Source organism: Hipposideros armiger, unplaced genomic scaffold, assembly GCF_001890085.2.
Source record: "Hipposideros armiger isolate ML-2016 unplaced genomic scaffold, ASM189008v1 scaffold_1509, whole genome shotgun sequence".
Taxonomy (NCBI): Eukaryota; Metazoa; Chordata; class Mammalia; order Chiroptera; family Hipposideridae; genus Hipposideros; species Hipposideros armiger.
The window spans coordinates 18,509-89,066 of record NW_017732859.1 but is presented as its reverse complement, the minus strand read 5'-3'; the positions used below and the strand labels follow the sequence as shown (position 1 = coordinate 89,066).

At 37.2% G+C, this 70,558-nt stretch overlaps 2 protein-coding genes and 2 pseudogenes across 2 annotated transcripts in view; 1 reads left to right on the top strand and 3 right to left on the bottom strand.

Annotated features, from left to right (window-relative positions):
* CASP1 (caspase 1) overlaps positions 1-5,997 on the bottom strand; it is a 14,052-nt gene extending 8,055 nt beyond the window's left edge. Inside the window, exons 1-3 of the mRNA XM_019634136.1 lie at positions 5,933-5,997; positions 5,030-5,296; positions 2,564-2,623 (exon numbers count right to left, since the gene is read on the bottom strand). Coding sequence (XP_019489681.1) covers positions 2,564-2,623; positions 5,030-5,296; positions 5,933-5,939 — 334 coding nt within the window. The 5' untranslated portion in view covers positions 5,940-5,997. The remainder of the gene's footprint in view (positions 1-2,563; positions 2,624-5,029; positions 5,297-5,932) is intronic.
* A 14,452-nt stretch (positions 5,998-20,449) lies between these two features.
* On the bottom strand, positions 20,450-23,734 carry LOC109377694 (caspase recruitment domain-containing protein 18-like; annotated as a pseudogene).
* Positions 23,735-39,432: 15,698 nt separating this feature from the next.
* On the bottom strand, positions 39,433-66,752 carry LOC109377696 (caspase-1-like). The gene is made up of 8 exons (XM_019634130.1): positions 66,730-66,752; positions 65,782-66,048; positions 63,662-63,768; positions 55,344-55,517; positions 48,224-48,458; positions 46,973-47,116; positions 45,427-45,533; positions 39,433-39,531 (listed from the first exon to the last, which is right to left on the bottom strand). The coding sequence occupies exons 1-8, from the start codon at positions 66,734-66,736 to the stop codon at positions 39,433-39,435; spliced, it is 1,140 nt and encodes a 379-aa protein (XP_019489675.1). The 5' UTR covers positions 66,737-66,752.
* On the top strand, positions 59,090-59,948 carry LOC109377697 (cyclin-C pseudogene; annotated as a pseudogene).
* Positions 66,753-70,558: the final 3,806 nt, after the last annotated feature.

Below are 70,558 nucleotides of genomic sequence, written 5' to 3'. Positions count from 1 at the left end.
AAGGAAGGAAGGAAGGAAGGAAGGAAGGAAGGAAGGAAGGAAGGAAGGAAGGAAGGAAGAGCTTTTGTCCTGTCCCTCAGGAACTCTCTACTGTGTGTATGGATGGGGAAAAGGATGAGGAATATTGAATATATTAACTAGAATGAAAATGAAATAGAATGATAAATGCTAAAATCAAGATGCACACTAGATGAGTTCATAACACTAAACATTGATTGCAAAAATATATGGAGAACAATTTTCACAGTAGTGTCTGTGAGTAAAACTTTAGAGTTTATTTGATTACAAGCTAGACACCATCAAATAGTGTGGTTTACCTGCTAGAGAAATAACAATCTATGTTTCAAAATAGAAATGTTTTCTCAATATTTGGAAAATCTTTCAGAAACTAAACTTTTTAAACAACAAAGTTATATTTAATTCTGAAGGGGAATTTGAAGAAATTATAGTATTAATATATACAGTTAATTAAACCAAGGCAGTATGTTTAGCATGGGTAAAGTAAGCAATAGAATGAATATGTTGGAGAAAACTATAGAAATCACTGGGTAGAAGAAATGTTTTATTTCTTCATACAGAAGCCTGGAGAAAAATAGAAAAAGTTAAAGAGAAATAGTTGGACTATATTAGAGTTAATTTTTCTTAGAAAAGGAGTAGGGCATTTGGTTATATATTGAGTACCCTATCCCATGAAATATCTAAAAAAACATGAATGGGATAACCACCCTTAATAGATTCACTACAGTAATTTCTGAACGTGGTAAAATATTTGCTTCCATGGCTTCTAAATTCCTTTCAAATGTAAAGTCTTTTTATTTTCAGAGAAAAAGGTCACTTTGGGATGAAATCATCCCAGAATTCTGGGTGAAATACTGTTCCTAGACAAATAAAATACTGGTTATGTAGTGAGCAAGAGGCTAGATGCATACAAAAATAAGATTTGCTATAAAGGAACCTAGTACAAGTTGACTTTGTCAAATCTCATTAAAGCTGAGACCGTTTTTTTCAGAGTAGAGGACTATTTCTAAAATCTTCTTTCTCATCTGAGACCTAGAAGTTTCCATGCTACCTCCAATACTGTATGGAATAAAACGTTTTGCATTAAAATGTATGTGGCAGAGATGGGTTAGCTATTCAAAAGACACTGTCTTCTTTCTGGGCACATAGTTAGACTGTGTTGCCCACCAGACTAGCAGTTAGGTGGGGGGATGTATTTGAGTTTTAGATGATTTAATGCAAGCTGGAGTACAGTATTACACTTCCAGGCCAAGCCTAGCAAAATTTCTCACAAAGAAAGAAATATTTCTTCCAATGTTATTAACCGGATGGTTATCACCACAGTTGTTTTGGCATTGTATATTGCAGATATCAGAGCCATAGAATGGAAGAGGCCTAGGTATCTGAGCTAGTACTTGAAGGAGAGCTGTCTGCTGATGAAGAATGGCCACTTATGAATGAAACATAAGTTTCTATCATATCAGATCCATTAAAAAATTTTGATTTTGTTGCTGCATTCCATATCGTCTCAACTGATATGGGTGTGTATAGTATCATCTCCAGCCCTACATTTTGGGCTAGCTTCAATTTGATGCTGGAGATTCTTAAATACCTACTCATTCATAATTTGTGTATTCATATAATCAATGAAAGCTGGAACCTTGTTTGTTTTGCTTACTACTCTCTAAATAATCCATGGAAGAAGGTTTGTAACACAGTTGGAATGTGCTAAATATTTTTCTAGTGGCCTAGTAAATAATAGAAACTTTGATGAGATTATTTAGTAAAGTAGTATTTTAACAAATATTTATTGCATGCACACTATGAGTCAACTGCAGTTAGATAGGTTCATGCCTATGAGTAAGTCAGACATGTCCCGTTTTCTCATAAAGCCTAAATCCAGTGGCAGAAAATGATAAATTTATTTTGAAAAATACAAGAAAAATATAGTGAGAGTTAGGGCTGGGGCATCATGCAGCACTGTAGGAATAAGGGCTCTGAAATATAGTAATGAAAAAAAGGAGTGCCACTCTAATAATCTGTAATTAAAAAAAATAAAAGTGGAGAGAAAGATCTGAATTAAAGAGAGAAATCAATAAAACTTGGCCATTGCTTGGATGTTGGGAGTGAGGGAGAAGGTAGAGCTAAAGATAATTTCAGGTTTCTGGTTTGAATGACTGGGTGATGGTGGTACCGTTAACCAAGATAGACAGAACCAGAGGAGAAGCAAGGAGGGGAGAAGAATGGATGACAAAGTCAGCTCTGGATGCATATAAATGTATCTGTGGGAATTGTGAGTGCATATGTTCAGTAGGCGCTAGAATAGTCAAGTGTAGCATGCAAGTTGGTAGTCAGGATTAGAGACACAGCTTAGAATTTGTTAGTATAAATATGGTATTGCAGCTACAAGAATGGCTCCTCCTAAAACAGAATAGATTAAAAAAGAAAAAGGCACAGAATCAATCCATGAGAATTACCCATTGTTTCCTAATGTCAGGTTTATCCCAAAATCTGTAGTTAATATCAAGGAAGATGGGGTTCAAAAGCGTTCTTGCTTTGAACATACCATTACCCAGGATGGGAAGAATCACTGCTTCGGGTTCTGGAATATTTTCAGACTGTAGACCTGCGGAAAGATAAAGGACATTAAATAGTCACTTATCATCTCTGAAGACTCTTGTCCCAATGTGTCAGACACCCCCTATTGAAAATAACTTACACAGACATTGATCCTGTTCAAAATGTGATTTATGTGGAACCACACTCATCACTGGGAAACAAAAGCCACTACACATAAATTACTGCTAGACTTTAACATTTGATGCACAACAAAAGAATGTGTGACTGCCTTGGTTTCTGTTACCCATGATGAAAGTGGAATTGAGACACCATCAGCTATAGAATCAAGAATTGTCTTAATATTTATGTTTTGATGTGGTTCCTGAGGTTGCCACGACTGCATAACAGGTGTGTGCAAAGTGAGGTTGTCTAACTCAGAGCTGACCTGGACTTTGGAGGAAACCAAGAAGGAGAGGCCTTCTAAGCTTGGGCACTTAGCCTTGCCAAGATTTATCACAGCAGAAAATGATGATGGGTGACCCTCTGGTCTCCCTCAATCAGTTTGTTAAGTAAATCTCCTCAGTGCCATAGGAAAAGAAAAGTGGTCATCTAGGTATGAACACAAATCTATGTTGACTATTAATTCTGGGCTCTTTGTAATCACTAAGCTATTCTGCCAGCCCACGAAGTGTCCTCTACAATTATGAATGTGAAAGAAGCCAGGCCACAATCTCTGTAATCTTCACTGGCCCTACTCATTGGCACACTCTGAGGGAAAATAAAAACAAACAAAAGCACAATGGAAAGTCTCATTTACACTGTTAGCTTGAATGAAACCACTCAAACTTATTTATATATACTCTGAGGTGACTATTCATATGATTATCAATTTCAAGGACAAAAATTGAATTGAAATCTGTTTAAGTTTTTGTAAAAATCTCAAATAACAATAACCACCTGAGAGGCTTATTCCAGAGACTTTAAGAATAGACGTGAGCTAACAAATGTGAACTACTCTGAATCTTCATACCTTTGTACCTACTAAAGGCAAGACTTACGTAGACAAAATATGGTCCGTTCCCTGCTCTGCATGAAGGAGAGCCAGAGGCTGCCCCACCAAATTTCAAGCCCAGGACTACATGCTGCCTCTTGTCCCATTCTTCCCACCTGAACTGCTGGACTAACTTGACCATCAGTAAATTCAAGAACATTTTCTGGAGGAGGCCTTATTATGGCAGTCGCGTACATGCCAAGACCTTTCTTTTAGAAAGATCTCTCCCATGAGAGTCATACAAATATTACATCTAATTACCATATTCTGTGGCCCTGATAAGAAACTGTCAAGTAGATGAGGAAGACACAAAGCCATGACAACACTGATTGAGGAGGCATCACCTGCCACGTAGAGAGGCAGGCTCCAGGTGCTAGAGTTATCATAGTAGGTTGTACCAGTACCTCTAGGATTCAAGAACTATGCGTTGAAAGGAATGGAGCAATAAGAAGAAACTCTGGCTATTTCACAATGATTCTGGACCCTTATCATTATTTATTGATTGTCTTTAAATTTTTTTGGTGGGAGGAGGTGTTAAATGAAAAACATGCATTGAAAGAAAAACAAGAAATTCATTACCCATAGGTGAGCATTTACTGTGTCACTTCCCTCAACCACTAGGAAAAAGGCTTCTTGCATTCAAAGAACAATTTCTCCTTCTTAATGGCTTCAATTAGCATAAAAGATACCAGTGGCTGGGAGTCCACCAGAGCTACCATCTTTGCTGTGTGAAGGGACTAAGGGACCATAGAAAGCACAAGTCAGATGTCAGGCCCTCAGGAGGACAGAGGGTGGGGGCAGGGAGCTTACAGAATGGCCCACAGCACAGTTCCAGGCTAGTGGACAATGTTTCTCAAAAGAAAATGCAAGGGGACAACTAGAAGAGTCCACTTTTAAAATCCTTGCTTTTCTGTAAACATTGAATTTATTCTCTGAATGCTTCACCACCACTGAAATATATAATATTCCTTCTGGACAGCAAAATTTTGGAGAGAAGTTTTAAAAAGTATTTGATTACAGACCTTAACTCTTTATGTCAGATAACTACATAAGTTCCTAGGGAGCACTAGATTTAACTAACTAAGTAAATCAATCAATCAATCAATCAATCATGTGCCTTGCCAGGAGGACTACAGAATATAGTATGAAGCTTTTCAGACTGTTCTCATGAACTTCAACAAATGAGCTACCACATACTCAGGATAGGAAATGATTTTTAATCCAAAGAAGGCGACTGAGGCCAACTGAATAACAAGAAAAGGAAAAGAGACGGGACATGCAATGGAGCCACTGATACAGAAGAGGGGTCCTGGAGCCAGAGACAAGGAAGTTGCCTGCAAACTAATATAACTAATGAAGCAGTAAGATATGGTCACAAAGATACAGGGCCTCGTGAACTTTAGTCTGAGTTGTTGACCTTACCTGAGGAGAACCCCAGCATCTTTGCAAGGTAGGTGTCCTCTTCACAAATCTGATTGATAAATATTTGGCTTGCCTCGTGCCCTTTCAGAATGACAAGGTCAGTCAAAACTCGGGCCTTATCCATAACTGTAGCATTTTCATATCTTACTTTGTCCATCTCCTCCTGGTTCAGCACTCTCTGGTCTAATAGTTCATCCAACAGGCCATTTATTGTGCCCGCACCCACTGAACGGACAAACAGCTTCCTCTTCTCTTTCAGGACCTTGTCTGTTTGAAGCACAAGGATTCAAGTCATGAAAACAGCCTCATTTCCCTCTCAGCAACATGAGAGGAAATAACCTCCTTTAGATTTCATCCATAAAATGTCCGTCTCCCCACTGTTCAGTCATTCTGAGAAAACCTACATTCCTTATCTTCCCTCAGTATTACCCGTGTCTGCTCACCACCTGGTCTGAATCCTGAGATTTAATATATGTAAGTGTCTGAAAAGCAGGGTTCATTCTGCCAGTGACCCATGTTTATTCAACTCTGCATAATAAAATAAAACAGATAACCCATTTCCTCTGAGAAAAACAGTTGCTGGTATCCATCTTGTGCCAATTCTGTACCTCTGTCACACAGTGACATTTAAGAAGTCAGTGAAGATTGCAAAACGACAGGAGAATACCAGTAAAACCCCAGTTCCTTTCCGGCCCTTTCCTTCCTGTCTAAAAGCAGCGAATGTCTTCTGAGCCCCTTCTCTCCCATTTGCCCTCCCTCCCTCCTTCTCTTCCACTCCCTCAGTTCTGCTCACCCAAACATTCACAGAACCTAATTTTGGCTTCTGAAAAAGCCAGACCCAAAATTTCTTCACCAAAAGATGCCCTTTTACAATAAAGGAAAAAGAAAAAAAAAAAAGCTTACCAGCCATGGCTTTTCACCCTTAGTCTTAATGTGTGATATGAAACTGAAAGCATGTGTCACCTTCCTTTTCAGGAGGACCTGACTATTGAGAAATACCCACTGCTCATGCATATGCATATGCATTCGTGTATGGTTTTTTTCAAAGAAATAATCAGATTGTTTAACCTTGCACCAGGGAGAATATTCTTGGGAAATTTTCTTCACCAGCACTTGAATCAAGTCAGACTAGGAAGGGAGTGGGGCCTAGAGAAAAAGAAAGGAATTAGAAAACATGTATACTATTAAATTCACACAATAATGAATCTTCCATCCTTTAGGAAGTGTGATCTAGAAAAGTAATTCATCCTTTGGTATCTTACACAATTCAGGGCGATATAACAAACTACCACAGTCTGGGCGGCTTATAAACAAGGGACATTTATTTCTAACAGTTCTGCAAGCAGGAAGTCCAAGATCAGGGTTGCGTTGTAGTGAAGGCCCTTTTCTAGGTCGCAGACTGCCAACTTCTCACCATGTCCTCTCATGGTGGAAAGGGTGTAGCACCTCTCTGGGGTCTCTGTTATAAGGGCACCAATTTTATTCATGAGGGCCTTATCCTCATGATCAATTCAGCTCCCAAAGGCTCCACATCCTAATACTGTCACCTCGGCCATTAGGTTTTCAACACATGAATTTTGGAGGGACACAGGCTTTCAATCTATAGCATTTGGATAGCTGAACAACTGTGAGCCATGCCCCCATCACACAGCTCTGGGCTGTGTCTCAGAAGTATGTGTCCCTGAGAAGCAGTTCTGCTATTAGGAATGGAAACGTTTTTTCACCAAAATCAAATATTTTCTTATTTAACACTTTTTCCTTTTAGATTGCTCTGTTTTGAGGGACACTGTAGAGTGTAACAGATCAGGCTCTGGATTCAGAATGTCTGACTTAGCATTTTAACTTTCTATTCTTAGGCAGGTTAACTTTCCCATGCTTTGGTTCCTCTATTTGTAAAATAATCTCATCAATAGCCTATACACACCTTTGAGCATTAAATTAGTGAGAATTTGGAAAATTTATAAAACATTGCCTGGCATGTCATAAGCACACAATATTATAATTGGTTATTATTGCTATTATTATTAATATAAATATTTCACACTAGAAAAATAGCCAAGGTTAATTATTTGCAGGTTTTCTAGTTAAATTTCTTTTTTGTGAGAATCCATCTGCATCTCATTCATTCACTTAGCAAATATATATGGATGACCTACTCCATGTCAGAGACAGTTCTGGGTGCCCGGGTTCAGTTGAATCAGACAGTGGTCCCTTGCCCTCATGCCTTCGTATTCAAAAGAGGAGATAAACATGAAACCCAATGTGTAACTGGGATATTAGAATGTTAGAGCATGGTAAGTGCTAAGGAGAAGAAATCAATTAGATAGTGGGTTATGAAATATTGGAGGACATTAAAACTGAAGACAGAGGAGACCAAGAAGGCTTAAAGAGTTCATTGCTTTTTGTAAGCACATGTTCAGTTGCTTGTCTCAGAAAAAACTCAACATAGCCAATTATTTCATAGATATGGCTATTTGAAGATAGAGTAATAACAAAATGCCTATTAATCCTTCAAAGATATCAGTGTGTTTACTAAAAATGCCCTTAGGGTTATTACCTTAGTTCCTTAAGAGAATAAGTACCCAGAGTTACTAAAGTATTCAGTGAGAGCCTGTGTGTGTGTGTGTGTGTGTGTGTGTGTGTGTGTGTGCGCGCGCGCATAGGAGTACATGCGTGAAATATCTCAATTACATATTAGTAGATTTATTACTATTGTTTTGAAACTCTATACAATTAAAAACAAACTTGTATTTGACATGTTGGATACCAGTTTGCTGCTTATGCTCTAGGCTAAATGTTAAATTCACGGTTTACATTTTAATCTAAAGTTTTCCTCAGGGTGCTTCTTTCTTTCCTTGGCTACCTACCTAATCCAGTTTGCAGCACAATCTTGTGCTGCATGCCTCAGGGAGCCTTGTTGCAGGAGAGAAAGCAGATATTGCATGTGCCTTCTCCTACATATTTAAATTTATTCATTTATTTCTGAATGCCTTAAGGATTTCCCGTGAGGGTTTCTCCTCCAGGAAGGGCCACACACTACTGAGATGAAGCATGTGAGCTGGCATTTAAACTGCAGAAAGGATGGCCAGGCAACATGTCTGGAGATGTAGAACCATAAGCATTGACACTGGGAAGCTAAGTAGAGAGCCACTACATAGCAAGGGCCCACTGTGTCCTCAAAAATGAAGATGCAAAAAACTGGAAACATTCCAAATGTCCAATGAGATGCATGCGTGAGTAAACAAATTGTGCTACATGCATACACTTAAGTACTACTCAACAATAAAAAAGGAGCAAATTATTGATGTAAGTAATAACCTTGATGAAACATTACACTTACATGAGTGAAAGAAACCATATAAAATAGAATACATACCCTATGATTCCAGTTATGTGAAGCTCTAGAATAGGAAAAAGTAATGTATTCTGATAGAAATCAGATCACTAATTGCCTAAGGAGGAGGTGCAGAGAAATTGAGTGCAAAGAGCATGAGGGGACTTTCTGGGGTGATGAAAATATTCTGCATCGTGATAGTGTTAATTCTACATAATAAATTTGTCAGAAATAATCCGATCATGTTTTTTAAAGAGTTACACTTTATGTTATGTAAATTTTACCTCAATAAGATTGAATTTTGAAAACTAAAATCAATGGTTGTAATAATAGACTGAATTGGGAAGTATTTTCTTTCCTTGTTTTTCTGGATGTACTCAGCAAATCAATTGAAACTGTGGTAAGAGAATGAGCTTCCTGTAGTGACTGAATGGAATTACCTACAGTTGGATGGAGATTTGTAAACAAAATGGAAATAAATTATAAAAATGATCAGTTTATCAACTAACATATGTACCTAGAAAATAGTATTACAAAGGTAGACTATTATATACATAAAATCATCATAAAATAAATTAATGGACCTCTCCAAAGTAGTGTTTTAAGGAAGCATACTGATTTAAAAATTCTTATGTCACAAGTACCTGTGATAGCCTGTCTGCACAACAAAACCATTTTTATTAACAGTAGATAGTGTGAAAAGCTCTTACATAGAAGGCAGATCTTGTGCTTGTGTTCTAGTGTGCCATTTTCAACCGTTAGAGAAAGTCACTTATTCTCTCAGTTCATTTTTCTCTTATTTTTCTTTTTTTATATATAATTTTAGGGCTCTTAGAACATCGTGATAATACATCTTAGTGAGAGCATTTACCAAATATAGCATGGTATTTTATTTTTCCTTCATCTAAAACCTTCTCTTCCATACAGCTTATCGACATGGACTTTGAGCTCCAATAGCCTTGGGATAAGATTGTGTTCGTTATCTGTAGGTCTTAGACAGTGTATTTAACATCTCAAAGCTTTTGTTTCCTCAATCAGAGTGTGTGTGTGTGAGGGTCAGGTGAAAGGTCATAATTGGTCTTACTTTCTAAGATGAAATGGTACGGGTAAAGACTATGCCAAAGTGCTTTCCATCATGAGTACCAGAGGCAAGGAACTGTCAAAATATTTTTCTTTGTAAAGTGCTCCTGAAATATTCTTATGCTTTATTTCATGGCCTGTCATGACAAGTGTGTGAGTTAAACAGGTTAAATAAACAATGATTCCATTGTATGAGTAAGAATACCAGGTAAATAGTTGATTCAGAGACTTGGCAAACACACAGTGCAGAACTTGCATGTGAAGACATCTCTCCTTCACATAATGATATTTAGGTCAATGATAGGTCACATATATGACGGTGGTCCCATAAGATTATAATGGAGCTGAATTTCCTATAGAAAATGGAAGTCTTTGTGGTTCAGGAGAAACCTTGTTTTCTCTGACAGAAGCTATATTCATGGAGCATGGCAATGGAACCCTCACTCACAGCACCTGGATTTTGGGTGCACAGATCACATCCTAGTCAGTCAGTCACTGACCTGTTTCCGCATAGACAAGCCCATTCCCCAGGACCACATATCCAGGTCCTCAAGGTACATTGCTATAAATTCTTTGTAAAGGACCTGAGATCCTCTACAAGGACACAGGTCCACAGGAGCTACGATACCAAATATTGAATGCCACTGCCACTTCAGTGAAAGCTTTCTGTGGCTGTGTGGGGCCAGCCTGTCCCTGAACTTTGGAAGTATTTTCAGGTTGTAATGATGTGAAGCATAGATAAGTTTTATTTCTTCCATCACTACAATGCCAGAGGGAGCCCTTTGTGCCTAATAGCATTAATGGAACCAAAAACAAATTTCCAAAGTCAAAATACTGATTCCTCAGTTCTATACCCTCTTCATGTTAAGCATCCTTTTTTTTTTTTTTAAATTCATACCACAGATTTCCTTAATCTAACCACTGCTGCAACATGCAGGAGCCAAAACCACATCACAATGACCATCCCCTATGCTTTTTTTTTCTCTTCATCTCGATTTCTTATTCCTACTGAGTCTCAGATCACCTTTCACTCCCTCCTGACAGTCACTGTTATGGTGATCAGTGCCTTACTCAGCCAGTATCTCCTCCATATTTCCAATCAATCCAGCCCATATTTCTATGCATAGAGCAGCACTGCCAGCTTCAGTGTTCTATTTCTGACCCTGGTGAAAGAACGCAGGGGGAGGGCTTGAGAGACAGTGCTTATAAAGCCTAGAGTAGTGTACAATAAAGTCCTCGGCATTCACATTCACTCACCACTCACTCACTGACTCACCCAGAGCAAATTCTAGTCCAATAAATTTCATTCACGGTAAGTGCCTACACAGGTGTACCGTTTCTTAAATCTTTTATACCACTACTGTACCTTTTCTATGTGTGGATAGTTTAGATATTCAGATACTCACCACTGTGTTACAATTGCCTACTGCATTCAGGGCAGTGACGTGCTGTACAGGATGTAGCCTAGGAGCAATAGGCTGCACCATGCAGCCTAGGGGTGTAGCGGGCTGTACCATCCAGGTGTGTGTAAGTCCATTCTGGGATGTTCACACAATGGCACAATCACCTAATGATGCATTTCTCAGAACATATCCTGTCTTTAAGCGAAGCATGACTGTATCTGCTCCACATGAAGTGCTGCTCCCCAGGCTGGCACTGCTCTGGAACTATGTAGTATAAAAGCAGAGAATAGGTTTCTTGTTTCTAGGGAACTCAAGATAATATAAACAGTGATAAGAATTATAGTGAGACTAAATGAGGGCCTAGATAAAAGTGCTGAGAGATATCAGAAGACATTAAATATGATTTGTCACAATCAGGGAAGGCTGTGTAGGCTGGCAAGACAAACCTGCAGCTGCAGGAGTGATGGTTTATTGATTAATAATGAGGAGAGAGACAGTAGCTAAGTTGTTGAGATGTTTCCGTGTCCTAAGTACTAAGATAGGTCCTTTCACATTCTCACCAACACTGGAAAATTATTACTAGGAGCCCAATTTGAAAGATCAGAAATCAAGCCTCAGTAGAACACTACCACAGATGAAGTTCATAAACACACTAAAAAGCAAGTCTCTTTCTCAATTGCAGAGTCCAGGAATACAAAGTGTATTGGATTGCTTCACTCTAAAGTCCATGTTTTTTATTAGTTTTTGAGATGATAGCAATCCAATGAGGAGAATGATAGAAATAAAACATTGAGGCCAGAGTCATAGGAAGGAAAGAAAAAAATAAATTTTAACTAAAATTAATTAATTAATCAATCAATCAATTTATTTATTTATTTATTTATTTATTTATTTATTTTGCTTATAGCAAAGGGTGTATTTTGGGGGTCAGTGGAAAGTGCATTTTGAGAGTAAGATTGTATTGAGTGTATGATGATTTGCAACAGTCAGTCTCAGGGAGGAATTTAACCTGATGAGACAGGTTTAGGGAGCTTCTTGAGTAGGAGGGTCATCTGAATCTATCTCTAAAGTAGCTGTTTTGTATTGAAGGCTTAAGAGAACTAGACCCTGGAATAAGTACTTCATCTACATTGGTTCTGCAAGTGAAAACTTTTGAAAATGCTAGTATTCAGGCTTATTCCAAGTCGTTGAATCGGGGTATCCAAGGGTGAGGCTCAGGGGTATGAATACATAAAAGTATTCTTTGGGGATTTGATGTATGGCCTCTATTGAATATCACTTGCTGAATGTCTCAATCTATTATCAGGGATAATTGGGAGTTCTCTGAGACCCCCATGCACCATCACATTGTCACTGTATTAGAACATTCTCTTTGAGGCACTGCTGGTCCCATATGAACCAGGACTTGGGCCCTGAGTGGCCAGGTATTGAGAACAGAAGATGGGATAGGAGCATCTGAGAGTTAGGGTTGGCTGGGAAAGAATCTGCAGAGGTTGTGAGCTGGGGTGAGAAAGCAAAGAGCTTGTCTGGACTAGCAGGCAGCAAGGAGGGTCATAGTCTCCATGCATCACGTTTCTACACCAATCGTATTATGAAAATACTAACCTATGAAACCTCTGCATGGTGGAAAAGCTGATCACACTGGGGCCAAATCCTGGAAGAAGGATGCAAGAGGTTTTGAATCTGTTGTGTTACCTGCCAGCAGAAGCAGAAGAAAGTCTTTTTCAAATTCAGCCCTGAGGTCTTCCACTCAAAATAAGAACTCTACCACAGATGAAGTCCATAAACACTAAAAATCAAGCCACTATGAGAATATATCAGCAGAAACAAGAAATACAAATTGATGTGCCCATGGATAAGCAACTATTGGACTAATCAAATATAGAGCATAGATGGCAGTTTGTGTGTGGTTCAAATAAAAGAAGCAAAAAGCAATTATTATTTATTTTTTTTAAAGATTTTTATTGGGGAATTGGGGGGATGGGAACAGTGCTGGGGAATTGGGAGGAGGGGAACAGACAAGTTGCTGTCATTTTGTCCTTCAGTCTAGTTGTGGAGGACGTTGCTTCACTGGCCCCAAGTTGGCACCATCATTGCACTCTTCCTGGGAGAGGCAGATCAGTCGCTGCTCACTGCAGCTGCTGGCTACATACGGTAGCCCATGGCAACCCACTGCCACAGGGGTGCAGCCTAGCCATCCCCGGCGACTCACAGCAGCCCAGCTCCAGGTTGAGCTGTTGTTCAGCATCTTAGCTGTAGAGGGCAGTGTCACTGGCCCTCATATGTGGGATCCGAACCGGGGCCCTCTGGCATCCCAAGCCAGTTCTTAACCATCGCGCCAGTCGGCCGGCCCAGCAATTATTTTATAATAAGGAATAATCAGGTCAATTTAATGAAGGAAGTATATCAGTTGCAATTAATAGTGGCTACGTTAAAAGGAAGACACATAAAGTTTGTGATAGCATAAGTGATTTGGAAGATATTTTCAAATAATTTATTTAGAATGCAATAAACAGAGATGAGTAGCTGGGAAATTTGAAACAAAGAATAAAATGAGAAGTTCTAAAACATATCTGACTAAAATTCCAAAAAGATATAATTGAGAAAAAGGAAGAGAGAACAATATTAAAAGAAAATTTTCCAAAAATGAGAAAAGTATGAATCCACTGAATTAAGAAACGCAATGTACCTCAAACAAAATAAATCCCAAAAACAACTGCTTTAGAACAGCCCTGTGAGTGCGGTATTGTTATGAGTTGAATTGTGTTACACAAAATATACATGCTGAAGTCTTAACACAGGGTAACTCAGAATGTGCCCTTATTAGGTAAGAGAGAGAAAGAGCTTCCTGTAGTGAGTGAAACAGAACTACCTACAGTTGGATGGAGATTTGTAAACAAAATGGAAATAAATCATAGAAATGATCAGTTTATCAACTAACATATGTACCTAGAAAATAGTATTACAAAGGTAGACTATTACATACATAAAATCATCATAAAATAAATTAACGGACCATTCCAAAGTAGTGTTTTAAAGGAAGCATGCCTATTTAAGAATCTTCATGTCACAATTACATGTGATAGCCTGTCTGTGCAACATACCAGTTTTAATAACAGTAGGTAGTATGAAAAGCTCTTACATAGAAGGCAGAAGATCCTGTGCTTGTGTTCTGGTTGTGCCATTTTCAACCATTAGAAAGCCACTTATCCTCTCAGTTTTTTTTTTCTTATTCTTTTTTATAATTTTAGGGCTGTTAGAACATGGTGATAACACATCTTAGTGACAGCATTAACCAAATATAGCATGATTTTTAATTTTTCCTTTGTCTAAACCTTCTCTGCTGTACAGTTTATCAAGATGGACTTTGAGCTCCAATAGCCCTGGGATAAGATTGTGTTCATTATCTGTAGCTTTTAGACAGTGTATTTAACGTCTCAAAGCTTTTGTTTCCTCAATCAGTGTGTGTGTGGGGGGGTTGGGTGAGGGGTCATTATTGGTCTTACTTTCTAAGATGAAATGGTATGGGTAAAGACTATGCCACAGTGCTTTCCATCTTGAGCTGTATTCCAGAAGCAAGTTACTGTACAAATATTCTTCTTTGTAATATTTTTCTGAAATTTTCTCATGCTTTATTTCATGGCCTGTCATGACAAGTATGCAAGTTAGATAGGTTAAATAAACACTGATCCCATTTTATGATTAAGAATACCATGTAAACAGTTTGTTCAGAGACTTGGCAAACACACATGGACAACATGCGTGAGAAGCCAGCTCTCCTCCACATTCATGTGACAGATAATGATACTTAGGTCAATGATAGGTCACATATATTATGGTGGTCCCATAAGATTATAATGGAGCTGAATTTCCTATAAAAAATGGAAGTCTTTGTGGTTCAGGAGGAATTTCAGAAGCCATATCCATGGAGCATGGCAATGGAACCCTCACTCACAGCACCTGGATTTTGGGTGCACAGATCACATCCTAGTCAGTCAGTCACTGACCTGTTTCCGCATAGACAAGCCCATTCCCCAGGACCACATATTCAGGTCCTCAAGGTACATTGCTATAAATTCTTTGTAAAGGACCTAAGATCCTCTACAAGGACACAGGTCCACAGGAGCTACGATACCAAATATTGAGTGCCACTGCCACTTCAGTGAAAGCTTTCTGTGGCTGTGTGGGGCCAGCCTGTCCCTGAACTTTAGAAGTATTTTCAGGTTGTAATGATGTGAAGCATAGATAAGTTTTATTTCTTCCATCAGTTCAATGCCAGAGAGAGCTCTTTGTGCCTGATAGCATTAATGGAACCAAAAACAAATTTTAAAGTCAGAATACTGAGTCTTCAGTTTTATACCCTCTCTATGTTAAACATCATCTTTTTCCTGTTTTTTGAATACCACAGATTTCTCCAATCTGACCACTGCTCTAACATGTACAGCCAAAACCCATCGCCATGACCATCCCCTATGCTTTTTTTTCTCTCCATCTCAATTTCTTATTCCTACTGAGCCTCAGGCCACCTTTCACTCCCTCCTGACAGTCACTGTTATGGTGATCAGTGCTTTACTCAGCCAGTTTCTCCTCCATATTTCCAATCAATCCAGCACACATTTCTATGCATAGAGCAGCACTGCCAGCTTCAATGTTCTAGTTCTGACACTGGTGAAAGAAAGCAGGGGGAGGGCTTGAGAGACAGTGCTTATAAAGCCTAGAGTAGTGTACAGTCAAGTCCTCGGCATTCACATTCACTCACCACTCACCCACTGACTCACCCAGAGCAAATTCTAGTCCAATAAATTTCATTCACGGTAAGTGCCTATACAGGAGTACCGTTTCTTAAATCTTTTATACCACTACTGTACCTTTTCTATGTGTAGATAGTTTAGATATACTCACCACTGTGTTACAATTGCCTACTGCATTCAGGGCAGTAACGTGCTGTGCAGGATGTAGCCTAGGAGCAATAGGCTGCACCATGCAGCCTAGGGGTGTAGCGGGCTGTACCATCCAGGTGTGTGTAAGTACATTCTGGGATGTTCACACAATGGCACAATCACCTAACGATGCATTTCTCAGAACGTATCCCGTCTTTAAGCGAAGCCTGACTGTATCTGCTCCACATGAAGTGCTGCTCCCCAGCCTGGCACTGCTCCGGAACTATTTAGTGTAAAGGAGAAATTACGACTATGCATTGTTATGAGTTGAATTATGAGGCATTGTTATGAGTTGAATTGTGTTACCCAAAATATACATGTTGCTTCACCCTTGTAACCCAGAATGTGTCCTCTTTTGGAAAAGAGGTCCTTGCAAATGTAATTAGTTAAGATGATGTTATATGGGAGTAGAGTGGACCCTTTTCCCATTATGACTGATGTCCTTAAAAAAGAAAAGAGACTCTTGAACAGAGACAGACAGAGAATAACATAGAAAGCATAGACACACAGAAAGAAGCCAGTAATACGATGATGAAGCAGAGATTGGAATGATGCAACTGTGAACCAAGGAATGTCATGGACTGCCAAGAGCAACGAGAAGCTGGCGGAGGGAGGATGGTCCTGCTGACACTTTGATTTAAAGCTCATAAACTACAGAACTGCAAGAGAATACATTTTTATTTTAAGTCCCCCACTTTGTGATTCTTTATTTACAGCAGCCCTAGAAAAGGAATGTCAGTATTGTTGGCTTCATTTTGCAGATTAGAAAACAGTCTCAGAGAGATGAACTATATGGTCAACTGAGTGAGGAACAATCTCAGTCTCCTGGATTTATAATCTAATAATAGGACAGAACCCAGATGGGTTAGAAGTAAAAAACTGGTGACATGCAGCCTTCATCATGTATTTCCTTTGATCCTCACAGTTATAATTTCTTTTGGCATTGATTGTTTTTCAGAAGTTAAAAATTGTAAGATTTCAAATGAAATTTTAGCTCACAGTCCTCTCTTGCCTCAATTTCCATAAGACAATAATTACCTGAGTCCATAATTCTACATTCATGCATTCATATGCTCTCTTATTTTCCCTGTCCCCACATAACCTGATTAACTTAATTTATGTTCCTTATCAAGCCAATATGGCATTTACATTTGTGGCCTCTTCTGGGGAGAGTAAAGTCCAGACTTTGGATTCAGCCATTGTTAATCATATAAACACTTTACACTGGTGTAATATTGACTGACATGATAGATATCCAACTCAACTGTCAATTTCCTTACCTGTAAACTACCTGCCTTGGAGAAGTGTTGGATTAAATTTAATGCTTGAAAACCAGTATCATCTGTTGAACATTCGATAATCAGTAATGTTAATAATTACCTTCACATAATTCTTCAAGTAAACATAATACTAGGAGAATATGACATGTCATAAGAGAAAGATTTCATAGGAGAAAAACAGCATATTTCCTCAAGGACTTTAAAAGTGTGAAAAATTACATTCATTTCAAGGGTGAAGGGAGAGTGGAGTGACATGCCGATTATATTGATTTAAAAAGAAAAGTAATTTAAGGCATAAATGAGTTTAATAAGCAATGCAATGTGTGATGTTAATTTGCACTATGAATCTGAGAAATCATTATTACCTCAACCACAGCCCTTTAGCCCACCTGATTTAAATGCTGCTATGGTGGAGAGTTCCTTGCCTGTGGCCAGTGTCCCACATCAAGCCATTGTATCTCAGGTTCTTTCTGCTTTGCTGCCTGGAGATGTTCACCAAGGCACTGAGGGATGCTCAGCTGTGAGCATGGGCGCAGGTAAGGGCCTCCCCCTGAGGGCAAGATTTAGCCAATGAAGGGCAGAAGTCAGTTGATACATGCTCCTCAATTTCCCATCTCCCAATAAGGTAGATTCTATGTGATTCAGAGGGTCCCCCGGGATGATTGAAATCTGGTTGCTAAGAACAGGAATGAATTCATTAATGCAATTTGGGGAGTGATTTCATCCCTTTCAGTTCCCTTTCCCATTCCCTTACTACTGCTTTCTGGGAACCCCTTCCAAATAAGCTACTTGCATGCAAGTCCCAGACTCTGTCTCTGCTTTCAGGAGCTTCTAAATTCAGACAACTGAGATTATCATTCTCATCATTGTGGTCATCATTATCACCATCATCATCTTTTTGGAGCACTTTGTTGTTAAAGAACACTATTAATTTCCTCCATTTATCATCTCATATAATGCTTATTGTACTACAAGATTGGTAGTATTGACTCTCCTAATGGATAAAAATCTGTAGCTAAGATTAACTACACATATAATCACACATCTAATAAAAAAGATGAGGCAAAGATAGATCTGAATACATATCTAGGTTAGCTTAATTCCGAAAGTCAAATCTAAACAGAATACTAGGTCCATTTATTTTTAATAGCACATGCTTCTCAGTACAACCTTCTTACCTCAGCTTTTAAAGCTCAAACTGTTAATATGTTCCAAAGATCTCATCAGTTTTATCCCCCCATTGCTCTTTGCAATATTCACTTACTGATTTAGGCTAACCAAACTACTAAATAATTCCTAAATTAATGTTTTCCTTGACTACAAGCTTTATGGTTTTTGAGTTTTGTTTTTGTTTTTGTTTGAGGGATCTCTATATAATTCTCTGTGATTCTTCTACTACTCCTTGAAGATAAGGAGTAGACAGATAAACTGCATGTGGTAGGCTTATTTTTTTGTGGATAAATGGAATCTGATATAGCATAGGGGGGAATACATAAAATAATATGCAAAAATCACTGTAAAAACTAAGACATGCATTTCAGCTATCTAAACTTCTTTACTTAGGTCTGCATGTTGCATGGCCTCTTGTGCCTTCCATTTTGGGATTTATTGAGCTCCGGCTACTGGTGACATAAACTCATAGACTCTGTCTAGAAAACTGCTTTCATGTAATTGAAACAAAGAGAGAAAAAAGAAAGGAAGGAAGAGAGAGAGAGAGAGAGAGAGAGAGAGAGAGAGAGAGAGAGAGAGAGAGAGAGAGAGAGAGANAAAGAAAGAAAGAAAGAAAGAAAGAAAGAAAGAAAGAAAGAAAGAAAGAAAGAAAGAAAGAAAGAAAGAAAGAAAGAAAGAAAGAAAGAAAGAAAGGGAGGAAGGAACTCCCCACCCGTGGGCTTTGTTAATGAAGTCATCTGAACCTCATGAAGAAGAAAGCTTAGGTTTTCTAGTGACTTCTTCATCCACACATTTTTTTCACAGAGCAGATTATTTTTATTGCTTACTAGCCACTGGAAAGTATCGAGAAAATGATGATATAATCACCCTCCTATTTTCTTTATGTCTCATAGCCTCCTTTCTTCTTCATTATTATCCCCCTACTGTCTCTCTGTCTCTCTCTCTCTCAGGGAATGATCAGGGTCTGATAATTCTCATTGATAACAGTATTGTGTGATTTTGTCACATGGGTATGTAAGATTAAATAACTATTTGCAAATATTGCCCTTTTCATTACAGAAAATATCCTTGCTTTACTTTTTAACTGATATCGGGAGAACACAAGAAAAACCCCCCAGCATTTAAATGCATCTTCACCATATTATTAGAAAATATCTTGAGACAAAGGGAAGTGAAAGTACAATGTGCTAAAACTTATCGGATACAGCAAAAGTGGAACTAAGAGGGAAGTGCATTACAGTAAATACCTAGAAGGGGCTATAGATGCAAATAAGGCAGACATGTTTATTGTCCTCAAAAAGAATGTAAGAGTCTAGTGAAGAAGAACAATAGGTTTAAAAATAAAGCTGAATGAGTGTTATGGCAGAAGAAATGCATGATACTATAGGAACATGGGCTCTAAAATAGGGTGATGATGGGGAGGATGGAAAAAATGGGATACCTTTGATTAAAGAATCAAAAAATTGCCACTGCTTGAGTGCTACAAATGCAGGAGAAAGAAAAGTCCAGGGTGAATCTAAAGCTTCTATTTGAAAGGCTGGTGCATTTGTAGATAGGGTAAATTGCAAAAGGAACAGCTTTGAGGCAAGATAATGAGTTTAGCTTTGGGCATGTTTAGTTCAAGGTAATTAAAGGTGTCTAGTAAGCTAAAGAGAGATGTTGGGAAATCTGAAATGTGGTCTGGATTTGAAATTTTGTTGTAAGAAATAGTTTAAGAGGGAAAAATACAAATAACCATATTAAATTTTTTAAAGCTTTATCTAACCAAACTAAGAGTTATGATCATGAAGTAAATGGTACAATTTAGGCTGTATACAAAGATAAGACAATGAAGTTCGCGAACTTTCCACTGTTTGCTTACACAGTGGAAAGTTTGCAAACTTTATTGTCTGACCTTTCATATTGCTGGCTTTGAGAACAAAGGCATTAGAGTCTTCACTTTCTCACTTATTAACCTTGTAGTACTGGGCAAGTTTCTTCTCAAAAGAGGGATAATAATTGTAGTAACTTCATAAGGTTTATGTGGAGATTAAATGAGATGATATTTAATTCTGGGACATCTTAATGGTCATCTTACGGTTCTGAAGCCTGCCAGTTCATGCTGTGCCATCATGCTATGGTGGCTCCACAAATCCTCACTCCTCAGGCAGCAAGCCATGTCTTGTTCTCCCCATCCATTTGGACTTGAAAGGCTATATTTACTATCAGTACTTTCATGAACATCTTTTGAGGAAGCCTGGTTTCTGGCAATGGACTTTCGGTGCATGGGCTTTCTCTAGTGTTCTCCCAGTGAGGAAGGTTTGTTCATATGTGTACATTGGGTAACTGTCATAGATCTGGCTCTGGAAAACTAGCAGAAACACAAGTGCATTACAAAGAGGCAATGCTACTAAAGACGCTGAGGGTGTCAATTCTTTCCCAGCACAGCAGAATCCAGGTGGTAAAAGCACCAAAGTGGGCTGGCTGTATGTGTGTCTCCGCAAGGATTGCAAGGAACTGAGAAAAGTAAAGGAAGGTGGAGAACATTCCCGATTAGATTACAATCATCCCTGGCCTTCATTGTTATTGGTGGATTATCATTAGTTGAGATGGAGAGGGGGAGAATAAGAAACAAGCATTGGAACAGAGTGAGAGATTTATTAAAAATGGATGACCACTGGAGACACTCATCAGCTTCGACAGCAACCGACTCTTTTTGTCCCACAATGACTCACATCTTGTCCCTCTGAAGTGGTTTTGGGAAGTGCAGGTATTTTAGCACTGGTAGTCCTCCAGAGATCCCATTTTCACTCTGTAGAGGGAGCAAAGGGTTATAAGAATGGACCGGCTCAGATACTAGAACGTGGTACTGTGTTCTTAGGGGGGACTGGTGGTGGTGATGGTAGCCCTCAGAGAACCGTGAGCAGACTGGCACATACAAGTGAACATTATTACACAAAATAGGAAACAATGGAGTTAACTAGAAAAAGAATCCATGTGAAATTTAATGCAAATGTAATTATTTCACGCACACTTAATTTTATAGTCAGTGAACTCCCTTACAATTCCACCATTGTTATATATTCTGAAAAATACACTCATAGGAAGATAAGGTAACCGCTGGTTTGTAGGTAGAAAAAGAGCTTATGTCTTCTCTTTCAATAAATACATGGGTTCCTAGGGCTCTAGGCGGAGTGACATTGTACACTGCTTCAAAGGATTCAGGGTGAAGATATGTAAACTTTTGAAAACAAAAACAAATGAACTACTACCTACACAGGATTGAGATGAGCTATAATTAGCAGAGGGAACAGAGAAAAGACACAAAGGCATAGAAACAAGGGAACATGCATTCAGGTCACTCATATAGGAATGGGGTCTGAGGCTGAGACGATAGGAAGCTTATTCTAAACTGACAAGACAAATGAAGATAACAGATACTGGGCTGAAGACACGGGGACTGCTTGAAATTTGTGTTGAATTATTGATACTTACCTAAGCACAATTTATAAGTAAGTTCAGGGTCTTCTTCACAGAGATACTGAGTAAATTTGTGGCAGGCCCAGCATCCTTTCTCAATAACAAGGTCAATCAAGAGTTCAGCCTGATCCATGGCTGTGTGACTTTCACTCTCATTTTGCTCATCTCCTCCTGGCTAATAACTTTGTCCTCTAATAGGCCATCCAACAAGCCATTTATTGTATCCTTCCTTGCCCACTGAATGGATGAACAGGTTCCTCTTCTGAATCAGGACTTGGTCTATTGGAAGCACATAGATTTCTTACGTAGTGAACACAGCCCAATTTTCCTCTCAAATCTCCAACAAGGAAGCAATCACTTTAGTCTTTCTCAACCAAACTTTTCTCTCCATGGGGTTAAGTAGCCTTGAGGAAGGACCTAATGCCTTTGAATCTTGAGGCATCTATTCCATATAATTCTTTCTAATTCTAACATTACCCACGGAGTGACCTGGGAGACTTGATTTTCATGGTTTTTCTGTTAGCATCCTGAAAAGCAGAGGTCATTCTGCTTTGTAGCACTCCAATTTCTTAAACTCTGAAGAGGTTTGACAGGCTATTTCCTTTGAGAACAACAGCTGCCAATACCCTTCCTGTGCCCATTATCATCCTCAGGTGATTCATAGATTCAGATAAGGCTCGCAAAATAATAGCAGGATACCAACAGAGCCCCAGATTGTTCCCAGTCTTCACCTTTTATTCCAGAAAAATGCTGTGAAAGACTGGCTGAGCTCTTTCCTGTCCTCCTCCCATTTCAACTCCACCTCAACATTCTGCACATGAACCTTCACCAAGCTTAATTAGGAAGGCAGCCCTTTCCCAGATGATTTCTTCCCCACGGCCTCGCCTCTTGGACTAGAAAAGGCTCACCAGCCATGGCTCCTCGTACTCGCCTTGGGTGTGCAGGTGAAATGGCAAGTAATGGGACCCTGTCTATTTATTCAGGGCCTGTGCAGAGATTCAGAAATTATTAACCTAGGAGAAGTTAATACACCTACCTATGGGTGTTTATGATTATTATTTCCTGAAAAATTTTTAATTATTGTCATTTCCTAAGATGTGTTCAGGTCGTTGAATCTTACATTGTAACAGAAATTGTGCCCATAAGATATACGCTTCACTATTCTTCTGGAGTGAGACGTGAGAATATAAAACAAGATGAGAAAGCACATACAGAGTTAAATATATGCAATTAAAAATCTTCAATTTATTGAGGTTTAAATAGGCAAACCAGTGTACAGGATATTTTCTCACCTAAATCAAGTACTAACACTTTTTTTTTTAATTGTAGGTGAAATACATATAATGTAAAATTTACCATCTTAACCATTTTTAAGTGTCCAGTTCAGTAGCATTAAGTGTATATCCACACTGTTGTGCAACCATTGCCACTGTACATCTCCAGACTCTTTTCTTCTGAAACAGAAACTATACCCATTAAATGATAACTCCCCATTTCTTCCTTCCACCAGCCCCTGCAATGCCATTTTACATTGTATCTATGAATTTGACTACTTTAGCTAGCTCATATAAGTGGAATCATACAGCATTTGTCTCTTTGTAACTGATTCATTTCACTCAGCATGTCTTCAAGGTTCATCCTTGTAGTAGCATGCGTCACAATTCCATTCCTTTTTAAGGCTGAATAATGTAATGCCATATGTAAACTGCACACACATTTTGCTTATCCATTCATTCATTAATGGGCACTTGGGTTGCTCCTACCTCTTTGCTATTGAGGAAAATGCTGCTGTGAACACGGGTATGCAAATGTCTCTTCAAGACTCTGCTTTAACTTTGTGGTGTGTATATACCCAGAAGTGGAATTGCCAAATCATGGGATAAATTCTATTTTTAATTCCTTGAGAAACAGTTCCACTAGTTTCTATAGCTGTTGCCCCATTTTAGATTCCCACCAACAGTGCAAATTGGTTCCAATTTCTCCACATTCTCACCTATACCTGTTATTTTCCGGATTTTGTTTGTCTCGATAGTACCCATCCTAATGTGTATGAGGTGGACTGAAACTTCTTGACTTCTAACCACTGTGCTTGATCCAAGCTCTGGGCCACCTCCAGGTACAGGAATGGTTTGTGTCCCTGGGAAGCAGTTTTTAGGGATGAAAGTGGTTGTGTGTGTTGTTTTTCATCATCTTGCTTTGCTTTGTTTTATCTAAGGCTCTTTCTCTTTAGATGGCTGTATTTTAAGGGATGTTGTATGGCAGAGACTGAGAATGAAGATTCTGAAGCTAAAATAGTTGACTTAACATTCCAGGTACTGATCTCAGGCAAGGAACTTAACTATGCCTTGGTTTCCCTGACTGCCAAATGGGTTTCAGGATTATCCCTACATTGTAGCATGATTGTATTTAATGAATATTTAACAAGCCATTAAAATAGTACCAGACATAGAGAAGGCAATCAATAAATATCGTGTGTGTCCATGTAACAAACCCTATTCATTCCAACAAGTGATTCAACATAAATATTTAACATTAATATTTACTGAGGACCAATTCTATGTACCAGACCCTGTTACATTAATAGATGCTGGGGATATAGTAATGACCTAAACAGACAATCCCTACCCTCCCCTAATAGAATTAAATTATAATGAGAGACACACAAATACTCATTGAATGCATACAAAATACTTTGTGTTAAGAGTAATACATGCAAGGAGAAGAAAATATAGATGGAGGACATTGGAGGTATTGATTTATAGATTGAGGGTCCAGAGAAGGCTGCAAGGAGAAATTCACTGTTCTTTATAACACATGTTCAATTAAATATCCCAGAAGTAAACTCCATGTGACCACTGGTTTGTCAGCATCTTTGTTGAAAACTGGAGTACAATCTAGACACAAAATACAGATATTAGTTCTTAATACTTAGCAAATGTTTTAGCAATTAAGAAAAATTTGCAGAAGACTTGAGGAAACACATTTTCCACTAATAGTTTACATATTTGACATAATTTGATATATACATAGAACCTGGGCCAGTTGCCACAGTTCAACTATGAGCCTAGAAACGTACCACTTGAGTGAGTCAGCTTGGAGTGGAGGACATGTGTATGCCCATCTAGTGAGGCAAGTCTTCTCTGAAGGGCTCCAGGGCTCATCAGACCCAAATGATTTCGCCCAAGAAAATGAAGACCCAGTTGACTCTGCCTTACATGTGTACATACTATATCTTGTGTATAAAACAATTTTTTTCCTGGTTTACTATTGTTTTAAAAAACTGTACAGAACAAACAAAGCCTGCCTGTTGTTAACTGTGGACCTGAAGGCCACATACTTGTCTTCTGTGCTCTTGGCAAAGCATTGTATTTATTTTCTGGGAATAAGACCCTCTGTCTTTGCAGTGTGTCGTGTAAAATTTTGTACATTTTAATCTATGGTTATTTTAAAGTATTTTCTACTTTCCCTTCCTGTTCTCCACCAAGCTTGTAGCAGGTTGTGTGTCCCGTTGCCATAGGGAATAATTGTGCAAGAGAGAAATTACAAATGTCCAGAAAGATACCGGGATCTGGAGAAAGACAAAGACAAGGCACAAAAAGAATAGAAATGTCACTGTGGAAATGCAGAAAATATTTTTTTCATAATAATAGTTTTGTCTCCTGGACTGGAAAAAGAGGCAGAGGTGTTCGTTTCCCAAAGAGCCAGCCAGAACACACATCACTCTATGGTGCCACCCTGAGGTGGTGTCCTGACCACAATCAATGGCTAAATCATACTTCTAGGAAGCAAAACTGTGGACACCAGGATTCCAAGATCCTCAAACTCAGACTTGATTCTCAGTTTTCTGGAATCCTGGTAGAAAGCTACTCAATATGAGTCCATTTCTGGCTTTAAAAATGAAAGCATCAGTGATTATGCTTGAATGGAAAAGATAGGATATTTTTTCCTCATCTTTCTGGAGACCACTCTAGCACTTGTAAATCTGGTAAGACTCCAAAAAGAGGGTGAAGCTCTTATAATGACTAAAATTGGGTTTATTCACCACTCTGTCTAGATAGAGACTTGGATTCATAATATAATTTGTATTCAGTGAATAATCATAAAATAAGTGAATGATAGACTAAATGATAAGTAGTTTTTAAATGACAAATAATGACTTGAAAATTTAGATCATGCCTGTGTCAGATTTCTGGAATTTGATTTGCTGCTGACAATTCAGATTTATGATGATGGTAATGGGTATAAGATTAGATGTGACATATGAGGCAGAAGGTCCCTAGATGCAAACTCTATCTATGTCATTTATAACTCTCTAAGAACCCCAATTTGTTAGGTATCATTCCTCTCTCTATTCTTAGATAAAGACATTCTAGAATAGATCTAATGAATACATCATAGTGAGAACCATAATCAAGTATAAGATTTTTTCCCTTTTCCAGAAACCTTTTCCTCTTCCCATCTTTGGAGTCAAATAATCCTTGAATCAACTATACTTTTTAGTTGTATAATATGGAATGAGTTAGTTAACATAAGCCTCAGTTGTCTTATCTGTACAATTATCTCAACTTTATTATTTTATTATTTAGATTTGTTTGGGCAATTTAGTATAATATGTATAAAATTATTGCCTGGTCATTAATAAAAGTGATGGATATCATAATAGCAATAATCTTGAAGAAAAGTACTCTCATACCTTACATTTCTTCATAAAGTATTTATCAGTTCTTCATATCCCTAATTTCATTATCTTTTAAAATGCCTCTATGTTAAGTCAAAATGCATATGTTTTATGAAAAAGAATACTGAGCATCAGTGGTTTGGAGACTTGCCCAGCACAAGGGCCCCTCACTCAATGCTGGACTCTGCATGATGTGCTGCTTGGTCCCATCCTAGCATTGTGGCGGAACTATGGAGAACGTGAGTGGGTAAGGCAGGACTCAGACCCACCGTGAAAGAGTTCTCAATAATTTGGGGATGATAAGGTATAAATATAGGAAAAGATTACATGGCAATACAGGAGAACATAGACTAAAAGTGCTAGAAAGCCTCAGAAAGGGGGGACTAAATAGTTCTGAAGCAAACAGGAAAATTTCACATAAGAAGTATGACACTATCCTTGAACCTGAAGGGTGAGTGTTGCCAGATAAGTACTGAGAGAGACAGAAGGCTAATAGTTTGAAAATAGCTCAAATTTTATTTTTTTGTTTTCGCTGAGCCATCCTGCTACCTGCTGGCATCTCAGCGGCAGCTCAGCTCGGGCCCGGCATCAAACCGCTGTTGCTCAGAGCTCACACTCTTGAGCGAGCTCTTAACCAACTGAGCTACTCGGTTGGCCCTTCAATTTTTTTTTTTAAGATTTTTATTGGGGAATTGGGGGGATGGAAACAGTGCTGGGGAATTGGGGGAAGGGGAACAGACAAGTTGCTGTCGTTTTGTTCTTCAGTCTAGTTGTGGAGGACGTTGCTTCACTCGCCCAAGTTGGCACCATCATTGCGCTCTTCCCAGGCGAGGCAGATCAGTTGCCGGCTTCTGGACGGCCGCTCACTGCGGCTGCTGGCCACTCACGCTGGCTGCTGGCCACATACGGTAGCCCATGGAAACCCACTGCCACAGGGGCTGTAGCATACACTGTCGCCGGCGACTCACGGCAGCCCAGCTCCAGGTTGAGCTGTTGTTCAGCATCTTAGCTGTAGAGGGCAGTGTCACTGGCCCTCATATGTGGGATCCGAACCGGGCCCTCTGGCATCCCAAGCCAGCTCTTAACCATCATGCCACTCAGCCAGCCCCCAATTTTTTTTTTAATCTAGGTATTATAACAGGTTGTTTGACCTGCCCAAAAACTCTTGTAAAATAACATTTGTACCCCACTTTTGCCAATGACAAAATTTAGGCTTTTGGAAACAAGCTTCTTGCCCAAGAACATAGTTAGTCAGTGAATGTGACTCTAGGCAAATTTGATATATACTTTCTGTGGAAATCATTGTTTGGGCACCTACTTCTGTAATTGGGAAAGAAAAGATACCCTAGAAATTCTTCATGCTCCACAAAACCTAGGGGGTACTACTTCACAATCTATGAGGAATTCCTGGTAACATAAAGTGTAGAAGCTGGGTCTGACAGGTTGGGGCGCTAGAGCCAGGAGATGGGGAAAGAGTACCTGGGATTTGGGGTTACTGGGAAGGAAGGGGGCAGACTGGGGAGACAGGGAGTTTGCCTCAATTGTTGGTCAGCCAGGAGGCCTTTCAGAGGCCAATTCCTATAGTGCATTGCTGGGGGATGCTAAACATGAAACATCAGCACGTGACTTGCTCTAAGCTAAAGCTCTTAAAAGGTAGTGAATCTGAATGACCATAAATCTGAAGTGTTAGGTGGCTATTGGCAGAAATATAAACAAACACTCTGAAGGAATGATTCCTTAGGCACATCGAAGCATCAAGAAACATAATCACATTAAATAAATATTAAATATATGAACATTAAAAATACACTAGAAAGCCACCCCTATGAGTGGAAGTCAGCAGAAACAAGAAACCAGAAACTTAGACACATAACAATTCATAGATGTTGAACTATTCAGAAAAACAACACAGATGATCTATGTATGAAGTGCTCAAATAGTTCCATAAAGAGAGAGATGAATAAATATTATGAAGCAATCACTTTTCAAAAGACATATTTTTAAAAATAAGTTGATGACAGAATTTGCATGCCTAAAGATAAATATGATAATCTACTCATAATGTTGCAAAGAGAGATGAGGAAATGGAGAATATCAGAGAAAGTTAAGAGATAAGTAGAAAGGTAAGAGATAAGAGATAAGAGAAAGATAAGTAGATAAGAGTAAGAAAGTCTCTAGGACATTAACAGTATTACTTTTCTATTGCTGACATAACAAATTACCACAAATTTAGTGTCTTAATACTACACAAATTTATTATCTCACAGTTGTGGATGTTAGGATTCTGACACAGGTCGTACTGGACTAAGACCAAGATCGTAGCAGGGCTGTGTTCCTTACTGGAGGATATGGAAAAGAATCTACTTCCAAGTTGGTTCAGGTTGTTGGCTGAATCCAATTCCTCGTGGTTGTAGGACTGAGGTTATGGCTCCTTCCTGGCCATTAGTTGAGAGCTGCTCCTAGCTCCTCGTGACCCTCTGCATTTCTTACATGTGGCCCTGTATCTAAAACCAGCAAGAGTATGTGAAAACCTCCTGGAATCTCTACGACTTCTCCCTTCTGCTGCATATCTTCTGCTTCCAACTGGAGAGGGTTCTCTGCTTTTAAGGACTCATGTGATTACATTGAGTCCACTCAGATGATTTCCCTATTTTACAGCCAGCTGAGCAATAACCTTTATTACGTACGCCATCCCTTGTTTTAAGCACGTAACGTTACATATTCACAATTGTGAGACAAAGGGGTACAGGCCATAGGGGCCAAAATTCAGCATTTCTCATCTCACTTGGACATAATAGAAAGAATGAAGAAAAGACAATATTTAAAGAGAAGATTTCAAAATCATGTCAGAATATCAGAGTTCTGAAATATACAGACTCACAGTTAAAGGAAGTGCAATTTATTAAGCATGACAAATTGCAAAAAAGGTCAATGCTTTACAACAGATCTATGAGGTATATATTATCGCTCCTATTTTGAAGATGAGAAAAAAGAGTGCAGAGAGCTATTTGTCAAAGATGACACAAGACAGTCTAATTCAGGTCCTGAATGAGGTGTTGGAAAAGGGATTCCTTTGTGACTCTCTACTCATGAAATTAATTGTGAATGAAGAAAATTATAGGGCTGGCTGAGTGGCTCAGTTGGTTAAGAGCTCGCTTGGAAGCACCAGCTCTAAGCAACAGGGCTGCGGTGTGGATCCCACATTAAGGGCCAGTGACTCTGCGCCCTCCACAGTTAAGATGATGAACAACAGCTTGACCTGGAATGGGGCTGCTGTGAGTCGCTGGCTATAGTGTAAGCTGCAGCAGTGCTGCAGTGGATTGCCATGAGCTACATGAGTGGCTGGCAGCCTGTAAGAGCTGCTGTGAGCCACAGTGAGCGGCCGACCAATGACCAGGTACTGATTGCCTCACCCGGGAAGAGCACAATGATCATACCAACACGGGCCAGTGAAGCGACGTCCTCCACAACTAGACTGAAGAACAAATCAGCAATTTGTCTACCTGTCTGTTCCCCTTCCTCGATTCCCCAACACTGTTCTCCTCTCCCAATTCCCCAATAAAAATCTTAAAAAAAAAAAGAAAATTATAAAATTCCAAGCTGGCTCTTATGGAGTCAGAGATTATGTAGAATATAGCCCCATAATGCATTGTGAGTGCTTTGGTTATGGTTCATTTGTAGACAACAGAAACCACTTTAGCTAACTTAACTAGAAAACAATTTATTACTAAATCATATAGTTGGCAGGTACTAAAATGCCCCATCTCCTGATTTGTAAGCCATGGTATAATACTTTCTCCTTGAATACAGGCTGAACATAGTATTCGATTCTAATAAATAGAATATGGCAAATATGATGCAATTTTTTCCCCCAAAATTACGTAGCAAAAAGACTGTATTCCATCTTGCCCAGTTCTCCTTCTCATTGCTCATGAAATCTAGCTGCCATATTGTGAACAACCCTGTGGAGAAACAGACATTAAGGGACTGAACAAAGCTTCTGACCAACCACCAGTGATGAAATAAATCCTGCTCACAATTAGACTTCAGTTCACCATGTGCATGGGTCTCAAAGCAGATCTGACCCTCTCATTGAACCTTCAGGTGAGACCATAGCCATGGGTGACAGCCCAATTGTCACCTATTGCCTGAATTTCTATTACACATAAATGGTTAGATAATTGCTTGTGGTTTTATACCACTGAATTTTGGGGCAATTTTTACATGGCAATGGAAACTAATACATGATGTAGTGGGTGGCAGACAAAAATCTGATTTTAGAGCTTAACAGCAGGATCTAGACTGATCTCGTAGGTACAGTTCCTACGCTCAGAACCACATAACCTCTGAAGGCTACTGCCAGAGACTGTTGAATCAGGAAACTATTGAATATGTGAGGTTCTTTATCCACACATATTCTTCTTTCACAGAGAAAATTCTATTTATTGCTTACTTCTTACAGGAAATAATCAATCATGAATAAAATCACCCTCATATCCTTTCTTAATAATTTTGTCATTTATTCTTTCTTCACTACCAATGTAACCTCATGTTTGTCTGCTCTGCTATCTCGTTTTGCTCTCTGTCTTACACACACATACACACAAAACTACCATCACAAACACCATTGATTTTTTTGTTTCACAACATTCTAAAATGGTTTCTCCAATTCTAAACAGAATGCTGATTTTGCATAGCAAGTTTTGAAAATAGATAAATAGATGATAGATAGATAGATAGATAGATAGATAGATAGATAGATAGATAGAGAGAGAGAGAGAGAGATATATAGATATATATGATTACATAGAAATACATGGGAGCAAATACTCCACATTAAATATCCACATTAAATTTTCTCCCAAAAGAGGACAGAACTTTTGTTCATCTTCCCCTGCTTTGAAGTATTTCTTTGTTCGTCTTTCTTAACTTCCCCTTGCACCCAATCTGGGCGGTCCGACGAGGCACGCAGGACGTAGCAGGCATGTCCCTAACACTGAACGTGTCTAAACCCCAATTCCAAACCCAACTCCAACCCCAACCCTGTCCCTAACTCAAACCATGATCCTCACACTGTCCTTGTCCCTAAACCTAAATTAACTACCTTTCAATGAACCCTAAACCTGTCCCTAACCTTGCCTCTAAACCTAACCCTAAACCTGTCCCTTACCCTTTTTCGAACCCTAAAAGCCAAACAGTGTCCCTAACGCTAAAAATAAACAAACAAACAAATAAATAAATAAATATTCACAGGAACAAAAGAGACTGCAACACAAAATTAAGGCCCCAGGAGGTATCTCCCCCAAGGCACAGGGACCAGGTCATTACAAAACACTATGCAAAGATAAACTTGCAAATTATTTTATACTCCCTACACTAAGACACACTAAACTTTTATTCCATCATCTGGCTTGGATAATAATCTTGTTTATCCTTAAAAACTCGAGTTGTTCTCAGGGATCAGTGTTGGGACTGTGGTGTGGCTGCCAGGTTGGGAATGCCCAGCAGATGATTCATGTCATGTGATTGCTCTCTAAGATACCATGAGAGTAAAACAATAAGAAAGCAACCAACAGAAGTTTCAAGTTTGGATGCAGAAAGGAATTACCTCTCTGCTAACATGTCTTAATAGAACTCCAGAGTCACTAACTTTGGACCAAAGGAAACAATATAGTGGCTTTGTTTTCAGTTAAATTGAAATGCAGTTTATTCAATTAAATTCATTCAGCAACTCCTCTCCTTTATCTTCCAGATTACTCTAATTCTCTTTCTATGGGAAACTGTTTTTCACAATAAGTAACACAATAGATACCCAGTTATATATATTTTTTTCTTCTATGGAAATACAAAATGATTTTTAAAATCATGTTGAACTGGCAAATTTCCTTGAGGAAGTATATTTACTCGTACAAGGACTGGATTCCTGTGTTTTCCTGTCAAAGCTAGAGAAATGGGGATGAGTCGGTGTGACACTAATTGCTCAGGGATAATTCCTGTAACAATGAGTAGTTCCAACATTAACATGTCTCAACTATGTCTCTTAGTCCCAAATGTGTATCTATTAGTCCAAGAAAATAAAGAATCCAAGGAGATGTTTGTAGTGCTTTCCAACCCCAACCATGGACTTACAGAACTCGGAGCTTGGAAGGCCTACACATCTTGACAGGAAAAGTGAAGTTTGTTATGCTGGATTGATCAAATCTATGTTAAGATAACTGATAGAATAGCTATGAGGATGAACAATTTCTGTGGGTTACTAATGGATGTGATAATTGGAATTTATTTTAGAATAAAAATTAGAAGTGTGTTGTTATTTAAGAAAACTGAAATATTTCCATTTCTCAATATAATAAACTTGGTTATTGATATAAACAATTCAACTTCTTAGCTTATACTTGTGGCATATATTTGGAAGGGTTTTGACCAGAGAAAATTCAGTATGTTAGCTTAAGTACTTTCAAGAATGACTCATCCAAAATTCTATGCATGCAGTTTAATAGCCTGTGAGCTGTAATACGTGATAATGTTTGAATATGGTACAATGAAAGCACTGTAAACACAAGTAAATTCTGTATGCCAGTGTGTCTCATGCTAGTAGCAGATCAATTCTAGTTATTGATATCTGCACACTCTGTCAGCCAAACAGCTGGTTTCACTATGGTTAATCTTATCTTCTGAATTAGGGTCATCCCTAATAATGGATACTCAATGCATGTGTTTTCTTGGGTTAATATGTGTGAATTAATACTTAAAGTTAATATATAATCCATAGTTAAACCTTTGCCTCTTCCATTACAGAAATTATCCTTTTACTTGTTTATTTTAAATTAATTTTATTGTGGTATAATTTGCACACAAGTAAAACTTACTCATTTTAGGTGTAAAGTTCAGTGTGACTTGCTAAATGTACATACTACCAGTCTACTTACAGAAATTTCTATTATCCTAACAAGTCAAATTGCAGTCAATTGCACCAACCCCAAGCTGAAGGAAACCACTGATCTAATTTCTATCACCGTGGATTAGTTTATCAGATTTTTGGGTTTTGTTTTGTTTTTCATATAAATGGAACAATATGGTATGCAGTTTTTATGGAAGTGTTCTTTTGATGGATAAAATGTTTTGAGGAGTTTTCTATTTTAATGTTTGTAGAGGTAGTTCATATCTTTTGATTCCTGAGAAGCATTATGCTGTACGAATATGTAACAATGTGTTGTGCATTCATGCGGTGGCTATTTGGGTAACTTGCAGGTTTTTGCAACCATTGTAATATCTTACTGTGTCCTCAATTTACATATTCCTGATGATTAAAGTTGTTGAGCATCACTTCATGTACCTCTTGGCCATGTGTGCATCTTCTTTTTACAGTGTTCAAATCACTTGCCTGTCTTTTATTGAGGAATCTGTTGTTTTACTGAGCTGAAGGTATTCTTTAAATATTCTTGATACAAGAACTTTGTCAGATATATGTATTGTGAATATTATTTTCAAGCTATTGCTTGCTTGTTAATTTTCTGAATGGTACCTTGAGGAGCAAAACTTTCTAATTTTACAAAGCTCAATTTATCTTTTTTTTATTTTTATGTGGTCTATGATTTTTGAGTTCTGTGCTATGGGTTTGAATTGCCTCACTTTTTCTGTCCTGTGACTTTATCATACCTATATCTTTATCTCTAAATTGTGTTTATTTTAGACAGCATAGAATTGGGTTTTTCTTTTTTTTAATTTGGTTTAACTGGGAAGGTTACAGACAAGTTTGGTAAAGGACTAAACCTTCTACATAAATATGTGAACAGTTCAATAAAGAACTAAATCTTACTACAAGATTTAATCCTTTACCAAACTTGTCTAACTTTCCCGTCACTGTGTCCTTTTTAGGAATGTCAAGAACTGCCACTGTGTGATACTCAACAATCACCACAGTAAAGCCAGTATTGCAGCTAAATTTTAGCCTGAACTGTCATTCTCTAGAACAAGCCCAGGCATCTGGGGAGTGCCCAAGGGCCTGGGGCCACTTCCGGGGAACCCAGTAGCATTTATGGATTTTAAATGTGTAGTGAGCATCTATTTGACTTCTATGCCGAGTCATGTGTCACAGGTCTGTTTGCATGTGTGCTTTAAAGTTTATTTTTTAAGCATTAAAAAGTATGTGATTTGTCATCCTGCAGATTTAAAGATTGTTCTGAAGCCATTTTTTTATACCTGAAAAACTTTCTTTGTTTTCATTTTCTTTTTTTTAAAAGATTTTTATTAAAAATATAGCTAACATACAATATTACATTAGTTTCAGGGGTACACCATAGTTATTCAACATCTATATACTTAAAGAAGTAAGTGGTCACCATACATAATAAATCCAGCAACCATCTCACACTATCACAATATTATTGTCTATATTCCCTATGCTGTACATTATATCCCATGACTTATTTGTTCTATACCTGGACATGTTGACCTCTTATTCCCTTTCTCCTTCCCCCTTTTATAAAATTTTCAGCTACAGTTGACATTCAGGTATTATATTAATTTCAGGTGTACAGCATAGTAGTTAGACATTTATCTATATTTTAAAAAATTATCCCGCTGACCAGTCGAATACCTACTGGGCACTATAAATAGTTATTATCATATCATTGACTATATTCTCTATGCTTTACATTCCCATGATTATTTTATAACTAACTACCAACTTGTACTTCTTAATCCCTTCCCCTTTTCCACCCTGTTCCCCAATCCCCCTCCCATTCATCACCTCGATAAATCTAGTACTCATCTGACACCATACATAGATATTGCAATATTATGGACTACATTCCTTATGCTATACCCTACATCCACATGACTGCTTTGTAACAACCAATTTGGACCTCTTAATCTCTCCCCTTTTTACCCATTCCCCTAAACCCCCTTCCATCTGGCAGCCATCAAAATGTTCTCCATATGCATGAGTTTCTGTTTTTGTTCTTTAGATTTCACATATAAGCAAAACCACATTGCATTTGTTTTTGTCTGTCTGACATACTTCACTCATATAATGTCCTCCAGGTTCATCTATGCTGCAGCAGAGGGCAAGAACTCATTCCCTTCCATGGCTGAGCAATATTCCATTGTGTGTATGTACCACCCCCTCTTTATCCATTCTTCCATCAACAGACACCCAGGCTGCCTCCACATCTTGGCCATTGTAAACAATGCTGCAATAAACATATGGGTCCACATATTCCCTCAAAGTAGTGTTTTGGGTTTCTTCATATAAATACCCAGAAGTGGGATTACTGGGTCCTTCTTTGTCTTTTGTTATAACCTTTGTTTTAAAGTCTGTTTTGTCTGGTATAATTATTGCTTTCCAGCTTTTGTTTCTTTGTTTGTTTCCATTTTCATTAAATATCTTTTTTCCATCCATTTACTTTCTATCTGTGTGTATCTTTCAATCTGAAGTAAGTCTCTTGTAAGCAGCATATGTAAGAGTTCTCTTTTCCTGTCCATTCAGCCCTCCTATGTCTTTTGATTGAAGTGTTTAATCCATTTACATTGAAAGTGATTATTGATAGATATGTAGCTATTGCCATTTTATTATTCATATTTTTTATCTTTTTTTTTCCATCTTAAAGAATTCCCTTTAACATTCCTTGTAATATTGTTTTGGTGGTGATGAACTCCTTTTGCTTTTTCTTGTCTTGGAAGTTCTTTAACTGCCCTTAGATTTTAAATGATAGCCTTGCTAGATAGAATTACCTTGGTTGTAGGCCCTTGCTTTTCATCACATTGAATATTTTGTGCCAATGTCTTCTGGCCTGCAAAGTTTCTGTTGAGAAACCAGCTGACAATCTTATGGGGCTCCCTTATAAGTTACTAGTTGCCCTTTTTTGCTGCTTTTAGAATTCTCTCATTGTGTTTAACCTTTGCCATTTTAATTATAATGTATCTTGGTGTGGGCCAGTTTGAGTTCACCTTGTTATGGACTCTCTACCCTTCTTGGGCTTGTATGTCTATTTCTTTCACCAGGTTAAGAAAGTTTTCAGTCATTTCTTCAGATGCCTTGCTTTCTCTCTTCTCCCCTTGATACCCATATCATGTGTGTGTTGGTACACTTGATGTTGTCCCAGACAACTCTTAAACTATCCTCATTTTTTTAATTCTTTTTTCTTTTTGTTGTTGTGCTTGGGTGTTTTCTGCTACTTTGTCTTCCAAATCGCTGATTCAGTCATATTCCTCACTTTTAACTGGTTGTTTTTATTGTTTCTATTTTTTCCATGGTTTCAATTTTTATGCTTGCTGTCTCTTTGCTGAAGTTCTCATTCAGCTCCTTAAGCATCCTTACAACCATTGTTTTCAACTGTGTACTGGTAGGTTGCCTGCTTTCTGGAATTTTCTCCTGTTCTTTCATTTGGGACGTATTTCTTTGTTTCCTCATTTTGGCTGCCTCTCTGTGCGTATTGCTATGTATTTGGTAGATCTGCTACTCTCCCAGTCTTAGCCTGGTAGTCTTACGTAATAGTTGCCCTCTGGGAGCCAGTGGCACAGTCTCCCTGGTCATGTGTACCAGGTGCTCCAGGAGTGTTCCTTGTGTGGGTTGTGTGTGGCCTCCTGTTATAGTTGAGACTTGATTGCTATTGGCACATCTCTGAGTGGGATTGACCCTCAGGCTGACAGGCAGTGGGGTTTGACCATGTCTATAGCTTATGGGCTGCTGTGGGTGGGGTGGGCGGCTTACCCCACTGAGTGGACTTTGCTCCAGTTGCTCTCGTGCCTATTGAGACTGTCCTTTTTGTGTGCTGCTTGTGGGACTAATTGGGCTGTGCCCTGCTGTGGCCTGAAGCTAGCCTCCAACTATGTGTGTTCCAGGGCCTTTTGGGAGGGGCTCTGGTGCAAGCCCAGGTCAGCTATTGCCTGTGTTTTCATTTTCTTTTAAGTCGCTTGCTGTGGTTTTGGTTTCTTAGCTCTCTTCTTTTTCTTGGCTTTGTAAGTTTATTTCACTTTCATTTTGAAATGTTATTTTAGCTGGGAATACTTGTTTAAGCTCTCATTTGTGATTCTTTAGCATTTTAAAAATTGCCGTTTCATTGTATTCTGTGTTGCAATATTTCTGACATAAGTTTGCAGTCATTGTTTATTTTTGTTCCTATATATGTAATTGGTCCTTTTCTGTGGTTTAAAAAAAAAAATTATATTTGGATTAGGATTAGGATTCCTTGATTTTCTTCGTTCTGTGAGTTCATGATTTTTATCAATTTGAAAATATGCTGTCCACTTTTTTTTCTAGTATTTGTTGTATCCCTCTGCCTATCCTTTCAGGGATCTAATTACACTGATATTTGTTAGGTCACTTGTTATATCCCACAGGTTTCTGAGGCTCTGTATCTGTTTTTTTGTTTGTTTTTTGTTTTTCCCTCTATGCTTTAATTTGCATAGTTTCTATTGCTAAGACTTCAAGTTCAGTTTTTTTTCCTACAGTTTTTAATATGCAGTTAAGTACCTCCAATGAATTTTTCACTTCATATATTGTCTTTTTAAGTTCTTTAAATTCAGTGTGGATTTTTTTAAACATTTCACTCTTTTTCTTTATGGTCATGGTTTTTTTAATTTCACTAAGCCAACTTTTAATATTGTTTTAAAGTCTTTGCCAATTTCATCATTTTGGTCAATTTATAATCAATAACTTTTTCCTAGTATCAAGTAACTCTCATGAGTCTTTAATGTGTAGGAATTTTTGATATGCTGCCAGATGAACATTGAAAATATATGATTTACATGTTTGGACTTAAAGAATTTTATTTACAGACTATTAACACTCATTTTGGCAGGAACTTAAGTTCATTTATGGATCACTTTTATCATTTCCAGACTTGTTTATAACATGTTACTACAGAAGGTCTAGAGCAGGTTTAGTCTGGGATTTTTTAGTTCAACTATAAAGGCATGACCCCTCTGGAATTTCTACTTATTGTTTTGAGTGTTCACTGAGCCCTGTCTATTTGGCATGGTTAGAATTCAAACATCTACCAATGTTGTGTGAACTGTGTGAGGTATTGACATTACTTCCTGAACAGTGTTTTTTTTCCTGGGTTCCCAGTCATCATATAATAGTGGATGTTGATATTCATTAAAATACTTAAGAGGAACACTCTGTAGCTCTTTGGAGGTCTTTTTCTTCATATCTCCTTCAGGTCTGGATTTTTTCACCTTTCAGCTGCTGAAACATACCTGAAATGTAATCTCCATTTTGTCAACTCATTGAGACTATCACATTTCACTTGTTATCCCTTCCTTCACTGTATAACAGAAATTTTGTCCTGACATAAAACTGTGTATGGTGTAGGCATAGTATGGTTTACCTTATTTTTTTTCCTTCTCTTAGTAAAAGCGATTCTGTACTTCCCATTTTCCAATATCTGAAAAAAGCTGTTATAAATTGTTTTGCCTAGTTTTTAAATTATTTATGGCAGAAAGACAATATTAATAGCAGTTACTGGGGGCCAGCCGAGTAGCGTGATGATTAAGAACTGGCTTGGGACGCCAGAGGGCCCCGGTTCGGATCCCACATATAAGGGCCAGTGACACTGCCCTCCACAGCTAAGATGCTGAAAAACAGCTCAACCTGGAGCTGGGCTGCCGTGAGTCGCTGGCGACGGCGTAGGCTGCAGCCCCTGTGGCAGTGGGTTGCCACGGGCTACCGTATGTAGCCAGCAGCCAGCATGAGCGGCCAGCAGCCTCAGTGAGCGGCCGTCCAGAAGCTGGCGACTGATCCGCCTCGCCCGGGAAGAGCGCAATGATGGTGCCAACTTGGGCCAGTGAAGCAACGTCCTCCACAACTAGACTGAAGAACAAAATGACAGCAACTTGTCTGTTCCCCTTCCCCCAATTCTCCAGCACTGTTCCCATCCCCCGAATTCCCCAATAAAAATCTTAAAAAAAAAAATAGCAGTTACTGGTCCATGACCAAAAGACAAAGTTTTCTTTTTGATAGATATTAGAAGGCATGAATAAAGCAAAAAATACAAAATATTGTGTAATTAATTTGTGCATAACATGTCACCACTCTGTGAGTACTTACTAATTTTAATTGCCTGGAAAGAGGTAAAAATTTCTGGTCATAGTTAGTCTTTCAAGTGTGGGCATCTGGGCTTTAACATTTGGTTCTTCAAATGATCTTTGAACCTGAAAATAAAAGAGATTTAAATATACATATATATATATATATATATATATTACATATATATATATATGTAATATATTACATATATAAATATACATATATATTACATATATATATTACATTATATATTATATATGTATATAAATATACATATATAGAGAGAGAGATTTAAATATACATATATATATATATATATATATGTATATTTGCACATGTTGTTACCATGTATAGTACCTTCATTCTTTTTTGTAGATCTACATTTCTATATGGTATCGTTTTTCTTCTACTGACTTCCATTAACATTTTTTATAGTGCAGGTCTACTGGTAAATGATTATTTCATCTTCTGTATGACTGAAATGTCTTTCACCTTTGTTTATGAAAAACATTTTAATTTTTTTCTGGACTTAGAAGTTTAGGATGACTTTTTTTTACTTTCACTACTTTTTTCTAGCATTAATTTTTTTCTAACAATCTGCTGCATCCTTTACTTTGTTTCTCTGTATGTAGCATGTCTCTTTTTCTTTACTCTTAGGTTTATCGTTTGTCAATCATTTAGTGAATTTAGACTAAGATGAGCCTTGCTGTATTTTTTCCACTTTTTTAATACTTCATGTTTGTTGCCCTTCTTACTTCTATAGATTTATGATTTTCATTACATCTGGGAAGAAATTGACTCTTTTTTTCAAATATTGTTTTGTTTCTTTCCCTTTAGGACACCACAAGAAGGAGAAGAGAGAAAGAAAGAGATTGAGAACCTCTTTGAAGAAATAATGATTGAAACTTGTTTAACCTGGTGAAGGAAGTAGACATACAAACTCAGGTCACAGAGTTTCAAACAAGATGAACCCAAAGAGGCCCACACCAAGCCACATTATAATTAAAACTGCAAAGTTTAAAGAAAGAGGGAATCGTAAGAGCAGCCAGAGAAAGGCAACTAGTTACTTACAAAGGAGTTCCTATGAGAGTGTCAACTGATTTTTCAACAGAAACTTTACAGGCAAAAAAGACTTGGCACAAAATATTCAAATTGAAGAAAAACAAGGACCTACAACCAAGACTAATCTACCCAGGAAGGCTATCGTTTGAAATTGAAGGAGAGATAAAGAGCTTCCCAGATGAGAAAAAGCTAAAGGAGTTCATCACCACTAAACCAGTATTATAAGAAATGTTAAAGGGATTTCTTTAAGAAAAAAAATGGGAGGAGGTGAGGGAATAAAGGACATAAAGATGAATAATAAAGTTCCAATAACTATGTATAAGAACATATTGATAATCACTTTAAACATAAACAGATTAAATGTTTTAATCCAAACATATAGAAGGGCTGAGTGGGTAAGAAAACAAAACATATATATGCTGTCTACAAGAGAGCCACTTCAGATTGAAAGAGACACACAGACTGAAAGTAAAGGGATAGGAAAGCTATTTCATGTGAGTGGAAACAAAAAGAAAAGCTGGGATAGCAATGCCTATATCAGACAAACTAGACTTTTAAACAAAGGCTATAATAAGAGACAAAGAGGGACATCACATAATGATAAAAGGATCAACCCAACAAGAGGATGTAACCCTTGTAAACATTTATGTACCCAACATAGGTACATAAAAATATATAAAGCAAATGACTGCATGAAGGAAGAAATCCACAGTAATGCAATCACAGGAGGGGATTTTAATACTCCAATGACACCAAGGGACATAACTTCCAGAAAGAAAAGCAACAAGAAAGCAATGGTCTTACATGACACTAGATGAAATCGACTTAACTGATATTTTTAGAGCATTTCACCCCAAATCAGCAGAATATACATTCTTTTCAAATGCACATGGAACATTTTCCAAGATAGACAACAAAACAAGTCTCAATAAATGTAAGAAGATTGAAATCATATCAAGCATTCCTCTGACCATAATGGTATGAAACTAGAGGTCAATTACAAGGAAAAAACAGAAAAACACACAAACACATGAGGGCTAAATAACATATTACTAAATAATGAATGAGTTAATAATGAGATCAAGGAAGAGATCAAAAGGTACCTTGAGATAAATGAAATGAAAATATGAGGACCTAAAATCTACGGGACAAAGCAAAAGCAGTCCTAAGGGGGATATTCTTAGCACTATAAGCCTACCTCATGAAAGGAGAAAAATCTCATATAAGCAATCTAAACTTACTCTTAAAGGAACTAGAAAAAGACAGCAAACAAAGCCCAAATGAGTAGAGGCAAGGAAATAATTAAGTTCACCGGGAATTAAAAAAACATAGTCTAAAATAAAAAATACAGAAGATTAATGAAATCAGAGCTGGGTCTTTAAAAAGATAAACATATAAGAAAAAAAAAAAAACCAAAAAACTTTAACCAGACTCATTAAGAAAAAAAAAAGAAAAAAAAAGAGAGAACCCAAATAAATAAAATCAGAACTAAATAAAAGTGACAACAGACACCACAGAAATACAAAGGATTATGAAAAAATATTACAAATAATTATATGCCAACAAACTGGACCATCTGGGAGAAATGGAAAATTCCTAGAAATGTAGTTTTCTAAGGCTGAATCAAGAAGAAACAGAAAATCTGAACTGCCCAATTACTATTAATGAAATCGAGTCAGTAAATCAGAAAACTCCCAACAAACAAAGGTCCTGGATCAGATGGCTTCACAGGTGAATTTTATCAAATATTCAAAGAAGATTTAATACCTATCCATCTCAAACTATTCCAAAAAATTCAAGAGAAAGGAAAGCTCCAAGCTCATTCTATGAGGCCACCATTACTGATTCCAAAACCAGACAGAGACATTATAACAAAAAAAAAAATTATAGGCTGAAATCCCTGATTAACATAGAAGCAAAAATTTTCAACAAAATATTAGCAAACTGAATTCAGCAATACATTAAAATTCTCATACACTATGATCAAGAGGGATTTATTCCTAGGATGCTAGTTTGTTTCAATAAAGTTGCAAATCAATTAATGTGATACACCGCCTAAACAAAATGAAAGAGAAAAATCATCTGATCACATCAATAGATGCAGAAAAAGCATTTGGCATAAGCTAGCACCCATTTATCATAAAAATCCTCAGCAAAATGGGAATAAAGGAAACATACCTCAACATAATAAAGGCCATATACAACAAACCCAGAGCTAACATTATACTCAATGTGGAAAAATTAAAAGGATTCTCCTTAAGATCAGGAACAAGACAAGGACGCCCACTTTTATTCAACATAGTATTGGATTCCCTAGACATGGCAATCAGACAAGAAAAATAAATAAAAGTCATCCAAATTGGAAAGAAAGAAGTAAAACAGTCATAATTTATAGATGATATAAAACTATATAGAGACAACTCAAAAGAGTCCACCAAAAAACTATTAGAACTGGTAAATAAATTCAGTAAACTAGCAGGACACATAATTAATACGCATAAATTGGTTGTATTTTTATACACCAACAATGAACTGTCAAGAAAGAGAAATTAAGAAAACAATCCCAGGGCCAGCAGAGTGGCACGTAGGTTAGCAGTCGGCTTGGGATGTCAGCTCTGAGCAGCGGGGCCCAGGTTCAGGCCCCACATGAGGGCCAGTGACGCTGTGCCTTCTACAACTAAGATAGTGAGCAAAGGCTCAACCTGGAACTGGGCTGCCGTGAGTCACCGGCGACAGTGTAGGCTGCAGCAGGGCTGGCAGGCAGCTGGCAAGAGCTGCTGTGAGCTGCCATGAGCCGCCGTGAGCAGCTGTCTAATGGACAGCAAACGATTGCCTCACCTGAGAAGAGTGCAATAATAATGCCAACATAGGCCAGTGAAGTGACGTCCTCCACAACTAGACTGAAGAACAAAAGGACAACTTGTCTGTTCCCCTTCCCTGATTCCCCAATGCTGTTCCCCTCTACCAATTCCCCAATCAAATCTGTTTTTTTTTTAAAAAAGACAACAGTCCCATCTACAATTGCATAAAAAAAAGAAAGAAAAAAAAGAAAAAAACCTAACAATAAATTTAACCAAGGAAATAAAAGACCTGTACTCAGAAAACTAGAAGACACTGGAGAAAGAAATTGAAGAAACAAATATATGGAGGCATATACCCTGTTCATGGATAGGAGTAATTAAAATTGTGAAAATCTCCATACTACCCAAAGTAATCTATAGATTCAATGCAATCTCTATCAAAATACCAATGGCCTTTTTCACAGAACTAGAACAAACAATCCTAAAATTTATATGGAATAAAAAAAACCCCAAATAGTCACAGCAATCTTAAGAAGAACAAAATTGGAAGTATCACACTGCTTGATATCAAACTATACTTCAAGGCCATATTAATCAAAACAGTTGGTACTGGCATAAAAACAGACATATAGATCAACGGAACAGAATAGAGAGCCCAGGAATAAACCCATGTCTATATGGTCTTTTATTCTATAACAAAGGAAACAAGAACATGTGAGGTAAAGACAGTCTATTCAATAAATGATGCTGGGAAAAATGGGAAGATACATGCAAAAAAATGAAACTGGACTACTTTCTTATGCAATATGCAAAAGTAAACTCAAAATAGATTAAAGACTTAAAGGTAAGACCTGAAACCATAAAACTTCTAGAAGAAAATATAGGAAGTAAACTCTCAGACATTACCCTTTTTATATTTTTATTGATACATTTCCTCAGACAAAGGGAACAAATACAAATAAATAAATAAACAAATGGGACTACATCAAACTGAAAAGTTTTTTTTTCTTCCCCCCACAGAAATGGAAATCATCAACAAAATGAAAAGACATCCCACTGAATGGGAGAAGATATTTGCCAATGATAAATATGATCAGGGGTTAATACCCAAACTTTATTTAAAAACTCATACAACTTAACATCAAAAATAAACAATTCAATTTCAAAAGGGTCAGAGGACTTGAGTAGACATTTCTCTAAAGAGGACATACAGATGGCCAACAGACATAAGAAAAGATGCTTAATGTCGCTGATCATCAGAGAAATACAAAAAAAACCCACAATGAGATACCACCTTACTCCTGTCAGAATGGCTATCATCATTAAATTAACAAACAGGTGTTGGCAAGGATGTCGAGAAAAGGGAACCCTCGTGCACTGCTGATGGGATTCCAAATTGATGCAGCCACTATGGAAAACAGTATGAAGGTTCCTCAAAAAATAAAATTGAACTACCTTATGATCCAGCTATCCCACTTCTGGGTATTTATCCATAGAAATCCAAAGCGCTAATTTGAAAAGATACCTACACCCATGTGTTCACTGCAGCACTATTTACAATAGTCAAGATGTGGAAGAAACCCAAGAGCCCATTGATAGACCATTGAATAAAGAAGAAGTGGTACATACATACAATGGAATATTACTCTGCCATAAAAATGAATGAAATCTTACAATTTGCAACAACATGGATGGACCTAGAGGGTATTATGCTAAGTGAAATAAGTCAGACTGAGAAAGACAAATACCAAATGATCTCACTTATATGTGGAAATTAAAGAATAAAATAAACAAACTAACAAAATAGAAACAGACTCATAGATACAGAGAACAAACTGATGGTTGCCAAAGGGGAAGGGTGTTGGAGAAGTAGGTGAAAAAGGTAAAGGGATTAAGTACAAATTGATAGTTACAAAATAGTTATGGAGATGTAAAGTGCAACATAAAAAATATAGTCAATAATGTTGCAATAACTGTGTATAGTGCCGTGTGGGTACTAGACTAATTGGGGGGATCACTGCATAAATTATGTAAATGTCTAACCACTATGTTGTACACCTGAAACTAATATTAAGTAATACTGAATGTTCACTGTAACTGAAAAAATAATTTTAAAAAAGAATAAATAGTGTAACAGATAATAAATATAGTACTTACCATCCTAAATATTTCTGTCAGGTGATGACACCAGGAATATTTCTTGATGTAACTTATGAGTTGTGTGATGAAGAGAGAACCACTTTTATTTCTCCGAGAAACATTATCTATGAATAAAGGAAATAATGTATTTTGAGTTACAGCCTTTATCTTTTTAAAAAACTCATAGCTTGAACATATCTGTAGATGGGCTTAAGCATGTAGGAAAAATAAAGGCTCTGATCTGTGCTTGGCTTTATATACAAAGTAACATAGTGAACTTAGATTGGACACTAAGAAAACATCACATAAGGTTTATAACACCTCACATGAGGGAATAGAGTTCTAGAAACATTGTTCTATGGTTCAAATGTAAAACTGATATGCTTAAATTGATACTATAGGTCATATTTTCTAGCAAATATTCTCTCACTTAATCTTGAAAGTTTTCTCAAGGTCAAACAGCTATAAATCACTGGAGTAGTTATTGAACCCACATCTGTCTGGCTCAGAAGATGCTTCTATTGATGCTCTCTTCAGATAACAGGCCAGCCACAAGGTAACGCAGTGGTGCTCTATCCTACTTAACACTGGTTGGTCCAATTCCTAGCTCAATCATGGACAGAGATTGCTTTGCTAAGACTGCTATGTTCTGGTTTTTCAGTAGCCTATTCCTGGGCACAAAAGTGTACATGTTTCTTACTTTGGAATGGTCCAAAAGTCTAAATAATATAGCTTCTCTATTGTTTTTGTTGGTTTCACTAAAATAGCCTAAACTTCAGTCAAACTGACATGGATTCATATCTGAATACTACCAGTGCTTAGTCAGGCAATTTATATGATTTTTGTTAAGGTTTAGTTTCCTTATCTGCATGAATGGTATTATATATATAATATAATATAAATGCATTATTATGCATATAAGATATAATATATATATATGTATATATACATATACATATATATTATATTATGCTTTTGCTTGAGCATTTTAGAAACTGTCTGCCTCTGTCCATGCCTGGGAATTCTCTTCTCTCTACTATATTCTTTTTCAAATTATATTACCTTAAATATGATGGGTTTTGGAAGTGATTCTCTAAAACTTTACTACCACTAGGTTGTAATCTCATTTTAACTAGGTGTTACTAGTTATTTGATGATTATTTAACAGCATTTTATACCTACATTTCTCATTTTCCAAACTAGAAAATGTACTTTCTGCAAAGGAGCTCACATCCTTTTTTTCTTTTTAAAATTTCTTCAGCAATAAAAAAAACCATGCTATTACCCATAATAGACTCACTAAGCAACACAACTGTGTGCCTACTGACTGATCACTTAGGATATGCATGACTGGCACTGGGTGGGTGTACAACCAGAAGGAGACTGGGCGACCATAAAGAAGCTATAAAAGAAGCCTGCAGGAACTTGGATGGGCTTTTCATCCCTTTATAAATATCTTCTGAAAGCTTTTAGCCAGTTTTCTTTGCTGGGATATTGGGCCAAATCATGTAGGCAGGCAGGCCTCACCCCCACAAATACTTTCCTACAAATGAAAGACACATACGTGGGGTTGAAGAGCAGAAAGCAACAAAATCCTTCTCGACATGGGTCTTGTGAACACCATCATCCATCAGGTCATCTGGGGACTGTGCAGAGCTGTCTGCTGAGACCATTGGAGAGTCACTGACCCACGCCTCTCCACTGTTTCCTGAGAGAACACCATAATGTTATGTTATTCACTGCTAAACCGATTTTAGCCATCCTTTGACAAACAAATAAATAGGATGCTCTTAATGAAGGTCTTCCAAGTTAATTGCACATACCTACACACACACACACACACACACACACACACACACACATACCAGTATAGACCTAACACAACATTATCTCTATTCATATCTAATGGGATGTCAATGAATGACAACCACCATCTGGAACTGGAACGTGCCTATTGATCAGAGGGAGTAATGGTGTTAAAAACTACTGTTGACTATTCCTAAATAAAGTGACCACTTTTGGGTTTAATGATAGTAAAATAGCACTGCAAAGTCAAGGAAGGGAACATCTGTGCTATTCAACAAAGACACAAGATTCTAAAACACTTTTTCCCTCCTCTTTCCATTGCTGGTTTTTCATTCTAAGCCATTCATCAAGTAGTATTGTTATATTAAAGTTTGAAGTAAAATATGTGTAATAAAGCAATGTCATAATTATTTTCTTTTGAATTCTCAAGGTATAATTTACATACAATAAAATTCACTCAAAGTATACACTTTAACTATTTTTGATAATTCTATAGTCTTGTAAATAATGCTTTAATCAAGATATATAATATAATAACTCTTCCACACTACACTCCTAACAATCCTTTGCCTCATTTTGTCCCTATGCATTTGCCTTTTTCTTATGCCATAGAAATAGAATTATATAATATGAGGTCTGGCTTCTTTCACTTACTTAGCATTGTATTAAATTTTGATCCTTCTTATCATGTCAAATACTTCTCATGTCAGAGATCATAAAATATGGAATAGCAAATGCTGCAATTAAAGCTATTTCATGGCACAATTTTCATAATTCTACATAAAGATGATTTAGACCTAACATCAATATCATCATCACTAAGAGTGGATGGCATTTATATTTATCTCTATACCAATTTCCTCTAAATATTCTTACCAAAGTAATATTGATATATTTGGTATAATTGCACTAAAGTGAGGCACAGGGTTATTTTCACAAGATATAAAACACCCAGTAAGACCACATTTGACCCACACCTCCCTGACCTCTGGACCCCATCAGAACTCACCACCTCTGCAGGCCTGGATGATGATGATCTTGGGTTTATCCTTAAGATGGCAGCAGTTTCGGTTGTTGAAAATCTGGAATATGGTGTCGTAAGATAGCACGTCTGATTTTTCATCACTATGCAGAGTCCCACAGATTCTATCCAGGAGGCCATGAGACATGAACACCAGGAATGTGCTGTCTGAAGACCTGTGCTCTTCGCAGGAGGCAAATGTCTTTAGCACTAACTCCATGTCCTGAAAGAGAGTAAACCTTTAAACATCAGATCATACCTGCCTTTTCTACCACTGGTGCTTTGAGGAATAGAAAGAATAAATGACAAATGCCTGGCACTTTACACTGACTGATATATAGAAGGTGCTTAGAAGTGCTCATTGTTATTGTTATTATGCTGCTGTTGCTGTTAATGTCATAGTTACTGGCAAATATTTTATAATATACATAATATAATATTTATTATTTTAACTATATGTAGATGTACAATTCAGTGGCATTAAATATACTTGTATTCATAGTGTTCTATAAATCACCACTGTCTATACCAAACCTTTTTCAATATCCCCAACAAAATCTCTCTACCCATTAAACAATAACTCCCCGTTATCCTCAACTCCCAACCCCTGGTAACCGATATTCTATTTTCCTACTCTATGAATTTGCATATTCTAGGGACATCAGAAAAATGGAATCATAACAGTTGTCCTTTTGTGTCTTACTTATTTCAATAAGCATAAGGTTTTTAATGCCAGTTCATGCTATAGCATATCAAAATTTCACTCCTTTTTATGGCTGAATAATATTTCATTTTACACTGTAGTTTGTTTATCCATTCATTTGTGGGTGGACACTTGGACCATTTCCACCTTTTAGCTATTTTGATTAATGCTGCTGTGAACAAATATCTATTCAAATCCTTATTTTCAATTATTTTGAATATATACCTAGGGGAATACATTGATGGGCTGTATAGTACCATAACATTTTGAAAAACTGCCAAACTGTCTTCTGCACTGGCTGCACCATTTTACATTCCTACCAGCAATGCACAAGGTTCTAATTTCACCACATCCTTGCTAACCTGTTATTTTCTGTGTGTGTGTTCCTAATAGCCTACCTAGTAGGTGCGCAGTGGTCTTTCGTTGTCCTTTTGACTTGAACTTCCCTAATAACTAATGATAGTAAGCATCTTTTCATGTCCTTATTGGTCATTTGTATACCTTCTTTGAGAAACGACTACTCAAGTCCTTTGCCAACTTTTGATTTGGTTTGTTTGTAATTTTCTTGTTGAATTTTCGAAGTTCTGTATTCCGACTATTAGGTCCTTATCAAATACAAAATATGCAAACATTTTGTCCCATTCTGTAGATTGTCTTTTCACTATTGATAGTATTCTTTAAGTCACAAAAGTTCTTAATTTTTATGAAGCCCAGTTTACCTATTTTTTTTTCCTTTAATTGACTCTGCTTCTGGTGACATTTCATGAAGTTGTTTCCAAATCTGATGTCATGAAGACTTTCTTCAATGCTTTCTACTAAGAGTTTTACAGCTTTACTCTTATATTTAGAATTAATTTTATATATGGTGTAAGTTAAGGGTCCAACTTTGTTTTTTGTATGTATATGTCTAGTTTTCCCAGCACCATTTGTTTAAAGACTGTCCTTTCCCCCTCTGATAGTCTTGTCACCCTTGTCAAAAATCAATACAACATATATATATATATATATATATATATATATATATATATATATATATATATATATATATGAGGGTTTATGTCTGGCTGCTCTCTTGTATTCCACTGATTTATATATATGTCCTTATACCAGTACCATATTATTTTAATTACTGTAGCTTTGTAGTACATTTCAAAGTTGAGAAGTATGAATGTTCCAACTTTATTATTTTTCTAGATTGCTTTGGCAATCCTGTAATCCCTTATGAATTTGAGGATTGGCTTTTCTAGTTCTGCAAAACAAAAAAGGCTGTTGAAATCTGATAAGGATTATGTTGCATCTATAGATCACTTTGGGTAGTATAGATGTTTTAACAATATTAAGATATAAAGATGGGTTCTATTTCCACTTATTTAGAACTTCCTTAATTTATTTCATCTATGTTTTGTAGTTTTCTGTGTACAAGTCTTTTACTTCATTTGTTAGATTTATTCCTAATTATATAATTATTTTAGGTGCCATTGTAAATGAAATTGCTTTTCTAATCTTCCTTCCGATGTTCATTGCTGGTGTGTAGAAACAGCACTAACTTTTTTTGTGTGTATTGATCTTGTACACTGCAAATTTGCTGAATTTGTTTCTTAGTTCTAATTGATTTCTTGTGAATTCTTTTGGATTATGAATATATAGAATATGTCATTTGTGAATGGAGATAATTTTACCTCTTCATTTGTAATTTGGATGTTTTAAATCTATTTTCCTTGTTTAATAGCTCTGGCTAGAACTTCTATTACAATGTTGAACAGCAGCAGTGAAAGCAGTTGCCCTTGAATTTTTCCTCATCTAAGTAGAAAAGATTTCAGCCTTTCACCATTAACTATGACATAAGAGGGTTTTTTCACAAATACCCTTTGTTGTGCTGAGAAAATTTTTTCTTTATTCTTAACTTTCTGAGAATTTTCACCATGTAAAGATGGTAAATTTTGTCATATGACATTTTCTGTATCAACTGAGATTATCATGTGTTTTTCCCCTTCATTCTATTAATCTAATGTATTAATATTACAGTGATTGATCTTTTTTTCTTTCTTAATGTTGAATGACCCTTACAGTCTTGGGAAAAATCCTACTTGATCAGGGTGAATATCCTTTTAATACGCTGTTGGATTCCATTCAATATTTTATGGAGGACTTTTACATCTATATTCACAATGTATATTACTCTATTTTTTTCTTGTGATGTCTTTACCTAGCTGTAGTATTAGTAACTTTTGGCTTTATAGATTATGTTAAGAATTGTTCCTTCCTCTTCAACTTTTTTGAATAATATGAGAAAAACTTGTGTTAATTCTTCTTTAAGTATTTGGTGGAATTCACCAATGAAAACATATGGCCCAGGGCTTTTCTTTGTTGTGAGGTTTTTGATTAGTAATCTAATCTCCTTACTTGAGTAGGTTATTTGTGAATTTCTAGATTTTCATAATTTAGTATTATTGGGCTGTGTGTCTCTAAGAATTTGCTTATTTCATCTAAATTAGCCAATCTGTTGGTGTTACAATTATTCATAGTACTGTCTTTTAATCCTTTTTATCTCTGTAAGGACAGAAGTAATGGCCTCACTTTCATTTATGGTTTCATTTATTTGAAATTTTTTTTGTCAGTTTAGCTAAAGTTTTGTCAATTTTGTTGATTTTTTTCAAAGAACCAAATTTTAGTTTGAATGATAGTCTCTCTTATTTTTCTATTCTAATTAGTTATCATACTTTTCAGCTCCAATGTTTTCTGGGGGAGGAGGGGTGTTTCTTTCTATTATTTCTATCTTTATTGATATTCTCATTTTGTTCAGATTTTTTTATTTTAAGATTTTATTGGGAAATTGGGGGATAGGAACAGTGTTGGGGAATTGGGGGAGGAGAAAAGTGTTGGGCAATTGGGGGAGGGAAACAGCCAAGTTGTTGTCCTTCAATCTTAGTTGTGGAGGGCGCAGCTAGCTCAGCTCCAAGTCCAGTCACCACTCAGCTCAAGGTGCTGTTTCCATTAGTTGAGGGTGGGCATAGCCACCATCCCCTGCGGGAGTTGAACTAGCAGCCTCACTGTTAAGAGCAAAAGCTCTATCCACTGAGTCATCAGGTTGGCAGCTCAGCTCAAGGTGCTGAGTTCAGCCTTAGTTGTGGGTGGGCGTAGCCCACCAACTGGAACAGGCAGTCTTGTTGTTAGAAGCATGTGCTCTCACTGGCTGAGCCATCCTGCCACCTATTGGCAGCTCAGCATCAGCTCAGCTCAGGCATAGCTCACTGGCCCATGTGGAAATTGAACCAGCGGCCCTGTTGCTCAGAGCTTGCACTCTTGAGGAAGCTCTTAACCAACTGAGCCACTCAGCTGGCCCCCTTGTTAAGATATTTTATTCCTGTTTTTGCACATGCCTTCCTGTAGCTTTCTGAATACCTTTAAGACAGTTCTTTAAAGTTTTTAATAATAAGTTTTCCATCTGATTTTCCCTAGGGATGGCTTCTTTCCTTTTGTTTTGTTCCATTGAAGGCCTGTGTTTTCCTGCTTTCCCATGTACCTTGTGATTTGTTGTTAAAAACTGGATATTTAAATTTTATATTGTTATAACTCTGGAAGTCAGTTTCTCCCTTTACCCCAGGGTTTGCAGTTGTTGTTGTTGTTGTTGTCATTGTTATTTTAGTGTATCTCTGTTCCAGAGGTTAGGCAGAGCCAAAGCTTGGTCTTATCAAGTATTTTCTAAACCTAGGCACAGACGGTAGCTTTCTACATTTCCCCACATCCACAGTTGTTTTTGACTGTCAACAACAAACAAACAACAACAACAAAGGTGTGCTTCCTTTAAATCTCCTGGAAGCCACTTTAATCAGTGGGGGTTGAAACAATGGCATCCAGCATCTGTGCCCACCCTTCTGCAATCTACAGCAGCAATACAGCCAGAATACAAAACCCTGATATTTGGAGGGCAAAGTTTTTCCTTATTGTCCATGCTAGATGCATTGGGTGACACCATAAATGTAGGTTGTTGTTCCCAAGCTGCTTGCCACAAGTCTGAGGGGTGAGGAATTGGTGGTCACCACTATATCCTCAGCTAAAATTGACTGAAATGAATGGCAGTTTATCAGCCAAGACATTCCCTGGAGCTTCAAGTGTTCAAATAAACTCCAGAGTTCAAAAATAGTTACTTCAGACTGTTTCTGTCAGTACAATTGTTTTCCAGGAGAGAGAGATGTATTCCTGGCACTCCTTATTCCTCTGTCTTTCCTGATGTCACTCTTCTGTGCTGGTTATTTGTTACTTGTAATCTTTAGATCTATTTTCTGCTCTTATCTTCCTTGTTTTTTGGCTGCCTGGATCATACCTGTTGAGCTCTCTTGTCAATAAGCTTCACATTGTGTTTGGCCAAAGGAGGCACTAGCAGAAGATTTATTTATTTATTTATTTATTTTTATTGTTAGTTTCAGGTGTACAGAACAATGCAATAGTTACCCTTTTCACCCTCACAAAGTAACAACCCCCTCCCCCCATCCACTGCCCTCCCACCCCCGATATCATGCTTATCTATTACAATTCAATTGAATCCGTTCCCGCACTCTACTCCATGTCTCCAGGTTATATATGTATATATAATTATAGTTGACATACAGTATTATTCAACATCAGTTTCAGGAATACAATGCGGTCATCAGGCCTCTACATCAACTATGAAGTGGACTCCCCAAAAGGACATGGGTCCATCTGGCCCCCTAAGAAATGCTTACAACATTATTGATTGTATTCCTCGAACTGTCTTTTTCTATCCCTGCGGCCAAATTACAATTACCCAATTGTATTGTCTAATCCCTTCCCCTTCTCCTTCATCCCCACCCCCTCCCTACTAGCAACCCTCAGTTCTTCCTCTGTGTCTCTGAGACTATCTCCATCCACTTCTCCCATCCATTCAGCTCCTTAGAATCCACGTATAAGTGAGATCATATGATATTTGTCTTTCTCTGACTGACTTATTTCACTTAGCATAATGTTCTCTAGTTCCATCCATATTGTTGCAAAGGGTACTATTTCCTTCTTCTTTATAGCTGAATAATACTCCATTGTGTAGATGTACCAAAGTTTCTTAATCCAGTCATCTACCGATGGGCATTTTAGTTGTTTCCAAGTCTTAGCTATTGTGAATAACGCCGCAATGAACATAGCGGTACATATATTTTTTTGGATTAATGTCTTGGTATTTTTTGGATAGATACCTAAGAGTGGGATTGCTGGGTCGTAAGGTAGTTCCATTTTCAGATTTTTGAGTCACTAGCAGAAGATTTGAAGAAACTGGAGAGCAGTAGAAGAGAGGGTTAGGATAGTCTACTGCTCCACATACCCACATGCCTGAGTGTTACCACAGTTCTATCAGTAGCTGTGCCCTTTGTGACTACAGGGCATGCATTCTGGGTGATCCACGTCTCTGGCTGTCACATCACCACATTTTGGAACAGTGTTTGTGTATATGTGTGTGTGTGTGTGTGTGTGTGTGTGTGTGTGTGTGTGTATAATTCCTATGTACAGTGAGTAATCTTTGGTTTAATAAAAAAAAATTAACCACAATAATAGTAACAGCATTGTAGCTGAAATATATATGCATATGTGCAAACACATGTGTATGTGTATATATACGAGGTGGGACAATTCAGTTCATGAACTCATCCTTGAAAAAGATATACATACCTCATTGCTAAATATCACTATGGTCACCTTTGATGTTCTCCCCTTGAAAAGCTATACACTAACACCAGCACCTAGTTCTCCTTTCAAAGCAATTTTGGAACTCTTTTTCTGGAATGGCCATCAGGACTTTGTCATATTACCTTTGATGTCCTGAATGTCATCAAAATGTCTTCCTTTCAATATTTCCTTTATCTTCGGGTAAAGAAATAAGTCATTGGGGGCCAGATCAGGTGAGTAGGGAGCATGTTCCAATATAGTGATTTGTTTACTGCCTAAAAACTCCCTCACAGACAGTGCTGTGTGAGCTGGTGCATTGTTGTGATGCAAGAACCAAGAATTGTTGGTGAAAAGTTCAGGTCGTCTAACTTTTTTCATGCAGCCTTTTCAGCACTTCCAAGTAGTAAACTTGGTTAACTGTTTGTCCAGTTGGTAAAATTTCATAATGAATAATCCCTGTGATATTAAAAAGTTGGTAACATTGTTGCAACAAGAGCATGAACTTAATTGGCAGAACTCGTGCGTGTGTGTGTGTGTATGTGTATGTGTGTACACCACTCAAAGGATGTATAGACAATTATAGATACCACCTTTAAGTTTCTTTCATTTTAAAGTTTAAGAAAGCAAGTTTCAGAGAAGTTAAATAAATGGCCCCAACTTACAAAACTAGTTAATTATTAGAGCTATGTCGGCATGTAGTTTATATGTACCTCACAGGGGAGAGGCTCTTACCCTGGCTGTGAGATTCTCTTTCACATGCACACAGTAGCCCAGGTCCTCAAGCAGCTGCTTCATTCCACTGATGTCATGGTTGGACCCATTACGTCTTGGGAGGTGGTTAAACTGTGTGTTACAGATGATGAGGGCCAGACGAGTGCGGTCCCCTTTCTCTCTTATTGGATAAATCTACAGAACAAAGACAAGTTAAGTGCATCACATTTTTTCTCACATATACAGCATAGTCAGAGTTACACTCTCAAGGACCTGACAGCTATTTGTTTGCTTTCAAAGTTTTTTTTTAAGATTTTTATTAAAAATATAGTTAACATACAATCTTATATTAGTTTCAAGGGTGCACCATAGTTATTCAACATTTATACTTAAAGAAGTGATCATCATGGTAAGTCTAGTAAACATCTGACACTGTACCACACTGTCATAATATTATTGACTGTATTCCCTATGCTGTACTTTACATCCCCGTGACTTATTTGTCTTATACCTGAAAATTTGGACCTCTTATTCCCCTTTACCTTTCCCCTCTTTTTCAATTTTTCAATTACAATTGATGTTTGATATTATTTTATATTAATTTCAGATGTATAGCATAGTGGTTAGATATTTATATAATTTAAGAAATAACCCCTCTATTAGTCTATTACCCATCTGGCACATACATAATTATTACCATATCATTGACTATATTCTCTATGCTTTACTTTACATCTCCATGACTATTTTGTAATTATCAATTTGTACTTCTTAATCCCTTCACCTTTTCACACCTCAACCCCCTCCCATTTATCACCCCCATAAATCTAGTACCCATCTGACACCATACATAGTCATTATCATATTATTGATTATATTCCTTATACTATAACCTATATCCCCATAAATACTTTGTAACAATACTTCTTAATCCCTTCCCTTTTTTTCACTCACACCTCCAAACCCCCTGCCTTGTGTCAACCATCAAAATGTTTTCTGTGTCTATGACTTTTTTCTGATTTGTAGGTTTATTTTGTTCCTTAGATTCCACACATAAGCAAAACTACATTGCATCTCTCTCAGTCTGTCTAACATACTCCACTCAGCACAATACCCTCCAGGTCCATTCATGCCACCACGGATGGCAATAACCCATTCCCTTCTATGGCCAAGCAATATTCCTTTGTATATATGTACCACCTTTGCTTTATTCATTCTTCATTCAAAGGACACCCAGGCTGCCTCCACATCTTGGCCACTGTAAACAATGCTGTAATGAACATAAGGATATACATGTTGCCCTAAAGTAGCATTTGGGGTTTTTTTTGATAAATACCCAGAAGTGGATTACTGGGTCCTTTTTTTTTTTTTCTCTCTTATTATAACTTTTGTTTTAAAGTCTATTTTGTTTGGTATAACTTGGTATAACTATAGCTACCGCAGGGTTTTTTTTTGTTTGTTTGTTTATTGTTTTTCATTTCCATTTTCATGAAATAACTTTTTCCATCCCTTTATCCCTTTACTTTCTGTCTGTATCTTTCAACCTGAAGTGAATCTCTTGTGAAAAGCATATATAAGAGTTTTATTTCCTTATCCATTCAGCCCTCCTATGTCTTCTGATTGGAGCATTTAATCCCTTTACATTGAAAGTAATTGTTGATAGATATGTAACTATTTCCATTTTATTAGTCATAATTTTGATTTTTTTTCCACCTTAAACAAATCCCTCTAACATTCCTTTTAATACTGGTTTGATGGTGAACTCCTTTAGCGTTTTCTTGTCTGGAAAGCTCTTTATCTGTTCTTCGTTTTTAAATGACAGCCTTGCTGGGTAGAGTAGTCTTGGTTGTAGGTCCTTGTTTTTAATCACATTGAATATTTTGTACCAATCTCTTCTGGCCTGCAAAGTTTCTGTTGAGAAATCAGCTGACAATTGTATGGGAGCTTCCGTGTAAGTTACTAATTGCCTTTCTCTTGCTGCTTTTAGGATTCTCTTTGTCTTTAACCTTTGTTGTTTTAATCATGATTTGTCTTGGCATGGACCTGTTTGTGCTCATCTTGTTTGGGACTCTCTGCACTTCCTAGGCTTGTATTAGATTGTTGGAAAAGTAATGATGCATTTTTACAATGAGAAACATAGAAAAATACGTCATGACTTTTCTGACAGCCAAATATACCTATTTCTTTTGCCAGATTAGGAAAATTTTCATTCATTATTTCTTCAAATAGATTATCAATACCTTGCTTGCTTTCTTCTCCACCTACTATCCTTAGGAGACAAATGTTGTTATGCTTGATGTTGTCCCAAAGTCTCTTAAATTATCTTTTTTTTTTTTTTGGATTCTTATATTTTTGGTTTTTCACTTGGGTGTTTTCTGCTACCTTGTCTTCCAAATTGTTGATTTGATTCTCTGCTTTATCTAGTTTGCTGTTGATTTCTTCTAGTGCATTCTTCATTTTAGTGATTGTATTCTTAATTTCTGACTGGTTCTTTTTTATTGTTTCTATGGTTTCATTTTTTTATGCTTGCTCTTTGGTGAAGTTCTCATTAAGTTCCCTGAGCATCCTTATAACAATTGTGTTGAACTGTGTATCTAGTAGTTTGCTTGCCTCTATTGTGCTTATATCTTTTTCTGGAGTTTTCTCCTGTTGATTCACTTGTAATGTATGTGTTTGCTTCCTCATTTTGGTTGCTTCTCTGTGTTTGTTTCTATGTATTACGAAGATCTGCTACATCTCTCAGTCTTAGCTTGGTGGTTTTATGTAGTAGGTGCTCTGTGGGGCCCTGGCACAGTCTCCCTGGTCACCTGCTTGAGTGCTCCATGAGCATTCCTCATTTGGGTTGTGTGTGCCCTCATGTTATAGTTGACCCTTGATTGCTATTGGCCCATCAGTGGATTGGATTGGCTCTCTGGTAGATTAGCTCTGGGGTTTGGCAACATCTACCGCTTACAGGCTGCTGTGTGGGAGGTTTACCCCACTGAGTGAGATTTGACCCAGCAGGCTCTGGTGCCTATTGAATCTGCCTTTTTTGTGTGCTGCTTGTGGGGCTAATTCAACAGTGATCTGCTGTGGTCTTAAGCCAACCTCCAAGTATGTTGGTTCTGGGTCCTCTCGGGAGGGGCTGTGATGCAGGCCCAGGTCACTCTCTGCTTGTGACCAGCCAGGGACTACCAGGTAGAAGCTACAAAGTGACCCACAGTTGTTTTCTGTCTGTGGGGGATCCCACACTGTGAAGTGAGGATGGCTGCCACCAGTATTGGGACAGGGATAGCTCCACAAAAAGCCAGAACATTCAGGGGCCTGCTGCCACTGCCAGCACCTGATACAGGCTCATGAGGTGTGCAAGCTGAGTGAGGCAGGGTCTCAGGCAGTTACTAAAGTGGGATGAGTTTGTTCACCAGGTTTATGTGTATATTCTGCTTTTGTGCCAGTGCTTAGCCTGGAGCTACTCAGCAAAAGTCTCAGAACACACTGATGTCATTTGCTGCCCAACCTGTAGGCATCAGTTTCTGATAGTTTTCCAAGAAAGAGTGCAGTGTAGATGGGGCTGGCTGCTTGCTGAGAAAGTATGTCAGGAGTTGGGGAATTTGGGTATGGTGGGATCCCAGGAAGTCAGTAGGGTGGAGCAGTAAATCTCACCAGACCAATTAAGATTCAGATTTAAAGATTAAGGAGCATAGTTACCAGGTAAACTGGGTATATGGTCATTCTGTGGGCCATTATGCTGGCTGGTGTTTTTTGTTTGTTTGTTTGGTTGGTTGGTTTTTTATCAGGGCAAGCTGTGTTTCATGGCAGGGAACTTTTGGCAGACCTCCCATTATTTGCAATGGATGTTGGATAAACAGGGCCTGTTGAAGGAACACCAAAAGGATTTAAAGTTTGTCTCAGAAGAATAATGCTGAAAATTACAAATTTTTTTACAAACATTATCCCAACATTAGGTGAACATCTTAAATTAAGACAACACATTATTGCCACTGCTACAGCTTATCTTGAGTTTCTATACTAGGTATTCTCTGATCCTGTATTAATTGTTCCTACATGTGTGTTTTTGGCATCCAAAGTAGAGGAATTTAGAGTTGTCTCAAATACAAAATTGATTTCTGCTGTTACTTCTGTATTAAAAAACTAAGTTTTCATATGCCTTTCCAAAGGAATTTCCTTATAGGATGAACCATATATTAGAATGTGAATTCTATCTTTTAGAACTAATGGATTGTTGCTTGATAGTATATCATCCTTATAGACTTTTGCTCCAGTGCAGGACATGGGCCAAGAATACATATTGCTTCCCCTTGTATGGATGATAGTGAATGATACCTACAGAATGGATTTTTGCCTATCGTATCCTCTTTTCATGATAGTTTTAGCTTGCCTACATGTAGCCTCTGCTGTACAGTAGAAAGATGCCATATAATTGATTGCTGAGCTTTCCGTGGATATGGAGAAGATTTTGGAAATAATCAGGGTTATTTTAGAACTATATGACCAGTAGAAAAATTTTTATGAGAGAAAAAAGATGGCAACATTTTTAGTAAGATGCCAAAGCCAAAACCTCCTCCAAATAGTGAAGGAGAGCAGGGTCCAAATGCAAGTCAGAATTCTAGCTATAGCCAATCTTAAAACATTCCAGAGAATTCTGTAATGGACCTGTTGGAAATAAACCATTGGACAAATTTCAGTAATGTCTTAAATGGAACACAAATGTAAAGGAATAGCTTCTTTCTGTCAAGCATATTGGGAAATAATTTTATTTTTGCAAAATAAGTTTTTCCTTACCTAATTCAATTCTAGTGCATAATTGATTAGAGTATCTTTATTATAAAAGTTTGGAAAGGTTTTAAGGGAACCTCCAGATAGACATTTCAAAATTAATAGCTTTTGATTAGTACAATTTATTTTAATTTGTATAATTGAAATTGCAGCTTTTTATAAAGCCATGAAATACAATATGAAGCATAATTTGTTTATAATTCTCTTTGGTCATTGAAAGACCCAGAAAGGACATAAGAAGTCAAACATATGAGGGTTTTTTTCTTCCCTCCTTAAGTTAAACTTTAAAACTGGAATCAAATCATACAGAATTTTGGAAGATTTTGGGTAATGATGTTGATAATCTCAGGGAAATTAATCAAGTACCTATTGATTTAAAAGTATAATCTATTCAAGAGCTTTAGTATCTTACCTTGGAAGATACTATTTCAGCCTAGCAAAAAAGTATCATATGTATAGCAGAGTTTGATTATTAAAAGTTATATTAATTCCATAACCATTTTGAAATGCTGGGCAATTTTTTTTTTAAAAATCCTACATGAAGTTATTTGCATTTGATTCACTGTTAATCAAGCACTTAAAAATTGAATAATTGGATAAGACACCATAACATGGATGAAATTTGGTAACATTTTAATGTTAACTTTTATTCTACTGTGAAGTTTTTTTATATGACAAATGCACCTAATTTATTTTTGTGTCTTGGTGTGGATTTACAATTTTTTACAGGTATCCTGAGCCAGGAGGACAATCAGGTTTCAGGCCAGTTTGACACTGGCTATTCTTAATTCTCACATGAGTATAAGACTAAAGACTAAGTGTTGTGTTAGTGGGACTGTGCTATCTGTGCAAATTAATAAATTAATAATTTCCTTCAGGAGAGCTATAAATAAAATGTGGAGTCATAGGATATTGGTGTACAATTTAAGGGTTAATTTTTTATGTAAATCAATTGTGAACAATGAATTATTAAATATTGATTTCCTACTATAAAGCTGCAAAAATAAATATACATTCTCCATTCAAAAAAAAAATCAGATTTGGCCATGGGCCTGGGGGAGACCTGAGCACAGGGAAGATGGCACCAACCTGCCAGCTGGACAGGAGAAAATCCCCACACAGGGAAAACAGAGGCTGTCCTTCAGCCCTTGCCCCACAGCCACACACCTCAGTCTGCCCCCTTTGGTGCCCCCCTAGTCACTATCCTTCCACTGGAATAGTGCCTGTGAGTAGTGAGTAGTGAGTCTGTGCATGGCCTCTTTAAGAGGATGCCTGGGTTTCTTGCAGCCTTCCATCCCACCGGATGGTTGGAATCCCCACTGGTTTTCACAGCCAGATGTGGGGGCTCCTCTTCCCAGCACCAGTACTCCAGACTGGAGAGCATAGTGTGGGTCTGGGGTCCCTCACTTTTCAAGGGCAGAACCTTCACAGCTGAGATATCTCTCTTGATTCTCAACCACAACATGGAGGTTTGGGGCCATACCATATCCCATGTCTGCCCCCCAACCAGTCTCAATGTAGCTTCTTCTTTATATCCTTAGTTATAAAACTTCTGTTCAGCTAGACTTCAGATGGTTTTGCAGGTTGATTGTTCTATAATTTAATTGTAATTTTAATGTGTTTATGTAAGGTAGCAGTCACAAGTGTTTATCTATTCCCCCATCTTGGATCTCCCAACAATTTGTCTTTTAAGTTTTGCCAGAATTATTTCTTTACTCTTTATTCCTAATGGATGGGAGATGGAGTTTCTAAAAATAGGAAAAGGGAATGGACAAAGGACTCTAACCCAGGGTATTAACCCAGGGAATGATTAAAAATGCGAAACCCCAAACTGGTGAATAGGAATAGATGTAAGCTTTCTATTGAATGGTTTTATGGAGTGCACTAAAATATTTTCTCTCTTTCCTTTTCTCCTCTCTTCAATTTAACCAAAACGTATTTAATACTTATTAGATCAGTGCAAATATAATAGCAGTTTTTGCATTGTTAAAATTTGCCTTTGATATTGGAATACATTCTTAAATAAATATGGTTATGTTATATATCATTTTAATGTGCATTTCTCACTTTATGTTTTTTTTGCTAATGACTTATTACTTGCTGTTTATTTTATATGTATTTTAGACTACAGAAATGATGTTAGACAAAAAGCAAATTTGAGCGATTTTCTTATTCGAGTTCAAAATGCGTCATAGGTGACAATGTGCAACATCAACAATACATTTGAACCAGGAACTGCTAACAAATGTACAGTGCAGTAGTGGTTCCAGAAGTTTTGCAAAGAAAATTAGAGCCTTGAAGATGAGGAGCGTAGTGACCGGCCATTGGAATTTGACAACGACCAACTGAGAGCAATTATTGAAGCTGATCCTCTTACAACTACACTGAGAAGTTGCCAAAGAACTCAAGTCAACCATTCTACAGTCATTTGGCATTTGAAGCAAATTGGAAAGGTGAAAAAGCTCGATAAGTGGCTGCCTCATGAGCTGACCACAAATCAAAAAAAAATGTTTTGAAGTGTCTCCTTCTCTTATCTATGAAACAACAACGAATCATTTCTCGATTAGATTGTGAAGTGTGATGAAAAGTGGATTTTACAAGACAACCAGCAATGACCAGCTCAGTAGTTGGGCCTAGAAGAAGCTCCAAAGCACTTCCCAAAGACAAACTTGCACCAAAAAAAGGTCATGGTCACTGTTTGGTGCTCTGCTGCCTGTCTGATCCACCATAGCTTTTTTTTTTATGGGGTTTTGCTGAATCCCAGCAAAATCATTCCATCTGAGAAGTATGCTCAGCAAATTCATGAGTGCATCAAAAACTGCAATACTGGAAGCAGGCGTTGATCAACAGAAAGGGCCCAATTCTTCTCCATGACAATGCCCGACCCCACGTCGCACAATTAATGCTTCAAAAGTTGAACAAGTTGGGCTACGAAGTTTTGCCTCAACCAATATGTTCACCTGACCTCTCCCCAACCGACTATCACTCCTTCAAGCATCTAACAACTTTTTGCAGGGAAAACACTCCCACAATGAGCAAGATGCAGAAAATGCTTTCCAAGAGTTCGTTGGATCCCAAAGCATGGATTTTTATGCTACAGGAATAAACAAACTTATTTCTCGTTGGCAAAAATGTGTTGATTGTAATGGTTCCTATTTTGATTAATAAAGATGTGCTTGAGTCTAGTTATAATGATTTAAATTTCACAGTCCAAAACAGCAATTACTTTTGCACCAACCTATTAGGATCTATCTCAGATTTTTGGAATATTAAAAACTGCAACTTACTTCAGTCTACATTGACCATAACTAAACCTTCATGCCCCTTACAGGGACATTATTTTGATAGCATCTATGTATAAATATACATGTTTTAGTATGCATATTCAATGCATTACTGCATTATTGTTTCATTGTTGCATACCTAATTTTCTTAACAAAATGAAATTATGTACTTATAATTATTTATTAATTCTTATAGTGCCTTAAGACACCACTAAAAAAGATTATCTAGTGAAACTTTCCATTTTACCCCCCCCCCATTCCATCCATTGGTTATCTCACCTCTCCAACCTCAGTTTTGCATAGTTCCAGGAATTTTTCACGAGGGCAAAGTTTGAGTTCTTCTATAGGTTCTTTGGGTGCTGACACTGTTCTTCTAACAAGAGTTTCTGCAAGAGTTTTAAAACACGTGGCATAATTAGAATGGTGATATCTGGTGTGCTGGCTTTCTTGTTGGGCCCCATGCCCATATCACCCTAGAAACTATTATAGAGAAGGGCACTCATTCTCTTAAAAGACAGAACAAAACTATAAGAAAACATCTTAGTTTGTGAAAGTTATAATTTTGTCCAACATTTTGTTAACAAAGATGAATTGTGTTCAGGCAAAAAAGACAACTCCTTTGTAGGGAGGTGATTATCTGATTATGAGATCTACTCAAGATGCAGAAATGCATGCATGTGACTCTTTGGGGAAGACTAGGACAGAGGTCTAATAAGGCTCTCCTAATTGATTTTCTCTCATGGTTCTGCTTCCTAATAAATCACACAACTATCAATTCATTAGCCCAAGCTGAAAATCTAGAAGTCTTCCTTGATTCCACTATTTACCTCACCTTCTACCCATTTTATAACCCAGATCCATTCTATCAGCATATCCTGTTAAGTTTACCACCAAAATATATCCTATATATCAGTTTTCACCTCCCCACTGATGCCCTCTTGTTCCCAGTACCAATATTCTCCCATATGCATCACTAAAATAGCCTGAAAACATCTCTCTCTACACCTACTCTTATCCTGCTATGTTCCATTGCCCTAATGGTGACCACAATGGCTGTTTAAAAGGTACATAAGATTTTCTCTTCCTTCAGTTCCTAAGTTCATTCATTGTATTTTCTGCCCCTAGTTTAATGTCTTTGAGAGCAAAAAAAAATCAGTGTAAATATTCTCGACAATAAGAAATCATATACATACTCATAAACACCCAGCAGACAATTTTACAACCCCTTCTCTGAGGAGACACTTGAGATGTCAGAGATTTCTCACAATTAACTTTGTCTTCTGGGAAATGATATTGGTACTGAATGAAACATTCCAGTGACTTCTCATCACAGTTAAAATAATATCCATGTGGCTTTAACATGCCATTTCAGGACCTATATGATTAAGTTCCTGCCTAAACTTTAACCTCATTCCATTCTTGCTCAGCAACATACAATTTTTCTATGTTTCTCAAACCTTTCATGCCTGCTGCTGCCTTGAGGTCTTTGCATTTATTGTCCTCCCTACTTGTGTTTTTCTTTCCCTAGACCTATGTAAGACTGGCATTTGTCATTCATATCATTAGCATGACTTTAACTGACCACCTAACCCAGGTAGTATTCTAGTCACTTCCTATCCTAACCTATCCCATTATCATCTTTTTGTTTTTCTTTATAGCTCTTATCAATATCTGCAAGCTTGTTATTTATTTTTCACTTCTAATTGCTACCCCCCTCCCCACTAGACAGTCTTTACTGAAGCAAATTCATTTGGATTGGCACAGTGAAAACTATAAGGAACATTGCTAGGATTTCTAAATGTAAAAAAAAAAAAAGTTAGGGAAAACAATGACACTTTGCTTATGCAAAAGAGATGACATGTTGGTGCTATCATTATTGAAAAACTTGAGTTATATATTTTAAGTGGAGGAGTAGAGCATATGGCCAGAAAAATGTCTTAATAATATGTCTAAATCAAGTAAGTGGAGAGGTGGGGAGAAGGGAAGTGTTTTTAATTTCTCTTCAAGAGCCTTCATGAACACAAGACCTACTGTCAGTGACCAAAGTAAAGGTTTTCGTCTTTTATTTACTTGGGAAGGTTAGTAAAAGTTTTCCAAATTATTTCTGTAACACTGAAATACTATTCTGTCATAGAAAGGTACTTCAAACAAAGAGTGAGATAAAGTCTAAACATGAATCAGGGAACTGGAGAATTTTGCAGGAACAAAGCAAAGGAAAACAAAGGAAGTAGGTAAACCTCATCTGTGGCAAATGAATGGGAGTTTAAGGGTGAAGAGATTTAAATTTAAGAGCTGATGAATAATCTTTTATCTGGCAAGTGAAAAAGAAAGCAAGTAGTAGGTGCCAAGATACAAGGGCAAGTTGAGACATCAACTTAAACAGAATCAAAGAATCTCACCTGAAGAAAATCCCAACTTGTACGCAAGCGTGGAATTTCTCTTGCAAATATAGTCAATAAATAATTTGCTGGCAAGGGGTCCTTTGCGAGTCACAAAGTCAATCAAGTCACGAGCCTTGGCTATAGTTGTAACATTTCCCTTTTTTATTATTTCGATCTCTTCTTGGTTCAGCACCTTTTCACTTAAGACATCATCCAGCAAGTTATTAAGTGTGTCTTCAGACACTGAGTTAACAAATATTATCCTTTTTTCATTTAGCTTCTTATCTGTTGAAAACACAGAAATGTTGACACTTAACACAGCTTAAGAAATATCACTCTGTCACCTTAATAACCAGGACACTCTTTCATCTATGTTCCCTCATTATTCGTTAAGTATCCTAAGGAATCTGTCCAAGATCTCTTCCATTCTTTCTAAGCCCATGGATGCCCTCTCGTAGAATTCTAACCTAGCTAAGTCAAAACAAGGTTGTACTTATCCAAATTGTTCTCCTTTATCTGCTTTTGTGAGTTATAGGCGGGGCCCATATATCCTATTGCTTTGATGAATATGTCTGTGGAAATCAGAATCAATAATAGTCACATTCATGTCATTTTCATTTTTCTTATTTAGGGACAATAGTCCATGGTGATCCTGTCATGCAGATGCTGAACTTCAGTCATCTTTGGACTTCTGAGCATTCAGGGAATATCCACCAAAGTACCTCAGAAAATAAAGTTACACACGTTTCCCTCTGAAACACTAGGAAAACCTGGATGACTACCTGGCTTACGGATCCCTGTAACCTGAAAAAATGTAGATCAGAGATGAAGGTTCCTTCCATTTTTTTCTAGTTAAACGTCACTCACACAAACTATACAGAATCCAGTAAAGAAATTTTGAGTCAATTTTATCCCCCAAATATATCTCCTAAAGATACAACCTGATAAAACAAAACAAAACCTTACCAGCCATGGCTTTTACGACTCCCTTCTTATGAGGCAGGACAAAAGCAAAGAAAGAAAAAAAAAATTCTCAGAACAATCAGGATTTTCCTGTTGGGCAAGGCATGTTCACATCTTGCAAAATAACGACTTCCTTGCACATGTGGATGGTAATGATAAGCCATCTTTTTTTTTTTCTTTTAAATGAGGCTGTTTTCCTTTCTCAGGATTTCTTCTTATGAAAGAATGAGGCAGCATTCTGTAGGTTGCCTTTTTATTTTTTTGTGATTCTTTCCTTTGCTGTTCAGAAGCTCTTTAGTTTGTTGTACTCACATGTAATTATTTTTGCCTTTGTTGCTTGTGCTTTGGGCATTGTTGGGGCCCAGAGTAGGCAACTCTAAGTTATCCTACAATGTCATATTGATGATTTTGAATTAAAATCACTTGAGAAGCAGCAGGAGTGGGAGGAGATCTCTAAATATAAGAAGTAACCCTGCATGTAATAGGTGCCTTCCCTGCTTCTGAGGACTGAGAGATAACCTTATCACAAAAGTTACAAAATTCAGAATCGAAAGGCCTGTATAAACAAACCTTGCAATGCCTTTATTAATTTACTACCTAAGCCCAATCCTTGCCGAGATTCCTTTCTCATGAGCACCAACTTTCTCTGTCCTGTCAATTTCTCACAAATTTATTAACTCTTTGTGTAAAAAGTATAAAGTGGTGTCTAGTTCTATCATTTTTTGAGCTTCTTTTTATTACCTGAGCATCATCATATTGTGATTTTCACTTATGCACATATTTTTTTCTCCTGTTAATCTAGTGTTGTGTCAATTTTATGAATCTAGTCATAAGAAATAAAGAACAGTAAAAGGGGGAAATTATCTCCCTCGCCCACAGTGTCATATCAAAAAAGTCATTGCCAAGATCAATGTCAAGGAGCTGTTTCCCTATGTTGTCTTCTAGGAGTTTTATCATTTCAGATCTTACATGTAAGTATATTACACTTTAAGTTAATTTTTGTAAGTAATATAAGAGGGGAGTCCAATTTCATTCTTTTGCCAGTGAATATCTAGTTTTCCCAACATCATTTATTGAAGAGACTATCTTATCTCATTGAATATTATTGACTCTCTTTTCAAATATTAGTTGATCAAACATGAGTGGGTTTATTTGGGGCCTCTTCATTCTGTTCCATTGATCTATATCTGTTTTTATGCCAGTGACATACAGTTTTGATTACTATAGCTTTGAAATATAGTTTAAATGAGAAAGTTGGATCCCTCCACCTTTGTCCTTTCACAAAATTACTTTGGCTACTTTGGATCTGTTGTGGTTCCATATGAACTTAAAGGGTTAATATCCAAAATATATAAGAAATTCATACAACACAATAGCAAAAACACAAATAATATGATTTACAAATTGTTAAAGGACCTGAATAGACAGTTTTCCCAAAGATGACATATAAAGGGCCAACAGGTACATGAAAATGTACTTAACAACACTAATCAGGGAAATGCAAATCAAAACCACAATGAGATGTTACCTCACATCTGTTACAGTGGCTATTAACAAAATTACAAGCGATAACAAGTGCTGGCCAACATGTGGAGAAAAGGGAGCCCTTGCACACTGTTAATGGAAATGCAAATTGGCACAGCTATTATGGAAACCGGTATGGAGGTCTCTCAAAAAATTAAAAATAGAACTATCACATAACCCAACAATCCCATTTCTAAGTATATATCTGAAGGAAATGAAATCACTGTCTTAAAAAGATGTCTACACCATTGTGTTCATTGCAGCATTATTTACAACAGCCAAGACATGAAATCAGCCTATGTGTTCATCGATGGTTAAATAGATAAAGAAAATGTGATATATATTCATATATTAGAATGTCACTCAGCCAAGAAAAAGAAGGAAATTCTACATTTGTAACAATATGGATGAACCTTGAGAGCATTATTCTAAGTAAAATAAATCAGACAGAGAAAGACAAATACTGTAGGATCTCACTTATATGTAAAATCTAAAAGAGCTGAGGTCATAGAAACACAGTAGGTTGTCGGTTGCTAGGGTTTAGGGGTTGGGGGGAATGAGATGTTGGTCAAAGGGTACAAACCTCCAGGTATAAGACGAATAAGTTCTGAGTGTTTAATGTACAGCACGGTGACTATAGTTAGCAGTATTAGATACTTGGAAGTTTCTAAGAGAGTAGATGTTAAATGTTCTACCAAAAAAGAAAGATAATCATGTGAGGTGATAGATATGTTAACTAACTTTATTGTGGTAATCATTTCACAACATATACATACATCAAATCATTATGTGTACATCCTAAACTTACAGAATGTTCTACATCAATTAGATCTCAATATAGCTGAGGGGGAAAGAATGAAGTAGCAGAATTAAGCATGGACCTGGGAGACTGCTAAACTGAAAATCAGATCACTCAAATTCATTGCAAGCTCCCACGTCCATGGGCACCTCTCAGCTTTGATCTGCTGGTTAACCAGCCACCACAGACAGAGAGCTGACTCCAAGCAGCATGCTCAGAGAGCCTTTGTGCTCCCAGCCCCACTAAAACTAAAGCACCTTACCTTCCAGAAGCTCCTTTAACTGTAGACGAAGACAGACTTAGGTGACTTTTCTAACAAATTTTAACAAATTGTATCATATGGGGACTCATGAAACCGTTTCTGTTATTTATCTCCTCAACTCATATGCATGTTCTATTTATTGTAGGAAATAAATTCTATGGTGTCCTTTAACTCCATTTGCAACTTTAATGAAAAGAAATATAAAAAGATTTTAAAATAATGTTTGTGCTTGTCTCCAGTCTTTATTTTGGCAGTAAAACATGAAAACAATTATGAAAGCAACAATAAGATATTTAGACAGTCCTGGTACCCAGCAGCCCATATGTCAGGGAATGCCTGTTACTCGTATAGTTTCCTCTATAGACACAAATTTGTTTGATGGCTTCAAAGGCCACTTGTAACACAAGATTAAGTTTAATAATTTTCTATCTGTTATTAGTCACTTGTTTCTCTTCAATCACAGTCCACGCTCTTTTGCCAAATTTCTGAATCAATATATTAAGGGTTGCAAGACTGTAGTAAAAAGTCATTGGCCAATGAATTATGATACTCCTGTATCCTAACCCTGGTTTCTCCACTTTCCAGTTCCATGGTCATGAAAAACTAAGTTAACCTTTCTGAGTCTCATTTTGTTCCCTACAAATAGGAGTATTTCATGTACCACCAATTCATGGAGGTATTCGTGAAGAGCTGATGAGATACTTTATAGCTAGCAAGGTTTAACAAATAAAAAGACATGACTCCCGGTTAAATATGTCTTGATTATTTCATGGGGCATATTATCTAAATATTTGGGACTTATTTATGCTTAAAAGATTATATGTTATTTAACTCAAATTTAAATGTCCAGTGTTTTACCTGGCAACACTATTAACATTTAGGGCTAGATAATACTTTGTTGTAGGGGGCTGTCCTGTGTATTGTACATTCAGCAGCATTGCTCAATTCTACCCACTGGGTGCCAGTAACACTCCCAGAGACAACCAAAAATGTCTCCAGACATTGCCAAATGATGCTCCCCACCCATCCTCACTTTACAATGAGCCTCTCTAGATTTCGAGTTAGATATAGTGGGTAAAGTCCCTGCTCTCTCACAAGCTGTGTCTTAGCCTCAGTTGCTTTAATTATACTGTGGGCATAATAATATTCTGATTATTGTGCAGATTAAATGACAAAGGTTATTTAATACATATTTATATAGTGCTATGTGCATGCACGTTTTAATTATTTATTAATTTAATATAAAT

Coding starts and splice junctions, on each gene's coding strand:
- LOC109377696 (XM_019634130.1), bottom strand. Junction 55,518..63,661: donor GCAAAACTGAGGTTGGAGAG/GTGAGATAACCA, acceptor TTTGTTCTGTAG/ATTTATCCAATAAGAGAGAA. Junction 45,534..46,972: donor TTTCTGCTCTTCAACCCCAC/GTATGTGTCTTT, acceptor CTTTATTCATAG/ATAATGTTTCTCGGAGAAAT.